This window comes from Lactuca serriola, chromosome 5, assembly GCF_051521515.1.
Source record: "Lactuca serriola cultivar US96UC23 chromosome 5, Lser_US96UC23_V15, whole genome shotgun sequence".
In the NCBI taxonomy this organism is placed as follows: Eukaryota; Viridiplantae; Streptophyta; class Magnoliopsida; order Asterales; family Asteraceae; genus Lactuca; species Lactuca serriola.
The window spans coordinates 23,295,346-23,363,350 of NC_136412.1; the positions used below are offsets into that span (position 1 = coordinate 23,295,346).

A 68,005-nucleotide genomic window follows, 5' to 3' on the forward strand; every position below is an offset into this window, starting at 1 on the left:
ATGCGAGCCGGTGTTTCGTCGAGAGGCCAGTGGCCGTCGGAGATCGGAAGATCAAGGTTCTGAGGAACAAGGAGGTACCTCTGGTATTGGTTCAGTAGCGGCCTCGGAAGAGATCGGTAGTGCCTAGGGAAGCCGAAGCGTGAGATGCGGGAGCAGCAGCCAGAGCTATTTTCAGAGTGAGACTTCGAGGGCGAAGTCTAATTCTAGTGGGGGAGAGTTGTAACAGCCCAAAATCTCAATGTATTGTTAAATTGCATTTTGGGGGTGTTTTAAAGGGGAGACTCGGCGAGTCGGGGCCAGACTCGCCGAGTAGGGTCGCAGACTTGGTCGCGGGTTCGCGACGTGACTCGACGAGTCCAGATATGGACTCGGCGAGTCGACGCTGTTCAGCAGAAACCCTAGCCGTTTCGTATTGGGTCGTATATAAGGGTTGTTATGTCGTCATTTCACGTCTTTTGGCTGATTGTGGAGAACCCTAAACGACCATGGCATCTGGAGCAAAGTCTTAAGGCCATTGTTGATCTTGGAAGAATTGTTGTGCAAGGAAGAGAAGGGATTGGCTAAAGGAGCAGCAAGGGAGTCACATTCTGAGGATTGGGGACAAAGAGGATACATTATTCAGGTAAGAACTCGAATTATCCTCTGCTGTGTTGATGTGTTATGGGATTAGGGTTTGTGAAACCCATTTGGTGATTTGATGGATTATTATGTTGTTATACAAAAGTTTATACCCCAGTAATAGGATGATTAGAGGTCCAGAAGGTCCCATGATTGTGTATTTCGGGACCATACGTATTTCAGGAAGCAGTTACTCGTCTGCATGGCATGGACTCGCCGAGTTGTTCTTCAGACTCGGCGAGTAGCTTGAAGATTTACTGGGACTCGCCGAGTTGTTCATCAGACTCGGCGAGTAGAGTCGGGGTGGCCCCGCGATTCTTCCACGAGGACCTCGTCGAGTCAAGAGGGATACTCGACGAGTAGAAAGGGATTCCGCAGGAATTGATGAGGACGACCAGACTCGCCGAGTCGCCAGGGAACTCGCCGAGTCCAGTCGAGCTGACAATGGACTGTTGACCAGAGTTGACTGGTGTGATTTCTCAGGGTCAGTTAGCGTGGAAGATAGAAGTGCTAAAAAGGGATATATGATGAGACAGGGAGCTTGGAGCTCGGAGGATCAAGTGCAAGGGATTTCGGGAGTTGCTATCTCCCAATGACCGCGAGGTGAGTCTTCTCACTATACTGTACCCGGAAGGGTTTGACTGTGCGACCGGAAGGTCGGATATGATATGTGATATGTATGCTATATGTGGTATGTTATATGTTATATGTGCTATGTATGTTATGGGCCGGAAGGCGAATATGTTATGGGCCGGAAGGCGATATGATGTGTGATGGACCGGAAGGTCGGCGTGGGTAAGGCCGGAAGGTTTACCCAGCAGGGACGGAAGTCCCCAGAGACACATGGACCGGAAGGTCGGGCCGGAAGGCAATGTTATGTGGACCGAAAGGTCCGGGCCGGAAGGCGTATGTGCGTAAGGTATATTGGGGAACTCACTAAGCTCCGTGCTTACGTTGTTTATGTTATGTTGTTTCAGGTTCTTGCAGTAACGCGGGATGGCAACGGTTCGATTGTACACACCGAAGAAAGAGTTGTGTTTTGGAGGATCCTGGTCTTCTGTTATAATGAAAATGAAACTATGTTTTGTAATTCGAATGTGAATAAGATTTTAAACAAGTGTTTTTAATATTAAATTGATTATAAAAAAATGAAAATTTTGTTTTTGGAAATCTTGGTGTTACAAATTGGTATCAGAGCCTTGGTTTGAGGGATTCGGACGCGCCTACGGGTAAATCTGGACTCAAACTGAGGAAGTAAGAAAAAGTTTTCCAAATAAATGGTTTTCTAAAAGTAATTAAGAGTTCAAAGAGAAAGCAAGAAAGAGCAGTGTGTACAATCAGCCAGAGCCAAGCGGTGATTTCCCAAAATACCCTTACTTTTGTGTTATGAAATATTTATTATGCACTTCATGAGATATTATCGCCTGCAAGAGACAGACTAAGTATTTCATATCTTAGGACTAGAGTGGCCTGATTTGTGATGCCTTAGTCTAGGGTTTGCTGTTATATGTGCGTTGTGCTTTTGTGTGTATGTGATGAGTGAGAGTATCTAATTAGAACACACAAGGGGTAAAGCTACGGGGTACAAAAGTACTTCCGAGGATGAGCCGAGAAGGTGGAGCTACCACAGATGGGGAGTCCTATGTATGCTTCAATGCTCGAATGCTGCTTGCTTTGTGCTTTGTGGAGTTGTCGATGATGGGAGTCAGCTACCAAGTGAGTATGACGATACTCAGGAGGTAGAGGGCTGGCATCATTAGGAACTCTTCAGCAGCTGATAGCAAAGAAGGGGGAGGACGGCGGAAGGGACTAGGGAGTAAACCTAGCCAGACGAGTGCGCGGGTAGAGTAGAAGATTTCGCTGGAAAGCGAGCACGCGCGATGAGTTGGGTGAAAGAGCAGGTTTATCAGCTACTTAGGAACTCTGGGATGGTCCGTGTGGAAAGTATGGGTAGATGTGGCAGGTAGTATGGGCCCGTACTACTGAAAGCAGAGGACCCATACTTGATACAGGGGGCATTCTGAAGGTCCTAAGGAACAGATTGAGGATTGATGTTATGGTTCGAATACCATACATCGGAGTGGATACAGAGTGATGTTATGGTCGGGGCACCATACATCGGAACAGATTGAGATAGATGTTGTGGTTCGGGTGCTACACATTGGAGCAGATTGAGGAGTGGTGCTATGGTTCAGGTACCATACACCGAAGCATGTTGAGGAGGGATGTCATGGGATGAGTACCATGGTTCGTAGTGGGTGGTGCTTGTGGCTATCTTGTTATCCGGTTATCGATCGGACGAGCACGAGCGAGCGGGATGCGAGGATTCGCGAGATCCGGTGTGATGAGGTTGCTGTAGTGTGGCGGGCTGAGTCGCCAGAATTGTTTGGGTCGATCAGGACCATTATGATTGAAGTAGTGTGATGAGCGATATGTGGCTTTCGCAGGGACGGCTGCCGCGACAGTTACAGCGGCTGTAGCAACGGCAAAGAAAGGGGCTAGTCGGGGATTTCAGTATCGGGACTTCTATTAAGCGAAGCCTCCCACAGGCGATGGAGTCCAGGACTCGATTGTTGCTATGAGATGGTTATCGGACATGGAGGGGTGTTTCTTCACGAGTTTATGCCCTGCTGATCAGAGGGTGGGGTGTACTCTGAACCTGTTGAGGCTAGGAGCGAAGGATTAGTGGAGATTGACCACGAGGTCACTTTCCGATGCGCAGAGGGCTGCGGTTTTATGGGATCAATTCATAAAGATGTTCAGTACTCGCTATGTTCCGCGAGATGAAAAGGAGAAATTGGCTCGGGAATTCCTTGAGCTGAAGCAGGGTTTGGAGTCGGTGACTGAGATCACCAGGATGTTTATTGGGAGGGCGATGTTTCGCCCTGAGTCCGCTTCGGAGCAAGCTCAGATGCCCCGATATCTGAGTATGCTCAAAGGGGTATCAGACAGTTCGTGTCTGCGCGGAGGTGTGAGACCCTGTTGGAGTTGCAGAAGGCCGCCATGTGGCGTGAGTTAGAGGTTGAGTTGCAGTCGCGTGAGCTGAGGCAGTCCCGATGCAGTCGCAGTCGGCGCCGAAACGGTTCAGGACCGTAGACGTTGGAATGGGAGATCGGAGCGGCCACACTTGTGGGAAGTGTGGGAGGAGTCACACCGGAGTTGCTGGGCTGGTGGTGCATGCCGCAAGTGCGGAAAAGAGGGGCACTATGCGCGGGATTGTCGGCAGTCAGTGCCGATTCGGGATTTGAGGATTTGTCATCATTGTCGGCAGGTTGGACATTCGAGGGTCGACTGTCCACAGCTTTTTGCAGGATCGGTGCAGGCTCTAGCACCGGCCACCTTGAGGAGTTCAGGAGGAGGACAGGATGGAGTGGAGCCCAAGGGCTCAGGGTTGTGCTTATCGGCTTGCGGCAGAGGGAGACGGAGCAGTGCCGGGGGCAGCTGCGGGTATGATGCTGTCTTGATGTCTTGATTAGCTTGCGTTGATTGTGGCGTATTGTTTGTGCTGGTAGTGTGGATTTCGATGCGGTATTCGTTGTTTCGCGGGATTGGCATGGTTATGGATTGGTGCTTCAGGTTTCGCTTTGGCATTCGTTGTTCCCTGATGGTTTGGTATGGTTATAGTCTGGTGTTTTAGTGCCGATAGCTTTGTGCGGTTTTCGATGTGGTATCCATCCTTTGGCAGATTGCGGGTTTTGGTTATGGATTATTGTTGAGAATTTCGTTGGTTATCGTTGGTGGGGGTTGTTAGTGGAGATGCGGCACTGGGTTGAATGATGGGTAGCATCTGCAGTTGTGGAGTGGATAATTGAAAGATCGGATTCTTTTGAGCGGATTGATCAGGGAGGAGAGGTGTTTTGCTGAGGGTTGCTTATGCTTGTGGGAAGCAGTCAGAGGGTAAATGTTCTCTTTGTGCAGGATGGTTCTGAAGGGTCGTTAATGACAATCGGTGGCAGTTAGTCAGTGCTTTAGTGGGGGAGAATTGTAAAATTCTCCGGGAGATCGACGAGTATGTAAGGGTGCTTAGCTGTTGGGATTCAGCAGTGTTTGTCAGCGCAAAGTATAGGCCGACGAAAGCGAGTGTTGGGTATGCGGGGCGAGATACAGACCTAGGGCATTTGATTGTGGAGGCCTGAAAGGAGGTCGGGATCAAGCTTGAGTAAGTAATCGGAATGTTGCGATCAGAGTATTGGTACGTTTGAGGTACGTGATGGGTGGTACTGCATTAATTCCACGGGATTATGTTGTGCATGTTTCTAGAGCTGGAACCGGAAGGTTCCCAGAGTTAGAACCTGAGGGTTCGCAGAGTTTGGGTGTACGGACCCACAGAGACATAGCCTCGAGTGGCTAGTATGTGTTTTGAGAGTCGGTCCAGTCATACTGGAGACTCTGTTGGTATTGCTGGATTAGTTTGAGATTCGCGGATCGCGTATGTTCAGTGTGATTGCATTGGAAGGTCTGGCCCCGGGTTATTGATCTTGTTTAGCGGAGGCGGTGATTTTGATGAGTGGAGAGAGTACATGGGATTGAGAGTCCCTGCAATGAGAACCAGAGTATGGGAATAGCAGTTACGCAAAAAGGGTGGTGTCGCTTGGGGCGAGCACCGTGGAACTGGTTGGAGTGGCATTAAGTTCAAGAGAGTTCCGTGGAAAAGGAAAAGAGGAGGGTATGTAACTCCGAAGGGGGTGCAAGTTCACGAAAGTGAAAGCTGCAGAGCAGAGTTATGGTTAGAGTATTTCGAGTATGGTTTTGAGCATCGTGTTCGCGGCAGTGGAGTAGGAACCCATCCGGTTGGGATGTCTGTTGAGGCTCAGAAGGGATGCATGGAGAGAGAAAATTTTAAATTCTCAGTGCGAATCTGGTCAGAGTGTAGGGTGGATGTAGTGGTTCATCTTGGAAGATGTTCGAGGATATCATCAGTGTATCGAGTCTTTCCACCTGCGGGTGTTGGGACTAGTTCAGTAGGTGTATGTGATGGCAAGAGGTAACTTGTGAGAGTTGAGCTGAGAGGGAGATCGGATCTCTCAGTCGGTCCGGAATGGGCAAAGTGGGCTTTGGATCGGGGATCCGGTGGTTCAGGGTTTCCTAACCCTTATGGGCTGAGTGATCGTTGAGATTTGGAGCAGAGTGCATCTTGGGTAATTTCCGATTACAAAGAGTGATGAGCAGTTCAGAGTTCGTATTTAGTTGACAAAGCAGACTCAGGAAAGTTATGCAGGCAGACGCCGTTACGAGTATGTGATTCAGGTCAGCGACTTCGTATTTCTGACGGGGTGCTTCGATTTAGGAAGAGAGGTAAATGGGGGGCCCCGGTGTGTTGGGTCTTTTCGTGAAGGTGCGAAGGTAGGAAGGGTAGCCTATCGTTGGAGCTGTCAACGGAATTGGGACGAATCCATGACACTGGTATGTGTCGCAGTTGAAGAGGTGTACAGCGGATGAGTCAGCAGTGGTTCTACTAGAGAACGATTAGGTGGATGCGAGCCGGTGTTTCGTCGAGAGGCCAGTGGCCGTCGGAGATCGGAAGATCAAGGTTCTGAGGAACAAGGAGGTACCTCTGGTATTGGTTCAGTAGCGGCCTCGGAAGAGATCGGTAGTGCCTAGGGAAGCCGAAGCGTGAGATGCGGGAGCAGCAGCCAGAGCTATTTTCAGAGTGAGACTTCGAGGGCGAAGTCTAATTCTAGTGGGGGAGAGTTGTAACAGCCCAAAATCTCAAAGTATTGTTAAATTGCATTTTGGGGGTGTTTTAAAGGGGAGACTCGGCGAGTCGGGGCCAGACTCGCCGAGTAGGGTCGCAGACTTGGTCGCGGGTTCGCGACGTGACTCGACGAGTCCAGATATGGACTCGGCGAGTCGACGCTGTTCAGCAGAAACCCTAGCCGTTTCGTATTGGGTCGTATATAAGGGTTGTTATGTCGTCATTTCACGTCTTTTGGCCGATTGTGGAGAACCCTAAACGACCATGGCATCTGGAGCAAAGTCTTAGGGCCATTGTTGATCTTGGAAGAATTGTTGTGCAAGGAAGAGAAGGGATTGGCTAAAGGAGCAGCAAGGGAGTCACATTCTGAGGATTGGGGACAAAGAGGATACATTATTCAGGTAAGAACTCGAATTATCCTCTGCTGTGTTGATGTGTTATGGGATTAGGGTTTGTGAAACCCATTTGGTGATTTGATGGATTATTATGTTGTTATACAAAAGTTTATACCCCAGTAATAGGATGATTAGAGGTCCAGAAGGTCCCATGATTGTGTATTTCGGGACCATACGTATTTCAGGAAGCAGTTACTCGTCTGCATGGCATGGACTCGCCCAGTTGTTCTTCAGACTCGGCGAGTAGCTTGAAGATTTACTGGGACTCGCCGAGTTGTTCATCAGACTCGGCGAGTAGAGTCGGGGTGGCCCCGCGATTCTTCCACGAGGACCTCGTCGAGTCAAGAGGGATACTCGACGAGTAGAAAGGGATTCCACAGGAATTGATGAGGACGACCAGACTCGCCGAGTCGCCAGGGAACTCGCCGAGTCCAGTCGAGCTGACAATGGACTGTTGACCAGAGTTGACTGGTGTGATTTCTCAGGGTCAGTTAGCGTGGAAGATAGAAGTGCTAAAAAGGGATATATGATGAGACAGGGAGCTTGGAGCTCGGAGGATCAAGTGCAAGGGATTTCGGGAGTTGCTATCTCCCAGTGACCGCGAGGTGAGTCTTCTCACTATACTGTACCCGGAAGGGTTTGACTGTGCGACCGGAAGGTCGGATATGATATGTGATATGTATGCTATATGTGGTATGTTATATGTTATATGTGCTATGTATGTTATGGGCCGGAAGGCGAATATGTTATGGGCCGGAAGGCGATATGATGTGTGATGGACCGGAAGGTCGGCGTGGGTAAGGCCGGAAGGTTTACCCAGCAGGGACGGAAGTCCCCAGAGACACATGGACCGGAAGGTCGGGCCGGAAGGCAATGTTATGTGGACCGAAAGGTCCGGGCCGGAAGGCGTATGTGCGTAAGGTATATTGGGGAACTCACTAAGCTCCGTGCTTACGTTGTTTATGTTATGTTGTTTCAGGTTCTTGCAGTAACGCGGGATGGCAACGGTTCGATTGTACACACCGAAGAAAGAGTTGTGTTTTGGAGGATCCTGGTCTTCTGTTATAATGAAAATGAAACTATGTTTTGTAATTCGAATGTGAATAAGATTTTAAACAAGTGTTTTTAATATTAAATTGATTATAAAAAATGAAAATTTTGTTTTTGGAAATCTTGGTGTTATAATAGCTAGCCACTCGTCGAGTCCTAGCATAACTCGTTAAATCGCTGAGTCACTTGAGTGACTCGTCAAGTTCCATAATGTTTGCAGCCGCAAACTCACAACCGCGAACTCCTGGCCACAAATCCATCCAGCTAGAAACCCCTCGGCCGCAAACTCCTTGGCCGACTCATCGAGTTGATTAAAGAACTCGGCGAGTTCCGTTGGTCCTTCTTGTTTTCGGCCTTTTCCAGTGGGGTCTAGAGTCCCAAACGTTAGATCTAGCCTTCCCTAGTATAGATGTCACGTAAACTGACAAACTTTACGTGCATGCAAGGCCTCACATGGCTATAACACCAAAATTAGTCTTCATACAAGATTTTACTGCATGGAAAGGGATTGAGCTGCCTAAAGGAGGCAACTTTATGCCATTAGGGACCTAAAGAGATCCAGATCTGGAACCATATCCCTGAGATAATTCCAGATCCGAGTATGACTCCATTTTGCACCAAAAATGGCCATTTACTTCCAAGAAGAGGGATTTAAGTGTCTAAAGCTCAAGGTAACGACTTTATACCTCAAGATGGTGGCCAAAGCAGTGTAAATGTCGGATCTACTGCTTCTCTCCTTGCTCCTTCTTCGTCAAGCTCCAAAAATCCTTCCCAAACCACCAAAATCAAACACAAACTATCTTAGTCTCACTCAAGAGTGTTCATGGCCGCAAATTGCTTTCTGTAGGGAGATAGGGTGCTAGGGGAGGCCACAAGGGCAGTTAATGACCTTTAAATATGGGAAAAACCCTGATATTAGGGTTTCTTCTCCACAACTCTAACTCGACGAGTCAGCCTTCCAACTCGCCGAGTTGGTCCCAATACGCGTTCATAGTTAAATGTCCCTACTCGACGAGTCATACTCCCAACTCGCTGAGTCCATGCAACAAAACCCTGAAGTTACTAAATCAAATAATACCTGGAACATGTGTCACAGGATGGTCAACCCTAGCCCTCTCATTCCATTAAATACTTGAACATTAGCGTTTTGGATCATCAGGTCGTTCTCATGTCGTGAGGCTTCATACCTCATGTCGTGAGATTCGAAAACGCGGGTCAACAAGTCAATGGTCACTCACGACGTGAGCACGTTATCTCACATGGTGACCATCTTCCAAAAGGTTAGAAATTCAATAAATTAAGTACATCCATGATCCGGATGTTACAATTCTGCTCCACTAGAATCAGACTTCATCCTCAAAGTCCACTACTGCAAATAACCCATGATAATGCTCCCTCAACTCCTTTTAAGGCTCCTACGTCCATTCTGAAGCCTTTCGGTGCTGCCACCACACCTTCACGAGATCCACCACCTTGTTCTCCAAGGCATTCGCCCTCTTATCAAGGATCACCACTGGTCGTCTATATAATTCAGGCGATCATCAACCTGAATCTCCTCCAACGGAACCACTGCAAAATCATCAACCAAACACTTCCGCAGTTGAGAGACATGAAAAGTGTTATGAATTGGACTAAGCTCCTCGGGTAGCTCCAAATGATACACAACCATGCCTAACTGGGCTATCACCTTAAAAGGACCGATATAATTAGGGCTTAGGTTACCCCACTTCCTGAATCAGATGACACCTTTTTAAGGTGACACATTCAGGAGCACCATGTCCCTAGCATGGAACTCTAAGTCTGACCGGAGTCTATCTGCATAACTCTTATGTCGACTTTTAGTTGTCTGAAGTCTGCCGCGAACCTACTGAATCAATTTCGTCGTCTTTAGTACCACCTCGGTACTCCCCATGACCCATTGACCGACCTCTTCACAACATATCGGGGTCCTAGACTTCCTCCCATAGAGCATCTCGAAAGGTGTTCGATCAATTTTGGCGTGATAATTGTTGTTATACGAAAATTATGCCAAAGGAAGATATATATCGCAACTACCTCCAAAATCTAGTACACATGCCCGCAACTGTCCTCCAAAGTCTGGATAGTCCGCTCACTCTGAGCATCAGTCTGTGGGTGGAAATTCATATTGAAGTGCAACCAAATCCTCATGGAATGTCTTCCAGAACCTGGAAGTAAACCGAACTATCCCTATAAGATACAATAAATCCGGCTACCCATGTCATGCCACCACCTCCCAAATGTAGATATCGATCAACTTCTCCGCCGAAATGATCTCCAGAATTGGAATAAAATGTGTGCTCTTTGTCAATCGATCCACGATGACCCATATTGAATCCACTCTGCACGTCGTCGTAGGCCATTTGGTGATAAAATCCATTGTAATCTCCTTCCATTTCCAAAGGGGACTTCCAAGGCCTCCATCTTGTTGTAGGGTCGCTGGTTCTCGGCCTTGAACTTTATACAAGTTAAGCACCTCTCCACATACTAGACCACATCTCGCTTCATGCATGGCCACCAATAATCAGGCCGAAGATCTCTATACATCATTGTCTTTCCGGGATAAATAGAGAATATCGACTTGTGCTACTCCTCCATCAGAACCTGACGCGCACCACCCTAATATGCAACCCACACCCTCCAAGAAGAGTCAATAATCCCTGGCTATCATAATCAAAGGAAGTCACCTAACCAACTATGTGCTCACTCTTCTGGTACTCTTCCTTCATAGTCTCAAACCGTGCCTCTCGAATATGCTCTAATATGGTGTGTGCGATGCGGTCATCTCGAGCTCTCCCCCTTCGAACCAGAAGTACTTGAAACATAAACTGAAAACCGTAAGCACAAAGGTTGGTGATTTTCCCAAAATACCGCATACCTTATATATCAAACATCTGACATCCAGCCCCGCTCGAAACAGATGTCATCAGGCCCCGCCTGGCATCAGTCCCTGCCCAGTATCCATACAAATACATAAACACATGCAAATATCACAAAGATAAATAGCATACAATATAATTATCAAGCCCCGCCCGACATCGGGCCTCACCCAGTAAACATATCAAAAAACATACATGCAGAGTCTCACATATAACTAGCATCCTAATCATAGTAAACCATGGGCTGACATTGGTGCCTTCGACCCGCTAAACACAGTGAGGAAACTCACCTCTAGCTACTGAATCTCTCAAATAAAATCTTTGTCTACATATCTAGAAAATCCCCGCGCGCTAACACCATCAAATAATGTCCAATTAATAATTGGATCTATATCCATAATCAAGAATATAAATTACTTGTTCAACATCCAAGGTAAAAGACCATTTTACCCTTTTCCTAATTGGGCCCAAAAAACCATCATGGAGCTACTTCTAAGAAAGCCCATAGTCTATCTATGGTCCAAAATCAGAAGTCCAATGGCCCACAAGGCCCAAACCCTAAAAGTATGAAATATGGCCCAAACTCATCAAAATCAACCCAAAAGTCAAATAGTTGAGTACGATGGGTGTACTTAGACTTACACTTAGCATACTCCTTTCGGGGCTAGTACGAGCTGAGTACACCCCGCGTACTCCATTGACAACCAATCTAACCCATTAAGCACTTAATTGGTTAAACCATCATGCCAAATGTGACAACCCGAAATTTCCATTATGTACAAACTATATCACTTCAATAGAAGTTATAGCAGTCACAGTTAATTTTCAGACTTTTTCGCGTAAGTTTGAGTAATTCAGGGTTTACACTTCAGGAAATATCAGGAAAGTGGGTGCAATAGGGTTTTGTGCAACATTGTTATTCCAAAACTCTATTATATTAGAGATCATTTCAGGAATAAAAATATTTTATGCCAAAAATATCTCAGGACTATAAATAGAATTCTGAACCAAATTCATTCATTATTCACATTTCCAACTAGAGAAAAGCCATTTTCTCTCTCACGGATCTTCGGGTTTTTATCCCAAATCGTGAGTACCTCTTTCTAGTAGTGTTAGAAAGCTTTATATGTAGTTATAACATGATTTAGAAGGCTAAATCACTAGATTTAGGAGTTTACTCCCCAAGGTGTTCTTGGGCGGTAAACTCCCGAAACAAAGTCGAGACCGACCCTTGTGTTATGCTACTGCCTTAGACTCATTTATAAGTGTGTTAGGGACACGAAATCAAGCAAAATCCACCCAAGTTTGGGAGTTCACGGCCCAAGAGTTTCTTAGGCCGTAAACTCCAAATTCAAGCTCCAAATGGTGCTTTTAAGGCACCTAAAGCATTGGACATTTACTAGGAATTTTCCCACTTAATTAAAGGACAAAAACACATCAAAATCACCTCTTGAAGTGAGTTTACGGCCCTGGTAATGCTCCTAGGCTGTAAACACCAAACAAGGGCACCAAAGTGTGCCTAGGGTCCTCATTAGCTTTAAACAAATGTTTAGAACCTATCCTTCATATGCAAGAGACTTGAAAACAACAAAAACACCATTCCAAGGGAGTTTACGGCCATAAACTCCAAAGGAAATGGCCTTGGGGCCGTAAAGTCCTCTAGGGAGTGTTTCTAGGCCTTAAACCCTTCCAAGGACTTAACCACCAAGTTGGAATAATTCTAGGAATCATTTGGGACTTCAAAACACACAATACCCCCATGGTTGGGAGTTTACGGCTGTAAACTTAAGAGTTTACAACCTTAAAATCCATGTGTGTTAGTATATGAGGAGTAAACTCATATATGGGGTCCTTTGGAACCCTAAACACAAGTACCTTGTCCCATAATAGCTTAGATGCAATCCTTAGGGCTTAAAACACTTATATAAAGTGTTTATTATGTCTAGGATGTCTTAGCTTTATCAATTAGTAACTTAAGACTAATTGAGTGCATATATGTGTGATTATATGTTCATTAGGATCGTAGTGTGTGTACAAGTCCTCGCTTGACACCTAGCAATCCTATACCGTTCAGTTCATCCCAATCACCATCTACAGGTGAGTTCATACCCCTTAATCAATGTTTTAAATGATTTTAAATGCTTTAATGGGGGGAATACAAGTAGAAAACAGTATGTTATTAAATCAATCTTATGTATTTTATAACTGTGTTTTCACTCAGTAGATTTCACATATTTCAAAAGGTGTCACATGAAATGGTTTCTATCTTAAAATACCTTGATAACAAAAGTATTAGTTTTGAAATGTTTATTAAAATGACATCAAGTCATTCTTAATTATTGTTCAAAACTCCTAGATATCTTGCAAAACCATTATTTTTACCTTCTTGAGCGAAACTACACTTATATGCATATGTTCTTATATATGTATTGATGTTATAGTTTCCATCCTTCGTTCAGTTTCCCACACCCTGGTGTATCGAGGGGTGCATAAATCTAATTGAACAACCAATTACTTTCCAGTTAATTATCATAGGGATAGTTAGAAGGAACAAACATTTATTCCTATTACAAAGAATCACACAAGAGTCAGTTCATTCATGAGTCTATACCAATACCTTACATGATACATGATGTACACGTACTTAGGATTACATGATACATGAATATGTTTACATATACTTACCTGTTACATGAACACACTTACATGAATACCATACAGGAACACTGTTACTTAGGTGCATTATCCTGTATTGACTTACCTGGATACTTGTACTTAGAACTACAAGGATGATTTATTAGTACTTACTGTGTAAATTGTCTTTCCTATCCCATTTCAATGGGATAATTCGGCGGGACTTACCATTCCGAACCCCACTGATTAGCACCAGTGGTCGATGAACGTCTACGGATGTCTAAGGTTGTTACTTACTTAGTAGTCAGTGACTGGACTAACCATCCCTCTGTCCAACTGTTGCAACAGTGGATGAGATGTGAATCTTCGGAGGGTCATTAGGTTAACGATCGATATTAGGAGATCGATGTTGGGACTAACCCTCCCTCCACCCTGCTGCCGCTACAGAGGATGAGGGGACACTCTTCGGATGTCCATAGGGTCTATCTTTCGCTTCGGTGATGTCGTGTTTGTCCTGGTAACACGAGACAATAACACTTACATGATTATATTTTTCCTGTTTACTTTATTTTGTGATACTTTCACATAAACGAGGAGTTGGACTAAGTACTCTAGTACTAGTCAATAGAAAGAAAAAGCTATCATATTACTTACAAAACATTCGGGTCTTGGTAGAAGACTACACTTCATACTTATAGAACATTCGGGTCTTGGTAGAAGACTACATAGTCATAACAAAACATTCGGGTCTTGGTAGAAGACTACACTTCATACTTATAGAACATTCGGGTCTTGGTAGAAGACTACATAGTCATAACAAAACATTCGGGTCTTGGTAGAAGACTACATAGTCATAACAAAACATTCGGGTCTTGGTAGAAGACTACACTTCATACTTATAGAAAATAAGGGATTTTCTAGGGTTTTTCATACTTACATCAACATTTTCATTTAAAGGTTTACATGGCCTTCATGATAGATTTTCATAAGCAAGACAATGACATTTAATTACTTATGAATTCACCAGCTTTAAAGCTGATACTCTCTTTCAAAATAACTTGTATTCTCAGGTCAATAGTAGACAGGTACGATGGCTAGGTTTTGAGAAGACGGAGCAGACAAGACTCGTCTTTTATTTTGATTGTATATTTTTGGTGTCTTACTACAATGAAAGAACACACATGTATTAAAACTCTACTTGTAATGCAATGGATGATGTTGTTGCTTGTTTATTATATTACACTGTTGTGATACTATACATGACGTCCTCCACCCCTGAACGTTTCTGCCGTTCGTGGTTTTGGGGTGTGACACCAAAATCTTAGATCTGATTCTAAATGGTAACTTAATGCATAAAGTTAGAAACTTTATTCTCGTGCATATCTTAATAAGACCCAAAACTCAAAGAGAACCGTAACAAGGAACCTAACACATGCATGGACCAAAATAGCTCATAAACATTTCATTTTTTATGGACAAGGGACCTCAAATGTGCTAAGATCTAACATACATGGCTTTTGGAGTAGACCATAATCTCAAATATGGCTTAAAAGACCCCAAAATACATAAATAACACCATAAGTTAGATCTAGCATAAAGAACCATCAAGATGAGAGCTTTTTACCTCAAATGGCTTGCTAAGATGAAGATGACTTTGGATCTATGAGCTCAAGCCACTCCTAAGCAACCTCCAAGTGTTCTTCCTCTTATACTTCACCAAAACACCACTAAAACTCACTTTCAAGCTCAAATCGCACAAATTACAACTAGGGTTTCGATTTTAGGGTATAGAGAGATGGAGGCTATTCATTAGAATGTCCAAGGGTGTCTTAAGTTGCATAAATAGGGAACAAACCCTAAAAATTAGGGTTTGACCCTGCATTGCGTATGCCATGTATATTCTTATAATTCGTGTATCTCAAAAATATCATTCATCACATAAAAATCATAATTCATGTATCTCAAAAATATCAAAACATTTGTCAAATATATCAGAATATAAACATCCCAAGCTGAACAAATGGTGTGTGCATTGCAATCATCTGGAGCTCTTCCCCTTGCTACCGAAAGTACCTGAAACCAAAACTGAAAACTGTAAGCACGAAGCTTAGTGAGTCTCCCCAAACTACCACATACCATACACATAACATCCAACTAGGAGATATGGGCCTCTCCCACTCTGATGGAGATTTGGGCCCCGCCCACACTCTACTGTCTAGGAGATTTTGGCCCCACCCACACTCTGTTGTCTAGGAGATTCGGCCTCGCCACTCTCCGCTGTCTAGGAGATTTGGGCCCCACCCACTCTCCGCTGTCTAGGATATTTGGGCCCCGCCCACACTCCACTGTCTAGGAGATTTGAGACCCGCCCACACTCCGTTGTCTAGGAGATTCGGGCCCTGCCCACGCTCCGCTGTCTAGGAGATTCGGGCCCCGCCCACACCCCGCTGTCTTGGAGATTCGGGCCCCGCCTACTCTCCACTACTAACATACATACAAGTATCACACAGACAACAAGTATATCTATTCCTATCAAGTAGTCACATATCTATACTCAAATAATATTACGAGATTTGGGCCCCGCCCACCTCGGCTACTATGAGATTCGAGCCCCGCTCGCACTCACATACATAAACAAACACATACAAGTATCACATAGACAACAAGTATACCATAATCTATCAATTCATAACCATACTCAGATAATGCTAAGATATGGGCCCTGCCCACACTTAGTTGCTAATCATACACAATTCTAAGATACGGGCCCCGCCCACAATTAGCTACTAATCATCATAGATACTCTACACGGGCCGACATTGGTGCCTTCGGCCCGTTCCTACTTAAGGAAACTCACCTCGCACTGCTGAAGTCCCGCAAATAAATCTCGGGCTGCTGGCTGACAGATCCCCAAGCTGTCAACATCAAAACAAAACCCAATTAACCATTTGGGTTTCCAATGCATAACTCTAAAATCCCCACTTAGGGTAAAAGGACCATTTTACCCCTAACCTAGTTTGGTCCAAGATTATCGCCCAACCTCATACTCTGAAAGCCCAAAATACCAATAGTCAAACAAGGCCCAATTATGGCCTAATTTTCCAAATTGGGCCCAAACCTCTACATGGTCTTACCTTAAGGCCCAACCATTTATTCTGGTCCAAACACTTGGCAGTCCACAGGTCCAATATTTCATAATCATCAAGGCCTAGCTATGACCCAATTTTCCAAATCAGGCCCAAGCTTTTCCAATGGGCCTTATCCTAAAGCCCAATTCAATATTCTAGTCCATATACTTGTTCTTGGATGGCCCATCAATAGCCCAATCACCAAAGACAAAATTAGGGTTTTTACATAAAATGACGATTAGGGTTAAGTGTTCTTACTTAACCCATTAAGGACTAAACCCATTAAGTCCATCACTCCATTATACCATTCATACAATGCAGTTGAACATAAATCAAAGTTCCAGTCTAACAGTCCAAAGGCGGGTCCTGGCAATTCCTAAACTAACATTCCAAGAATTAGGGTTTTCTAAACCCTAATTAGTGTTTCCAATCCAAGTCACAAACCAACTAAGTCTAAATTAAGGTATTGGGCCGATTAGGGTTCTGCTAGGTCGGGCACCACCCACAGCCACCTTAGGCAGTGACGGTTGGCGGCGGCTCGAGGTGGTGGTGGGGGTTTTCCATGGTTTTTCTCTGGCTTAAAACACACAATCATATCTTCCACAAGGAGTAAACACACTCACACCCACCCATGCGGTGGCAGGTGGCAGTAAACGGTGGCAGCTACCACCCATGGTGGTGGTGGCGGGCCTTCCTTGGTTTTTTCCGGCTAGGTATTATGCAAACAGCACCATGAGCGCAATAACAACGTAAATATACTCAACCACCTAATGTCCGGCCACCCCTCAAGCGGCTGGCATCGCCGAAATACAACAAAATGGCAACCACTTGGGTGGCGGCAGCCACTATCGGCATACCCGATGACAAACCGTCGAACAAAACGAAGGAGAGGAGAAAGAGAAGTGGTAGATGGTCATACCAGGTGCTTCTCGGAAATTTGCGACCTATGCAGCGATGAACAGCGCTTCGACTCCATTGGCGGTTCTTTGGCGATCCACGTGATGTTTCAACATTGCTCCTGACGTCTGGCAATCGTAGTGGCGTTCCGATGGCGAGTTAGCAGCGGCAGCAGACTCGGTGATGCAACGGCGGCTAGGGAGCTCCTTGAGGGTGGCGGCTGTGAAATGGTGTCTTAGGTTTAGGGTTAGACGATGGGAGGGAATACCAGGTATAACAGTGTCTCTCTTCAAACATTTGAACGTTTTTACAACACCAGTCCCTCCTCACCAGATCTTCTTCAACTTTAATCCAATATTTACCCTTTATCCCTTGATTCTATAATTTCATTTCATTTTAGGTCTAAAACTTACCAAACAACCCCTTAGCCTCCACAATCTCTTCAAATTAAGTCCCAATAATTTACCAAGTAGTCCCTGCCTTCATAAATATTTACAAACCACTCCAAAACTTACACTTTTAACCCCCAACTTCTATAATTGTAACAATTAACTCCTCGAGACCAACACCTTGCCATATTATTATTGATTTTTAGGGCTACTATTCATTCATTAATTTGTCTATTTATTTATTTAATAAACGGGGTGTTACATCGCAATCCTTAAATGAACCCTTGTGGTGCTGCTACTGAACTTTCACCAACTCAACAACCATGTTCTTCAGGTTTTCGTCTTTCTGTTAAGAATTGCCACGGGTTTCTCGATATAATTCAGGCGATCATCCACCTGAATATCCTCCAATGTACCATCGCGGAATCATCCAATAAACATTTCCACAACTGAGATACATTGAACGTACTATGTATCTTACTAAGCTCCTCAAGAAGATCCAAACGATAAGAAACCTGACCCACCCGGATCAAAACCCTGAAAGGACCGATGTACCTGGGAACCAACTTGCCCCTCTTCCTAAATCGGATGACACCTTTCCAAGGTGATACCTCCGCTGCTCTACACCACAACTGTCACGCCTGTCTCTTTCGCACTGGTGAAGGTCTGGCCTTGGCCTCGGACTTGGTCCGACTGAGTTCAGCTCAGGCCAAGTCCTATAATAGTTTTGACTTCTCTTTTTGACGTTTCCTCTGAGGGATACGTTAACAATTTGATTGACTAGCACAAGGATTTTCCGTATCAGCATCCCGATCATTTGTTTAACTGTCAGTAGACTGAGGTGAGTTTGCTCACTATACTATAGGACACTAGCATATGTTATGTACTTGTAGTCTTTGTGTTATATGCATGTGTTCCTGTTTGCTATATGTATGTGGGGTGAAATAGACCCAATATAGTCTCGTGCTAGCAAATGAGTTGAAATAGACTCAGGAGTGAAATAGACCTGGTACGGCTTTGGGTCAACACAAGAGTTGAAATAGACTCGGGGGTGAAATAGCCCCGGGGATGAAATAGACCCGGAACAACTTTGAGCTGACAGATGTGTATGGTATGTGGTATTTTGTGGAACTCGCTTAGATTCATGCTTATAGTTTTTAGTTTATGTTTCAGGTACTTCTGGATCGATGGGGAAGAGCTCGGATGATCACATCGCACCCATACACCATGATTTCCACTTTACGTGACTTTGATGTATTTAGGGATGTTTGATTTATATACATTGTTTTTCTTATGGATTTATGAACATGTTTGATTGGTGATTTTAATATTAAAACGAAATTTTTGGTCTTAAATTTTGGGACGTTACAACTGAGCTCCTCACGTTAGATCCAAATGGTAGGCAACCTTGCCTACATGAATAATAAACCATAAGGGGCAAATATATCAAGGGCCCAACTTGCCTCACGTCCAAAATTGTATGACACCCTCCCAATGTGACACCTTTAGAACCACAAAATCCCTAACTTGAAACTCAAGATCAGATCTCCATTGATCTGCATAGCTCTTATACCAACTTTGCACAGTCTAAAGTCCCCCACGTGCATGTTGAATAAGCTTTGTAGTCTTGAGCATGTCATTAGTTCTACTCATGACTATCTGAATAACATTTCCCCAACAAACTAAGGTCCTACACTTCCCCTCATAAATCATTTTGAAGGGAGACATTCAAATATTGGAGTGAAAGTTGTTGTTGTAGGAGAATTTTGTCAACGTTAGATACAAATCCCAACTCCTACCCATGTCAAGTACATAAGTCTTTGACGTATCTTCTAAAGTCCGAATCGTCCACTCACTCTATCCATTTGTCTGAGGATGATATTTTGTGCTGAAGTGAAAATGAATGCCCAGATCCTCATGAAATTCGCTTCTAAAACTTAGAAGTGAACCCGACATCCCTACATGAAACTACTGAAATAGGCACGCATGACTGGAAATCACCTCCCCGACATAGATATTTTCTAGCTTCTCGGTTGAGGTGCTCTCCTGAATAGCAATAAAATGGGACCTACTGGTTAACCCATTGATGATGACCCAAATCGCATCAACATTCCGAAGAGTCTTCGACAACTTCATAATTAGATTAATCATGATGCGATCCTGTTTCAACATTGGGGTATCCAAAGGTTGCAGCTATGAACCTTGAGTTTCCAGCAAGTCAAACACCTCTCTACATACCATGTCAGTGTGCCACATCCTTCTTCATAGCCGCTCACCAACAATCATCATGAAGGTGTCTATACATCTTGGTCGTGCTCGCATGGATCAAAAATTTGGACTTATGAGCCTCATCCAAAGTCTGAGGAGCCACATATGACACCCATATCTGACCAAATCAAATCAACAAACAACAAACCTCGACTATCTCTAACATACGAAGTGACCTGTCCCTTGACTCTCTTTCTCTTATGATTCTCAATGCTGGCCGGTTTGGTCCGCACCTCTTTAATAATTTCCAACAATAGAGTAACCATTGTCATCGTCAAAAATAAATCACGAATAGGTGCACTAGTTGTCTTCCGACTCAATGCACCAGCCACAACGTTAACATTGCTTGGATGATAAAGAATTTCATAGTCATAGTCATTTACTATGTCCAATCATCTGTACTGTCTCATATTTAGATTTGGCAGATCTATGTAATTATTTTAAAAAAATACCTTACTTGGATGATCTTTGAGAACCCAACATAAAATTTCTCTATCACTTCACACTCCAAAATACACAATATTCAAAGCAAGATCACCTTCTTCTTCCTCCTTAGCTTTTACAATTTCTTCGAGAACACAAAGACCAAAACCCTAGCTTATGGAAGCTAGGTTTTACACAATTTTAAGGGAGAAGAGATGCAAATTTCATGGCTTGACTTAAGGAGAGGGAGGGGACACCAAAGGGTTGCCTTATATAAGTAAACCCTAATGCCAAACTTGCCCACCAAAAAATCTTTTAATTAAGGACATAATTATCTAAAATTAAATGATAATTATCTAGTCATAATCAAATGTTCTTAATAACAAATTAAATATATCTCTATTTTGTAGTTTCTAATTAGACCATCAAACTACTCAAGAATAACAAAGTAATTCCTTTATTTATATTTATTTATAATTCTTGCTTTTAGATTTTATTTTGTGTGCAACACAAGTCACCAACATATTATGAGAGTGGACATACCTCCAACAAATGGATCCTATCACATTTCAGGCTTCTTGGTTAATTTGAAAAAAAGAAGTTATTTTCTTATAATTTCCATTAAATTATGGTTGGTTAGTTTACTCGATATCTCAAAAGTTTATTTCTTAGAAATAAGTTATTTAATGAAAGAATTACCTATTAGTTGTTTGCTTCTGTATCAAACAGATACAACAAGATACAGTTAAAATTCTAAAAGTGCAGTATACTTTAAAGGGGATAACTATTTTATCAGGAATGTGGTGTCACCACACTATCTCAACTTTTGAGGGGTGTCCTATTTAATCTAGACAACGATTTTTAAATTTTATCTAATAAAAATGAAGGTGCCAACACAACTTTGTTTTGTTATTTCAGGAGAATAAAGTTAATATCAAATTATTATTTATTAGAAATTAGTCAATTACCTATTTCAATTAATAAATATCATTTTTAATTAAGAATTACCTTATCATGCATTTAATAATTGCTATTCGTATATTTACTTTTAATTTTACGTGTTCATTAAAAAAATCAAGATATGTAATTAGCCAAATAGACAATATATATAATCTATTACCATATTAAAATTTATTTTTAAATAATATAAAGGTCCAATTTAAGAAATTTTATATATATATATATATATATATATATATATATATATATATATATATATATATATATATATATATATATATATATATATATATATATATCATACACACTTGAACTTCCATGATTGTCATCGACCAACATTTTCTTTGTAAAAATTCTCTATCTTTCTACCACAAAAACCATCAATGGAAGTTTCCCCATTTCACGAGCAGCACCACCCTTTTCTTCTTGATCAATCCCTGCTTTACCCAGCAACCACCGGCACCATCACCGACTCCATTGGTTTCTCCGATGAGTTCCAGCTATCCCATGACGATCATATTATCCCCAATGGCGCCATTGAAATGAGTGCTCATAGCAACCAAGTCGACATTTGCAACAATTTAAAAAGCTCAGAATCTCCGATGCCAATGGTGGTTCATGGTCACATACATGAGAAGACGATGCCCACAACTGATTCTTATGTAATCAATTAACTTTATTCAATAATTTATTTTTATTTTTAAAAGTTTCACAGCCCACATTCCATTGTGGCAATAGGCAATAGGTGAATAATAAAGTTACTTTGATTTTTCTTATTCTGTTATAGTTAATTAATTGATTAATATTTTGGTTTTGTTTTGTAGGGTATGACAAAAAACACTTGCAACAAATGTAGGAATCAAAATAAAAGCAATATTGAGCAAGAAAAAAACAAAAAGTTGAGATACTCTAAAGAAGGGCAAATTGGGTATGTTTATGTTAGAGCAAGAAGAGGTGAAGCAACAGATAGCCATAGTCTTGCTGAAAGGGTACTATCTACGTTCTTGAATTTTCATTTTTATCCTTCATTCCAAAATGTAGTCTGAATTATATTATATGTACAACACTACTTCATCCATCAATGTTTATTGGAAAGCAGTTATTATAGATGACACATTTTTGTCTTGTCCGTTTTACACTTGAATTGAATCTTTTAATAAGATTGTGTTCATCTTTTTCTTTACATGCACCGTCCATGTGACAAACAAAAATCCTGGCTTCGATCATAAATGTAGATAAAATATTTAAACATATAAATATATATAGGGTCTTCAACTCCCAACTATAGAATTAAATAGAGGTTTGAAATATGGAATTTTGCATAAATGTATATATTCTTTTATTGTCGTAAGTTTGGTTTTTTTATATAATTATAAAAAATAAAAAAATAAAAAAATAAAAAATAAAAAAAAAAGAACAAGATGCTAAGATGGATTTGCAATTTTTTTAGGTGAGGAGAGAGAAGATAAGCGAGAAGATGAAGGCATTACAAGCCATTGTTCCAGGTTGTGATAAGGTAAATCAATTAATTTTAAGTTTTTTTTATTTTCATTTTTTTTATTTTTAAGTATGAATGAATAGTCAATTATGAATAATTGATTTTTTTTTTATATTTTATAACCAGATAACAGGAAAAGTTCTTATGTTGGAGGAAGTTATTAATTATGTTCAGTCTCTACAAAATGAAATTCAGGTTAGTTTTAAATTAAATATTTTTTAATAATAAATATATGTAAAAGAAACATGTTAATCAAGTTTTAATTACTTATTTCATGAGTTTATGGACATGTGTCATAAGTTAATTATCTTCAAATTTAAAATCTAATATATATGCTTCATAATTTTGTTATAAACTTATATACTCATACTCAAAATGTATGTGATTTTAAAATACATTAAAAAAGAGAAAAACATTGATAATGTTTTATCTTTTTTTAATTACTATTCTTATTAATAAATCATATTTCCAGTTCCTTTCTTCGAAGCTTGCTTGTGTAAATCCTATGTATTATTCTGCGTCGAATTTTGATGCATCCATGCTAAACACTCATCAGGTATTATTTATTGAATTATTGATCTCATTCTTAAATTATCTAAAACCCATAAATGTTTTCGAAATTATTTTTATATGTAAACCAAATTTAATAAAAATAATAATATGCAGAATATGACCACCAACCAGCAACATCTGCTTTCATTTGAAGAACACCAGATGTCAAATGTGGGATTCGAGGTATTTCTGTCTCATGGTAATAAGTAGATAACATGTGTTTATATTGAATAATCAAAATAGAAATAATTTTACAGAATGATAAAGAGGTTTTGTGGGATCTAGAAGAACAAATACAAGGATTTGAGGAACCTTTTGCTATTATCAACAGCTCCAATTCATTTAATTAGTCTCTCATAAACTATCGAAGGTAATAATACACATACATATGACGTGAGACGAATGATAAATGAACCATATCCATGTTTTTTGGAAACCAAAAATAAAATATTGAATCATTAAATAATTAGAAAAAAATGATTCGGGAAAAAAATCCTAAAAGAAAAAATAACGAAGATTCAAATTTTTGGGACGATCCATTAAAGTGGGAAAACTATATCATCCCTTAATTCACTAAAACAATATCATATGTGAATCATGTTATTTTCATCTAATAACTCTTTTATCTTGTTCACCAAAATACATACAAAAAAACATGAAGATGAATTGTTTCTCACGCTTTTCATTATTTCATATATTTTTTTATTTTTCACATGATCCTATATCTTTATACATAAAGTTGGATCAAATGGAAAATGGAATTTTGATGAGAAACTCAACCCTTAATTTCTAAAAGGCACGATCAAAATTGTGTATTGTTTAAATAGTTTGCTACCATGATATTTTTAATCATGTTTTTTGGGTCCACTACTATGGGGTCTTCATCGACAGTTGAATTTGTTCGATAAATTATCTATTTTTAGATCTTTTCTCGTCATACATGTTCATGATCAGTTATAAATATATTGATTCGTTCGCTGGTTTATATATTTCTTAATTTGATGTTGCTTATTTCAGTTCCTAACATATATTTTAATAATATATATATGTTATCTAATGTTTTTGACAGGTTCAAGTGATTAGTGATTGTATTCTGTCGAAGCTTATTATGATATTTCAAAAGAAGGATATAGAGCAAGTATGTTCAATTGTGTTTTCAAGTTTTTCGTAATAACTGATTTAGAGTAATTTGATCAAAGTATCATCATAGCCATTAATGTTAGTCTTCAATGATGATTCTATGTATATTTTCTTTTTGTTTATAAATCAAAGAATGGAAGAATGAGTCACTGTAAAAGGATCTGCGTAAATTTAATTTGTCATTGTCAAGGACAAATGAAGATTTGTAAATCATTATTTAAGACCCAACAGTGCGTACAACACCACACATTGCGGTAAATGATTTGGTATCACAGTATGCCGCAAACACCCTATCGATTTTAATAAAAAAGATATATATGGTATCTATACCGCACGTCATTGGTTTACCGCACCTTTTTTCTTTTCTGTTCTTTTTTTTCTTTTTTAATTATTATTAAATTATATATATATATATATATATATATATATATATATATATATATATATATATATATATATATATATATAAGATTTATCAAAATTCACGGTTTTTTAATTCTCTGTAAATAAAATATAATATTGATATTACATATATTTAAAATTAAATAAAAATATGGTAATGTGTGGTATGACACCTAGTTTTGTAGGGTGAGGAGAAAATGAAGTGGTAATGAATTTAGACTATATTAGTGCAAAAGTGTGGTATATGTGGTATGTCATCTACTAGCCTTATTTGAATTTGTAATCGTGTTTGTTGTTTGTCTGAATCAATTTAGAGTATGTTTGGTCTACTACAACTAATTTATTTGTAATTTTATGAAGTTATTCAATTTACCAATACCAATCAATATTATTTTTATTTTGTTGGTCTATTATGTTGTACTTTCATCAATTAATGTAGTTTAAACCATTGTTTGTTTTTATGAATTAATAAAGTAACTCCTACACATTTGTTTCGATTTAGGTAATGAATCATTTTACCAACAAGCCTGAATCAATATGTGAATTAGTATGGTATCAAATCACATAAATACCTATAATGTTTATGTATTTTAAAACTATTTTTAACATATTTGTAAAAGAAAGTCATAGAGATTTTGTCTATGGACTTGTTTGAAAACGGATTTTTGAGAGTTTCTAGTAATTCGCACGGCTCTAGTGGCTTTGTCTAAGTAATTCGCACATAAAAAAACGAAAGCCATAAACGTATGTGCATAAATGCACATTCAAATATGCATATATGCACATTACAATCATAAATAGTTTTTTATCATTTCTAATCGAGGTAGACGAGGCCGTGTTGGTGGTTTTGAAAATTTTTGGCAGGAATAAAATCTCTCTCTCTCTCTCTCTCTCTCTCTCTCTCTCTCTCTCTGTGTATATATATATATATATATATATATATATATATATATATATATATATATATATATATATATATATATATATATATATATATATATATATATATATATATATAGGCAAATGAGTTGCGAGTTGTATTTTATTTTATCAAGTTCCTATTTCTTTAATCGAATGAAACAACTTTCTTATCATGGTATTTGCATGTACTGTAGTTTTGTTATAAAACAATCATTTATTTGTAAAAAAAAAAATACAAGTTGAAAGCATCAAAGTATGACAAGTTGAGTTTAATCTGCATTATTTGAAATGAAAAATTAAGCTTACTTAAGTGTAGCAGCCTTGTGTTTCCTATTTCTTATGTACATTTTTTCGTATTAAGACATGCATGAATCGACAAAAAAGATAAGACTTATGATATCATATATCAACTACTGCTCATTCCAAGCAAGTTACCAATCATTTAAGACATATGCATGAATCGACAAAAAAAAGAGGCAATTAAGCGCAAATTACTTTTTCTGATTAAAATACATTATATTGTAGCTTATAATATTTGTTAGCTTACAACCTGGGTGATAATGTAAGGTTTTGCTATATGCATATCTAATACGTTGTTTCAGAATTTTGACATCAATTCATTAAGAGCATATCTGTTGATAAAAAAAAAAGTTCATTTAATATCTATCATTAACACTTTTTAAAGGGATATATCTCAAATTTTGAAAACCTTCATTAGAGCACATATTAACTCTTTTCATTTGTTTGTATTCATTAAATTTACTAATTTATCTTTTATTATATTAAGAAATATGATATATCTATCTGTATGAGTGATTATATATTTTATATAGTGGATAGTGGATATGACAATCCCATTTGAAATATGGAGTTGGGTAACTTGTATCAGCCTTACCCATATACTCCCTCCCCTGGAATGAGCAAAAGAAAACATTCGTATTTTTATATTGTTTATTGTCTATTCATTTATCTTTTATTACAAAATACAAATAGACAGTAGAAAAAGAAACCGAGTAAGAGAAAGTAATAATCTCAATATTTCAAATATCACAAAAAAAAACCTTATTTGGAGTTGAGATTTTACATGGTTTTCAAGCAAATCAAAGATTATTACACAACTTTGGAAATATAACCGATAACCGGGTGCCCTTTTCGCATCTTCCTAAAACAATTAACATTCGGTGTTCGTTTGGATGGATCGGTTTGACCGATCCAATCAAGTGAATCCAAATTGATTTCGGTTTTCAAAATATGGATCCGAATAATCCAAACTAAATTCAAATCCGATTCAATTGCAATTCAGTTATGTCGGTTTTTATAATTCGGTTTTCAAAAACCGAAACATTTTAAAACAACATATAATTTTAATATTACCCAACATTACATAAGAAGCAAAAACAAATAATTTAGTTGTAATTTGAAATTTATAAAAAAACTAATAAGAAGTTATATTATAGTTAAATATTTTATAAATACAAAACATTTGAGAGAAAATGCATATTAAAGCTTTTTTTATCGGGTGAAACGTTTTGAACTTATTTGAAAAAATAAATTCCAAAATTAATAACTATATATATATATATATATATATATATATATATATATATATATATATATAAATGTTTATTCGGTTTTTTTGGACTATTTGGTTCTTCTTTTATAAATCAAAATCAATCCGAAATCCAAAATAATAAATTCAGATTTGTTGAAAACCAATCCAAAAATCCGAATATCCGAACCAAATAGTCCAATCCAAATTTTCCAATTGGATAATTCGGTTTTATCTGAATAATGAACAGCCCTAATTAACAATATAATGAGCAGGCAGAATACAAAAAAAAATAGGGTCGGGATGAAGCAAAAGTCATGAGTGAATTAATACAGCTTAAAATACAGAAGAGATTATTGAGTTGAAACCGAGAAAGACTGGTTAAGACAACACAAGGCTCATATAAGATTAATGGTGAAGGAGACATAAGGATGAGTGTCAGCATCACCACCCAAGCTGCCCATTCCTCCATCATCCTCTGTTTTCCAGAACAATACCCAAATCCAATCTCATCAAAAACGGTTATATTCAGTTGGATCAGATAAAACAAACGGATTGGGGTGGGAGGGATAGCGTGGGGGAGGGGGTATTGAAGAACCTCCATTCCTCCTTTTTTTTTTTTTTTTTTCTTTTGTCTTATTCAATTGTATAGTTGAGTGTTTGTGATCTACATTCTACAACAGTCTTAATGTTGAATACCAACACCCATATCCTGTGGCTGTATATATCCAAAATTCTAGTCATGAAAAAGACAAATGGTCCGCACTCAATGGATAGGGTAACACATGCCAGAGGAGAGGATTCATTCATTGTACCAGAAATACCTACATACACAATGGGGACTGGACCTCGTTTCTTGATCTCAATATAGGGAAGGGATATTGTTTGTTGTCATATTCTTCTTCAAGTATAAGACTTAAACTAACTAGTTGATTTTAGTCAGTGAGATGGAAATTATATTATAATTTATAGGACAACTTGCCTGTTTGAACTGCTGCATAGAGTTTCAAGGATGGAACCTACTTTCTTCTCACTCTTGACCGATGGTGACAGCACAGCAGACTGAATAAAAGTTTTATTTATTTAAAAAAAAAAAAAAAAAAAAAAAAAACAGATGAAGGAAACCAACCGTTTGGATGTGATGCAAAATTTAATTACCAGAAATGAAGGTGGCAATCCGTATCCCAAAATGCTCTCAGCAAACAAACGTACAGCACAAAAGTGCATCCAGGAAGTGAAAACCTGCAGTTAGTAACATTTTGGTGTGTTTTTATTTTCTTAATCAACTTAATCTGGATATGATTATGGGTGGCTAACATAAGGGCCTAGAAGGAGCCCAAAATCCATATTGAAATGGAAAAGCCCACACTACCAGTACCACTATGATTATGCTACCATTTCTGCAATTATACCACCCTCGAACCAACATACTCAAATTGTCTACAACAAGTCAAATGGATTTATTCAACAAAATTTAATATATAGTTTTGTACTCATATTTAATACATCACATCATATCATATATGATGCAAAATAAAGAGCCAATCTACCCTCTACAAACTAATTTCTATTGAGGTTTGCTAGCTAACAGTTGTGAACAAGCATGACTTAACCTTAATAAAAAGTTGACATTAATAGTAAGAAGAAGATTCTGAGAGATACAAGTACCTCCCCATAACTTGTATAACCCCAATTCAAAAGAGAGTTTCTCAGGGATTCCTGGTTACATGTTTAATAACCCTAGGTTTTATATAAGTAGATTGATTGATTGTTCAACTTCAATCACAGTAACAAACAAGCAACTTGATTGATGAAAAACTCACTTGAAACCCTCTTTCGCGTGCCTTGGTTCGAAAACTGTCAGCATCACGCACGAATAATGTCACAGTATAGATGGCATACTCATTGTCCTCATGTAAGTTCTTGGAGGATCTGGGGACCTAAAACAATTAGTTCAATCAAAGGGTAGAATTTCCGGAATAATATTCTTCAACTAAATGATGAAAATTATATGCAGCAGCAATAAAAATCAAAATAGAATAGCTCCATTACCACATAAGTGGTCAGTGTCTCATAACCAATCCTTTTGTGAAAACTTGGGGACAACAGCAATGAGAGTGACCAAATGTTCTGAAGTCACAAGATCCTCTGGTGCCACTAAATTGGACAGATCACAAACAGCTAAGCTACAAAATTAAATGAACCAGGTCATGTCAGGTGGATTACAAGAAATACAATAGAAACCTTTTTCTGTCCCTTCTCAAACTACTTATAATTCATTGATAGGCATTAATAGATTTTTACCTTCCAGTCTGCTTTCTGTTAATTGCATTGAGTTGACTGCGAACATTGTTATACTCAGCAATGCGTACCTGTCACAGTGCAAGCCACAAAAGCATCAAAAAACTATATTCCAAATACATAGTATCAACTCAAGTAAGTAATTTGTGCTTCAACAAGGAAAACAATAAGGATAAAATGAGCAATCAATGTATTATGTGGTGTTCTTGGAGACAAGTCCAATCATTCTTTTGGGATGAATGTTTATTTCTGCTCCTATCATAAGAACAGTTTGATAGAAAAGACCACTAGAAGTTAGGAACACATTAATTAATGATAAGTGTCGAGTGAGGTATTTCCAACATACTTATGTGTTCTTTCTTTTTTTACTTAATGGGTAATGGGACTGAAGATTAAGAATGAGGAAGTTATTAAGAGGAGATGGGATAGTTATGTTCATACTTTATTTAACGAGCCAAGACTCAAGAGGAGAAAGGATAGATACGGATGAGGAGGGTGCTAAGATTAAGAATGAGGAAGTGAAGAGGGCATTTATGGAGGATGGGGAGGGAGAGGGACAACTCAGACCAAATACCTATTTAGGAATGATTATGGTATAACAGTATGGTCATGATGATGAAAATATAATAGCTTGTACTTACCCTCTCAATAGAAATGTCAAGCATTCTGTGAAGTAATAGTAATACAGTTAGGTTATTGTTAATAATCTATGATGTATATCCTTTTCCCTCATTGCAGTTGTGAAATCTGAAGTATCCTAGAGAAGTAGATGAATCAAAATTGATGGGGCAGCAGGATATATTAATTTCATGGGCCATATTCAACCGATGAGGTCTCTCCCCTCCTTGAAAAAGGAGCTAAAAAAATTCATCATTTATGTAGTACACAGGTGGAGTGCTTATAGTGTTCAATTGTACTTCAAAATAATCCATTACCCAAGGTAAATAACCACATACATTTTCATCCCAAGGATCAAATCTCAACTGATCTTAACTACCAAATCTAGGGTCTAACACTAGAGTGAACATGGTCTCCTATCTATACAAGTATATGGGGATATGCCACGCGAACTAATTTGATTTAAACATTAAAAAGACATTAAGAGATAGCACAACTGGATACCTTAAGATCATCATCTATCTTAGCTACTTGCACATGAATACCATCCACAATCTCCTTAAGAGGAGACATGGTTGGATACTTTGCCTCATCCCACACAAATCTACAATAGCAAATCCATAGGATCAAAATGCATAATCTTTCATCAATACGGAAAGATGCTTAGAACAAATGAGAATCCATTCCACCGAGCTACTAAGAATTCCCGATACTTTTTCCAAATCTTCAATATGACATCGTATCTTTGAGAACATGCTTCGATAAACGTATTCGACTACAATTCCACACACAGCCATATCAATAACCAGTTTCAAACCAAAAACCAAATTTAGGATAAAGCTTTCACAAACTATTATAATATTAAAAACGAATCCAGAGTGCCAACACGAAGATTTGGGATATTAAACTGTAAAATTACTCAAATTGACAAAGATACTTAGTAAAATTGAACGAAAGCGACTGCGATGATTGCTATACCCTGTAGAGAGGAGTGTCAAATGAGTTTTTGGAGATGGATTAATTCTTGGTGCTCAAAATTCTTAAGATCAACAACGGAGGTTCCCGATTGTTGAATTGAATTATGGCTTGCAAAAGAAAATCAAAAGGGGGAAAATTAACGAGATCTCTCCTCTCTCCAGCTGGCAGTTGTCAGTCGGATCCTTATTCGGGTCTGGATAACCCGGTCCCCCATTTTTCAATGACATCAATTCATGGATTCATGAATTACGCGTGAAGGTTTCAAATAGATTATTCATAGGTAAATTTTAGAAATGATCATTGTTTCTAAAACTATCAATTTCAGTAATACATTGTAATTGTAATATGTTATAAAGTTGGTCTTTGGTTATAAAACATTGGTTTTTTAGAAAATAGGGTCAAGTACTAGTAAGATATTATGCATGTTGAAAAATGTCACATGTTCCCAAAAAAAAAGGGGACATTTTAGTAACTTAGAATCTTGTCAAACCATTATATGGGATTCAAAACTTTAAATCGAATTTATGATCAAACCGTAGAACCCTAGTTCCTCATTGCAGAAATCAACTCTGCTGCCTTACAAAATGAAATATCAAATGCCATATTTGTCACTACAAACTCAGTATATCATTCTAAAAGTTGTTGTTTGTTTCTAATACCTTCTTATTTCCCTTCAGAATGGATGATTCCAATGACATAAAGGCTTTAATCCTCACTTTTGACATCTTTAAGAGTTGCAAAACTCCTGCTAAGCTGAGATCTTGTCCATGGATCCAATGCTGGCCTTTGAGGTGGTTGTGAAGCTGGGGGTTTCAACTGCCTAAGCTCATTCTCCCTATCTATAAACCTGTTAATAAATAGAAATATTCACATAAGAAAATACTGAAAAAACATGCATTAATTATAAATCCTCAAAGTCATGAAAAAAAAGAGCCATTAGACTTATAAGGTTTCAATGACAAATGAACACCAAGCTGCTGTTGCAATTTAAGGCACTGTTTCTTTCTTTTTCCATCATTAAGGGGATTCTTTTTTTTAATCTTATTAAATCCTGTATAGGTAAAGTGGCTGAATGGGTAATGATGTCTGTATGGTCAAACTGTTGTATACATAAGGGTTGCTTCATTTCTAGACCAAGTAAAACGTCTTAATAAGATTAAATGACCATCTTACCCTTAGATTCCAATAAATAAATCTCACAATACCCATTAATTTTAACAATCTTAATCAATTTGAACTTGAGGGAAGTTGGGAGGGAAAAGAGAAGGGAAATAGGTAAAGGGTTAAGTGTCTTAATACATGTTTTTTTGGCTTAACCCATTAAATCATTCTCTCCAGATTAAGCCAAAAAGAAACATAAATTAAGCCCATTAAGTAAAAAAGAAACAGCTTACAAGTGCTATATGTATAAAGTGCTGCCTAGATAAATGACATTCGACATGCTTTGGAAAATGGAAGAAAAAAGTAAATGACAATAAAGGACTTGAAGCCAAAGTGATAACAAATCTTACTCTATATATGCCATTGGTGCAGCATCACCAACTCTTATACGAGTTCAAAGTACTCTTGTATATCCTCCTGCCCTATCTCTGCAGCACCAATATATTGTTTAACCATGGTTAATATTTAAGTAAATGAGAATAAAAAAATTTGACCAAAGGATGGGTTTGATGTTCACTTGTATCGGTAAGCCAGCTCTGTAAATAGTTTGTGAATGACATCATCCCCTCGCACAAAGGCAGCAGCACGCCTGGCAGCACAAAGGGTACCCTGCAAAAGTTATAGGGAAATACTAATAATCAATTGTATATGAAGTACCAAATAAAAGAGAAACGATTTTGTAATGATTATATGGGCAAATATGTAATTTAGCATCAAAATTGGAAAAGTTTGCAATATTCATGAGGTTCATCAAAAGTGGAAAACCTGAGCATGGAGATTCGATGACCTGTAGGACGATTGAGCTTCCTGAGCTTTGTCATGATGTTTGACCAATGACCATAATAATAAGATGCAAACTACCTGTAATATGGACTGCAGTAAGTTTATGAGGTTGAAGATAAGGTCAGTGAATAAGAGGGAGCTGTTTCCCTGTTGCACTTATTGAGATTATCAGTTCCTGATACATTAATGAAACACTTCCTGGACAAAAACAATTCTTATCGGTTTTTCAGATATACAACAATCTTATTTGACTCTTAAAGGTCACACTGGACTCTGTTTATGGTAGCATCATTCAGAATCATCTTCAATATAGTAACATTTCAGCTTAGATCATCAAGAAATATCGTATCAATGGGAACCTAGAGATAAAAACTAATGCATACTGGACTAAAAGTTCAAGATTGAAGCCTAAAATGTGTGCTGTCAGATTCTTAATGTTTTTTTTATTTTAATTAGCGAACAGGAAGGGATACCGCCTCGGTGCTAGATGGTTGGATTATTACTGGTTAACAATCAACGAGAGCCATATCTTAATTTCCTACCAAATAAAAAACAAACTCCACTTCATTTTGAAAGAAAATGGAACAACGAATTACAGAAAGTTGTATCTTAAAACCCTAGCAAGAGAGAAAACCAAAATTGATATTCATATACACACTTACTAATCTCTGTGTGTATGTGCGATTGCGAGGAGAGTGAGAGCGACCAGAGAACTAACCAGTCAAGATGGAGGAGCTGCTTCTGTTATCACTGCTGGTGTTGGCTAGACGGCGGAGACGATGATCCCATGTTTTTTATTAACTAGAACTAGAAAGAGGGCTAACTAAACGAGTCCCCTCCCCCAACGTTTTAACTAGTGACAGAAACTACCCTCAAGGTAAAAAAAATTGACAAATACAAACCTTTTTTTATGAATACAAAAAAAAAACATGACTTGGGAATGTTAACAAAACTAAAAAATGAAAAAAAAATATAATTAAGAATGATGAGTTTACGAAGACGTGTCTTTCCATAACATGGCACCAAAGTACACATTTATACTTCAAAATATAAATATAATTTGGTTAAAATGACATGTTCAACTATTTAAAAGTCGCACACCTTATTATAATAATGTATGATAAATTCTATAATTAACGTTCTCAAGCAAATTGGACTAAATTGCTTGAATTGTTAGACTAATTATTATTCTTTATTTTTTTTTTTATCATTTTGTGTGATGTCAATATCACATTACTCCCCTCCTACATCGTTCACACCCTCTTTCAAAACATGTTAAACTTATTTTTCATCTTGCAAGAGTAATGTACAAGCAAACACAAACACGATATATGAAGGAGAAAAAGGGAAAGACAGAATGAGAGAAGAAGGACGACTCACAAAAGAAGAAAAATGTATGAGAGATATTGTAAGTAAGCCCCGAGCAAGGGCCACTAAGGGCCAGCTTGATGTTCCCGTTGGTACTCGAAGCGACCTTAGCACTCCGATCCTTTTTTCGAGGGATACGTAACATATAGCCTTATGACATCCATAGTGAGAGTTCAATAGAAAATGACATATGACTTAATGAAAGTTCTATGTATAATGGATTGATGACATGCCATTCGATAACATGAAGAGTTCAACACTCATTAACCTATATAGTAAGTAAATGGTTGACCCTCATTATATATTATATTTGCCAAAAATCATATAGATATATGTTGATAATTCGTTAAAATGTTTGTTTATTGTGTGTTATATATAATAATATATTACGTTAGATAAAAACAAATCATTTTTGCTTTATATATTAGTTTTTATTATATTTTAAAATAATATAAAATGGCATTCAAAAATGTATATTAATAATTTAAAGTTTTAATAATTAGCAAATAAATAATGTATTTGGAGGAACCGTTGTGAGAATAGCAAAATAAAATATAGTAATTTATACGTATCATATCTTTTAATTGGTATATTTTTAGGTATTGTAGTATTTGATTGATATCATTTTATTTATTTGAACTTTTAGGTTTCATAATTTTTAAAATTTAGTTTAATTGTTTTTAATTAATGTATCTTTAAATTTTACGTAATATCAGTTCTATTTAAAAAGAAAGATAGTAGAATAATGATGCGACAGTTTATAAAATTTAATGCATCGTAAAAAAGATAAAGTTTTAATGGATTGTGAAATGTTTATATAACAACTCATAGAGTTCAATGTATATTGGCTTCCTACATTCGTTTTATATCATCTGAATAATTAGGACTTTCGAGAAGTTGTGATACGTTAACAAAAGTATAGGGGATAGAAAGCAAGATAGTACATAATATAAGGGAGTTAAGTGCTATTTTTTTGTTGCAACTATAAAATGTCTTCCATTTGCAAATCAGATCGAGAAGCCTTCAGAATCACTTCGTGATTTCCAACACCGACTGTGGTATTAAGTATTATTCTCCGAAGAATTAGGGGCTCGGATTCTGTCGAATGCCTAGTGAACTACTGATCGAAAATCTCAGCGGATCAGTAAACGAAGAGTCATTAAATGAGGCTCTTACATTTGGCATTCATCGTTGCTTTAGCATCTGGAGTTGCAGCTATTCTCATCTATATCACCGGCGTTTCTAACCTAAGTGTGTTTCCTTTTGTTTTCTCTGAGTTGCATCTGCAAATTTTTTATTATTTGTTTAGTCTGATTTGATGTTATAATTGCTACTCGTGAGTAGACGGAACACTCAACATTTCGGATGAAGAAATGGAAGCGTTGCAGTCGTTGCAAAGTGGATTTCAAAAGTGTGTGGTGAGTTTTTCATATAAATTAGTTGGATTCTTGATTGTGAACTCGACATGAAATATTTTATAGTAAAATGGAGTATTTACAAGTAGCTATATGACCTTAGATGGTTCAAAAAGCCAAATACGGCTATAGGTTGTTAAATTTGTAGCTATACTGAGATCACTAGAGATATTATTGAACTGGGAAGCGTTAGCTAATGGATTATACTGTATGAATATATTAATTAACAATTTCATTACATCTCATAAGCCTTCATGGCGTGAAGATCTAGGATAGAGCTACTAAGCTGATTCAGAGCATATTTGCGTCTTGATGCATATAGAGTACCAATTTATATATTGAGGATATAGAACCATCAAAAACGTAAAAGCCTGTTGTTTGGTAATTTCAGAGGTTTGATGTGTGCAACTGCATGCTGTGAATTGATGGAAAGAGTGCAAACCCTAATCCTAAAGGATGCCTAGTGTGCATTTTCATATATAACAAATATAAACACCTAACACATGCATTGATGTATCTGTGATTCTGTTCCATACCAAAGTCAGGCTTGTCATATATGATTAAAAAGCTTATGCAGTAACTGTTAGAAGAGGAGCACTAACTGTCCATCACTATGATATGATGTGCTTACTTTGTTCACATTGATTCAGAGGGCCAATGGATTAGGACTGCAGGCTATCAATGGCAGAGACTACTGCAAAGTTACACTACAGTTCCCTAGTGATACCATCCCCAAATGGGTAGGTTATCTCAAATTTTGGAATTTTCATGATCTAACATCGTAAAGGTACCCTCAGGTACAAAGGGATATTGCCTCTTGTTGGACAGATGTACCTATACCTTGTAGTTTGTAATTAATATCTGAATTATCGGCTTTCACAGAAAGACCCCAAAACTGGGAATGTAGAGGGCTTATCTTTTGAGTTCAATCTGTGTGAAGCAGTTGCCACATGGGAGCAGGTTAGAACACATGATCTTGATATGTTATTGTTTTGTCATGAGGCCACCTTATACTAAAGAAATTCCATGTGGGGAGTTCATCTACATTTTGTCAATGTTTTGTTTCTAATAAGCTGAGTTGTCCAGGTACGAAACAGTACAACCATTCTCACCAAGGAGTTCATTGATGCTTTACCTAATGGATGGAAAGATTATGCATGGCGAAGGATTAATAAAGGAATACTCCTGTAAGTCTCTAACCATTACAAAAACAAAATGCACTGGTAAATTTCTTAAAGTTTCAAGAAGTAGTGAATTTTCAGTCTGATGTGTTGCATGTCTTATGCAGTAACAACTGTGAAAATAAAACTCTATGCATGGAGAAACTTTCTTTGGTATTACCTGAAACACCACCATATGTCCCACGCCAGTTTAAACGCTGTGCAGTTATTGGTAACTCAGGAGATCTGTTAAAAACCAAGTTTGGTAAAGAGATTGATGATTATGATGCTGTTCTAAGGGAAAATGGTGCACCAATCCAGGTATGTATGTATCTATTCTATTACATCTAATTTTCAGCACATAATTAAAACTATTTAACTCTCTCTCTCTCTCTCTCTTCTCCCTCTTTTGTTGCAATGAAGAATTACACAGAGCATGTGGGTCACAAAAGTACATTTCGCCTACTCAACCGAGGTTCTGCTAAAGCTCTGGATAAAGTTGCTGAGTTATATGGTATTGTAATAACTCTGTATATATGAACTTGATATGCTTTCACTAGAAGCATACTAAACTTTTCACATTCTACAGAAGCTGGAAAAGAGGTGCTGCTTGTCAAAACTACAATCCATGACATCATGAACAAAATGATTCGGGTGAGCTTTGGTATCCTACTATAACGTGTCATTTTATGTTTTTACAGTAGATAACAGAGTTGTGAATTTTATATTGTAGGAAGTTCCAATTCTCAATCGCGTATATCTCATGTTAGGTGCATCATTTGGTTCAGCAGCAAAGGGAACTGGGCTCAAGGCTCTTGAATTTGCTCTTTCAGTATGTGATACAGTTGACATGTATGGATTTACAGTGGATCCAGGCTATAAAGAATGGTACACAAACTTATATAAACTTTTCTCCTATCTTTACATTCTTGATATTTGATAACAAAATATCGGTTGCTAAGAATTGTGCATTGTAACTGATTGCTTTCAGGACAAGATATTTCTCAGAGTCTCGACAAGGTCATACCCCGTTGCAGGGTAGGGCTTACTACCAGATGATGGAGTGTTTAGGAGTAAGTTCGGATATTCCACCTACTCCTTGTATTTTCTAACTAATTTAATGATTTTATTTTCTAAATGAAAAGCTTATCAAGATTCATTCTCCTATGCGGGCTGATCCAAACCGTGTTGTGAAATGGGTACCCAGCCAGAGTACGATCACTGCTGCCAGACGTGCATCAGAGAAAATGCTGAGGTATGTAGTTTTCACATTTAGTATTGTATGCGATAAATTGGTATATTTATAGGGCGGGTTGATCCACCAACACTTTTTTGCTGATTTTTAATTGCATTAGCGATTAGTATGTTAAATATGATTAATGAAACTATTACTAAATAATAATCCGTTTCAATAAAAATCAAATAAGAAATATCACGTTTGCTGTAGCGTTTGACCCGTTATCATAAACATATAACCAAAATTGAGCACCCATTTTTCACATGAATAATGAATAATGATAGGTGGGTTGCAGCAGGGTCAGATGACCCACTGGCATCTTGTTCCATCATCAAAAAGAAGCTTCAGAAAAGTCAATATCCAAGCCTCAGAAAGGCTGCTGTGGATCATCAAAAATATGTGAAAGAGACGACAATGTACCCTTTGGAGCATAGTCCAGGACATAGTCAACTCTGCACTGTGTCCAACACCTGACCCAACAACACCCATCCAATACGTATATGTATGCTCAGAAAGTCAGTCAGAAGAACAAATGCCTGGAGTTCTGCAGGAGTAGCATACTAGCATAGACTTAACCATATACTCTGTAAGTTTCCATACCGTATCATACCAACCTATAAATTATGTTGTGTGTGGTTTGTTTTGTTGGACTGGAACTGAATTGGACAAGCTTTCCCAAGCTATATTCTGATGATGAGGATGAGGGCATTTACGTCTTTTGCTACAGACGAGAGATTGACACTTGAGAGCAAGTCACTGTCCTACCTTTTTGGCCGTAGTCAAAATATTGCTAAGAAAACTGACTCCTACAGTTTATTGCCCTAGAGCATATTATTCTTAATTTGGGTTTTGTACTCTATTTTCCTTCCAGGTTGGCTGGCATTTCTGATCACATCTCGAGGAAGTTTCGGTTTCATTGCAACACACTTGTAAAATTATGTATTCATTGGTCTTTCATTTTGTACACACCATTTGTGTTTTTGCTTCTTTATAGGTTTTACTCTTCACATTCTTTCTAGATCACTGCTTGGATGCCAATTCTGAATATTTGTAATTGCAATAGTTGCTAGGTATCTGATATCCTCCATGTCAACTGGTTATATATATTTTAAACTTATTTTTTTAGCATTCAAACTAGATAAAATCTGGCTTCAACAAGCTCAAGTCACTTAAACTTAAACAACCCAATAAAAATTGTACTCACTTACTACCTGATATTAATCATACATAATATGCAAACCAATTGGCAAGATAGTAAAAACAATAAAGTTCTTCAGACTATCATTTTTCTCTTTCTTCTGCTCTTTGTAAGGAAGGGGTGTGGCTGTTAAGTAGGATTGTCACTATGTTTATATAATTTGGTACAGCTTCTATTTACCGTTTTCATATACAATTGACAATTGTTTCAATGAATAGTGTAAGATACATTTATAACTGGCATCCAGTGAATGCTAACGGCCAAGTAACATAAACATGATGCTCATCATATACAAAGTTTACACATGTGTTTAAAAAAGTGTCACAATCAAAATGTCTTGATAAAGCTCATCAGATACAAAGTTTACAAACAACAATCAATAATCTCATTTCACCAAATTACTACTTACATCAATGCCACCTTCTCAATATTAGCATTTTGTCATAAACTAGTTGAAGCAGAACTCAACAGCAAAAAGGCTTAGATAATTCCATCTTTAACCATTGACTTGCTAAATTACAGCAGTTATTAGCATTCTTTTTTAAGAAAGCATCAGCAAGATTACAGATGATTTAACTACTAACATTTGAAGACAAAAAGTGAGGCAAATTACACGCAAACAAACCATTTTTTACCAAAAACACTACTATATCTTGATAACTCTTAACCATTAACTCACTAAATTGCAGCAGTTATTAGCATTCTTCTTTAAGAAAACATCAGCAAAGTGAAAGATAAACTGCATCGATTGAAGCCAAAAATGAGGTAAATTATAGATGAATCTTTCTTTAACCATTAATTCGCTAAATTGCAACAGATATTAGCATTTTTCCTTAACAAAACATGTTCAAGATTAAAGATAATCCAACTGTTATCTACAAACCATAAAACTGCATCATTCAACACAACTTGAACTACAAAATCTATTCAGTAGCTCTTTCCTCATTGAACTTCAAAAGTTATTGACATTCTTCCCTAAGACAACATCCGCAAAATTATAGCTAATCCGACACTAATCTACATACCATAAAACTGCATCATTTGAGGTCAAAAAGTGAAGTAAATTAGGAGTAAAACAACCCGTTTTATCACAAACAAATTATTACTATCAAAATACAAGAAAACGGCTCAAACCAGTCCAGTTATAGACCTTCTGACTTTGCAATTAGCATGAATCGCATTCATCATGAGAACCCCTTACCGAGTTTTTCAATCGAACAGAACATTTTTCTCCGTGATCCTACTGCATTTATTCCCATATCTTTAAGATCCTCTAATGTCAATAATGGCAAAACTTCATCATCAACTTCATGTACTTCAAAAACTGGAGCATACCTTCCCAAACCTAATTGATTCAACCAAACCCTAACTCCATTCCTTTCTGGATGGTTATTGTTCCAATTTCTTGCATCAGTATCAGAAGGTCCATCAGAAACCCTAACCCTAGTTTCTTTACCTCTATTCCCACCACCGTAATCCAATTCCATTTCGTTATCCATCGAAAAATTCAAACTCTGATCATCATCATATTCGAAATCGTCCGCATCATCAAATTTCTCATCTCCTTCGTCCATTTTCGATCCCCAATTGGATCTAACACGTTTTGTTGCAGAAAACCCCTTTTTTGATTTCGAACAACCCCTAGCTTTCCAACTCCCAATCAAACCGTTAGTATTATTATTGTTACCATTGTTCATATTAAGATGATTCACATTTCCTCCATCTTTATCTTCAACGACATCTTGTAATTCTCCGTTAACAGCGCCACCGCCGGTTGTTAGATTTACGAGGGGCCGGGTTTTCGAAGATTTGGATTCCTTAGATGAAAACTTCCATTGATGTTGCTTGGTTCTTCGTTGATTATCATATATATGTTGATCTCCGATGTCGCCTAGTCGAACGCTTGGCCTACGCTGCCGTTTTGGTGGAGCCACCACTTCAGCCTCTACCGGAACACCCACCAAAGGCCCCCCTCCACCTCCATTGATTTGACCCTCCACCGATGGTGGTAGCTCAGACATTTTCCCCGTGGTGTAGAAATGTAAAGAGATACTTGTGAAGTGCCTATGTATGTATATCAAGATATATATTTATCTTCGTCAACATAAATGTATAACCTTGAATTTGTTTAAAATTTATATTTTCTCCTTCCCAAAATTGTTAAAAAAAAAATACTAGATAGCATTCATTAATACTAGTTTTATATAAATGACAATTTTGTATTTACTTTGCATTTGCATTTAATGTTACATTAAATGTTTAGTTGGTTGCATTTAATGTTACATTAAATGTTTAGTTGGTTAAGTAATATTTTGGTAAAAATATTATTTATTTTTAGAATGGACTTTTATTTTGAGACAAAAAAAAAATGGACTATAATTTTAGGACGAAGGGAGTATATTTTTTTGTTTAAGACCATAGGTGTACCCTTACCATATTGTTTTTGCTTAAAAAGTATGAGTATATAAGTATATAAAGTACTAGGTGTGAGACTCATGGGTTATATGAGTTTATTTAAAAGAAAAAATTTAAATATAAAATTCAAAATACTTGAGAAGTTTGAATTTATAAAAAAAAATAAAAATAATATTGAATTATAAAAATTAAAGTGTTTTTTTTTTAAATTTAAACAAATAATTTAGATAAATAAATAAATGAAATTAATGAAACTTTAATTTAGTAATTTTGAAATTAGAAGGAAAGTTCAGTAATGAAATTGATATGCATTTATTGTTAGTTTAAATAATATGTATAATTTAATAAAATGGAAAAAACCATAAAATGACATGTGGAATAAAAATTAATTTAAAATAATCATAAAATTACATGTGACAAAATGAATAAGAATGTGACATGTGACAAAAAGATTTTTATTTATTAGAGTAGATTAGGCAAATATTCGTGTCTTGTGTATGATAATAACTATATTGTTAAAATATGTTAAAATTTATATTCTACATACGTTTTTGTGAAAACCCGAAATTTCTTTTATGGTAAAAGTCAAAGATATCCAATAAAGGTCAAACTTATTCCTTTTATTATCTTAAGTTAGTTGGATTATTGAGGTATAAGTGTTTAAGCCTTGTATACTAGTGTGTTATGGTTTTAGAGGGAAACATTTAGAAACAAGAACATAGACCGAGAACCGTAAACCCAAACTTTTGTCTCAAAGATCATCAACCGTAAACCCTAGTTTCTCTCATTTATCCACCGAAGATCATCCAATTCGCCTTCGGATCTTGTTGTGAATCATCAAGAGTCCACCTTTTCATCAATCAAGCATCCTTCATTCTTGGGTTTACGGCCGTGAACCCTTGAATCTCCTTGGTTTCATCAAGAACACACACTGAGATTTCGGCCAAAAACACTTGAATACCGAAGCCAACCGTGAACTCCTTGCAGCTTCTTGACTTCGGTCCCCCAAAATGAGGATATGGGCGGTAGTCTCTAAGGCATACCCCCAGAATGAGATTGGTAACGAAGCTCGACTCATCATGGAACGAACCATGTCCAACAAGGTTCGATTGCGCCTCTCGGCAACACCATTCAGCTATGGTGTCCTAGGAGGTGTCAATTGTGAGACTATCCCACATTCCTTAAGATAGTCAAGGAACTCAATACTAAGATACTCTCCTCCTCTATCAGATCGGAGCATCTTGATATTCCTGCCCAACTCATCAAGAGATGCATTTTCATTATATAATCAAAACTCGGGATGTCATGTTCCGATACAGACCATAAAGCATAAACGATAACATTACAAGTCCTTCAACAAATATATACATATACAGACTTGTAAACAAAACAACTTGATGATTCATCCATCTTATGCCCTCGCGCCACTACCTGTAATACGAATAAACTGAGTGGGTCAGGCTTGGGAGCTTGGTGAGCATATAGGGTTTTCAACCCACAATAAATAATTATATTTAATTTCACCAACCAACAATAACCCGATTACCCATTCCCGTTATCCTCACTTTATGTCCCTAAAACAACATCTATCTCGAGGGACCTAATCTAGGATTTTCATCGGGACGGACATTACTGCTAAGGGGTTTCCTCAACCATAGATATCCTAAAGGCAACCATCAGGGGGATAGAGTACACCGGTGAACATATCGTTCACAACACCTACATGTTATGAACCTGCTAGCGTTCCACAAGACTGTCTAGAAAGAGTCTGTGGTCGTCATCCATACTCCGCTAGATGACTAGGTCAACATCAACAACATCGAGGCCTCTCATCTGTTTATCACACATCAACTATCTACCCATGCTCTACCCAACATATTAGTAGATAAAAATAGATATTTTTATACATAGTTTAAAACCTGTATAGCATTCTCATTCAATACATATTCCAAACAACAGATGAGACACATACACATAACACGTATTTCATAGAGAATAAATCATATCTATGAGATAGAAGAAAGTGAATATACATTCACGCATATAACAACAAAATATACACATAACACGTATTTCGTATAAAATACTTCATAATTATGCGTTAGAAGAAGGTAACTACACACTCACTTGATTAGAAGATGATCGGACAGCACTACGACTTGCAGAAGTAGTATTCTTCGGTAGATCTGGAAGATCTTCACAAAAACCGGGCTCCTCGCGGGCAGAGCTTCAGCTCGGAAATTGCACTTCTCGGGATCTTCCGGGCTTCGGGACTTGCTTCAGGGCTCGGGATTAATATCAGGGCTTCGGTATAATTCTTGCACGAAAAACGAGGTAAATTCATAATTCATGCATTTTTGCCTTGGACTTGGCGAGTTGAAGGACCAACTCGCCGATTAGGAGCGGGATGAGACGCGGGATCTGAGCCTCGGACTCGGCGAGTCGGTTCCCCGACTCGGTGATGGGTTTTGGTCCTAAGGACATCCTATGTGCTCATACAAACCCTAATGCTTGGATCTAGGTTTCTCTATTGTACATGCAAGTTATCCAAGACTATAAACCCTAATTCTAGCATACAAGTAATCATATTAACATAAGAATAGGTTTAAGATGTTACCTTGATTGTTATGTAGCAATAACAATCCCAAATCTCTTTGTATTGACTTTAGAAAGCCTAGAGTCACAAATGTCACTCCTCTAATGGTTCACAAAGACCATAAGCAAGAGGATGAAGAGGAGAGAGGAAAGAGGCTGCCCAAAACCGTCTACAAACCCTAGAGAAGTCTTAGCCACGTTTTTGGGTCATAAGGGATCCATATATATAGGAGGCAATTAGGGTTATCTAACAAGGAAACCCTAATTTGGATGCTTAAGCCATAAGCAACCCATAAAGCCCTTTCCTTAAGGCCTTGGACGATTTCATATGGGCTTCCCCCATATAATTCGTCCACCTTATAATATAAGGCAATCAATGGCCCAAATTGCAATTATCTTATAATTACAATTCCAGTCCCTTAAGTTAAATTAATCTCTTTTAGTCACAAAACTAATTACCAATTAATTATTGACTAATATTAATTAAACAATATGATTTCTCCTTTAATATATTATTCCCATAATATATTAATAAATCATATTTAATCCTTTCTCTCCATAATTCATCCTATCAAGTTGCTTTGGTGAAGGCAAACCAAAAGGACCATGCACCATCGGGTCAAGTACATACCAAAATAGTTATGGACTTAGACACTAATCCAACAGTCTCCCACTTGGATAAGTCTAATAACTATTATGCGTATGACTTCAGATCCTGATCTGCAATCGTAGCTTTCCAAAGTCGCTGTCAACTCTGATCCTATCAGATACGCGTGTCCTTTAGATAAGGGATCATATATTCCTCCATTCTAGATATCGTATGAGACATGATTTTTTAATCATTCTTTCTGTACTATTTCTCGAATTCCGATTTATGACGACTGACTAATTGAACAAATCAAATTAGCCCTAGCCCGACCGAGCATTTACGTTTGTCATCACAAAATCATCGAGGGGCCCAAAGATATCACTTTTATCCTACTTTGGATAAAAGGAACGGATAAACTTTGATACAATGCTTGCTTGCACTCACTCACCGAATCACACACAACATTATGTTTTATGGCACCAAGTTACTGGTGCGTTTACATATTATCAATGTGCAACCGATTTGCAAGATACAACTCACACATCTCGGTTTCAAGAATATAAGATGTTATCGTCTCACTAATCACTCATGATACAATTCATGGAGCGATCCAAGTGAGCGTGGGTTTAATCCAATGCTGAAATCATATTCATAAGCACTCATGAACGTTGCAGCAAACATTTGCTTATGTCTAATGCTCTTTAGACAATCCACACACCAATTCACGACAGTCTTTATTCATACCTACTTCCAACATATGAACGACCGTGGCCCGTTTGAATAATTTGACTGTTCTTAACCAATTAAATTATTCATGAAGTCAAAACATGCAAAGTGAAACACAAGAATAATACTAATCCCATATGGCCTCAAACCTTTGAGTATAAGTAAAACTCCTTTTATTTATCACCATATCGATTACTCATTATTTGCCGTTTCGGGTAATCAACTTCTTACTTGAATTATTATACTTGTCCCATGCTCCTAGCATGCACACAATGTTTACCTATGGTTCTTACTTTGTGAAATAGACCAAATTGAGCACATTTCCAATCATTCTCATCTCACAACTCCAAATCCTTTTTCATAAGTGAAAGAATATGAAATTCTTGCCAGTTATAGAATATGTTAGATTCTAAGGTTGCGTTTGTGTTGCAGAATGTTTTTGAAAGGAATGGAATTTGTAAAAGGAATTGGAATCTGGAGGAATTGGAATCTGAATGTAATAGAAACTTAAATGTGTTTGGTTGACATGGAATGGAATCTGTTTTCTATTTGGTTTGTTGATTTTCCAGAGGAATTGGAAAATGATTTTTGTAATTTGACAAAAATACCCTTTGTAGTGATTTTTTTCCTTATTCGTATTTTTAATAAACATAGCAAAGTTTTATATAATTACAATATTTTTTATTGAGCTCTTCTATAAATTATAAATTAAAAAATAACTAACTTGTATTTCATCAAACACATAAAAATTATAAAAGTATTTTTTAAATAGAAATAAAACGATTATATATAATAACATAAAACAACAAATGTCATTCATTATTTCCAATCTAAAATTAAAAAAAGGAAAAAACAAAAATAAGTTAACCAAGCACTATTTAAAATAATATCTAGATACCTAGTTCGTAATCATATCACTCTTCCAACATGAATCTCACAAAATCCTCCCGATCTTCTCCATCCAAATTCCAAAAACTTAACACGGTTTCCAGATCACGCATTATTTTCCTACTTGCTTTGAACCTATCCAAGGCACTCAATGACTGCATTTTTGAAATTTCAGGAATCACCATCGAAGCTTTTTTTTTGTACTTATGTTTCTCCTAGTATTGCTTGATTCATGCTATTAGCTGCTTTTTCAAGTTTTTCTCCAAGGAGGTTAGCTGCAATGATTATTCCCTTAATAACAACATCAACTCTTTTTCTCTTCTTTGAGCCTATGTTTGGAGATTCTTCATTTTTTGTGGTTTGATCTTCAAAACCATCTTCTATTTGTTCAGATTGTTCTTCATTGTTTGCATCTTCTTCCATTTGGGCAAAATCCTTGGATTTATTCCCTTGAGCTCTATCCTTCCCAAAGATGATACATAAATCCTCGTAATGAGGAAATATCTTATTTCTCCATTTTCCTGCCTCTTTATGAACCTGTTTTGTATCATAAAAAGGTTAGAACATAAAATTATAATATAAATAATTAGGAAGTAAAAAAATATATAAAATTTTTAGTGTTGTACCTGTATGTAAGAATCTCAAACCGCTGGTTCAACTGTTACAGAATGAGTGGAGCTATCATAACCAAAACCGCTTGTGTTCGTACCATTCACCATATCATAAACGACTTGCCAATCTTTTTTCATGGTTTTGATCCTTGACTCAATGTGGGGTTTACCTAATATGACAGAGTTAGGAATTTTTTCCTTCAATGCCGTTTCTAGATGTTGTAAGTATCCCGATTTAAAACCATTATCCGCTTTAAATCCTCCCATGTTCACCATATTTACCAATGCTTCCACGAGCTTGGCATCTTCAGTTATTGTCCAGTTGCAATAGTTTTTGCTTTTTTCCATCACACCTATTGTTATAAACATAAAAATTAGACGAAACAATGCCTGCAATAAAAAAAATACCCAACCATGTATATAACAAAGATAATTGGACAAAACAAATTAAAGTTCTTTATTGAAAATAACAAATGTGGCATAAATTCGATCATAGTAATTGATAAACATAACAAAAGGAGAAAGGATCAATGGGTAGTATTCCAAGAATCAAACATAGTTTGCGCTAAATTGTTTCTAAATGTAGTCCACTCGGTTGATACACCAGCAGTAGTGATATGATCATTGTCTCCACCGCCGACATCTCCGGTTCCCTCATCTAGTTCAAATCGGTTCTCAAATGGATCAATTGTCATTTCCTGCCTTATATAATTATGAAGAAGACAACATGCCATTATAATCTTATTTTTTAGATCAATTGGATAATATGAGTTGTCCCTTAAAATTCCCCATCTTGCCTTCAAAATACCAAAACATCTTTCTATAACATTTCTCGTAGATGAATGTCTCATGTTAAATAATTCTTTAGGTGTAGTTGGTTGGTGTCCAACACGCTAATCATTCAAATGATATCTTTGACCTCTATACGGGGCTAAGAAACCTTCACCATTTGTATAACCAGCATCTACCAAATAATAACCTATATATGTAGTATAGTTAGTATGACTAATAATTAATAACTAATACATATCTGTAATACAAATTATTATACATACTCGGTCTCGGGACCTTCAATCCATGTGGCCTAAGTAGGGCATCTCGAAGCACTCTACCATCTGCAGCCGAGCCCTCCTATCCCGGTAAAACATAGATAAATTGCATATCTTGTGAACACACCCCTAAGACATTTGTGGCAATATTATTTTTTCTTGTCCTATATTTAGCCTTGTCTTTAAGTGACACTAAGCACTTTATGTGTGTTCCATCTAAAGCTCCTAGATAGTTCTACACGAAATACAAAAAATGGTTATATGTCATATCAAGAAATACATGGACTAATTGAAAATTTTATAAGTAGTACTTATACCTTGAACCACTTCCATCTTAGATCCGTAGAGTTTTCTGTAACAGGTTCGAGTTTCTTAAGCAAATGTGGATGCAACCTTATCACCGCATTGCAAACTCGAGTAACAATTTTGCTAATTGTTTCTCCAGAACGCTGGAAACGACCTATCATGACCCGATTCTTCACATTATGTGCAATAATGTGAAGAAATATGGCCACTTGCTCATCAATATCCATATGTCTAGTTGTTCTTAACCCACCTAATGTGTGAAGCATTTCACACAACTTTGTGAAACATCTGCAAGTCATCCTAAGGTGTGATATGCATGTAGTGTCGCTTTTGTAAGCGTATTTATGCAATATTGCTTGCCGATCCACATTCGACGATATGTTTTTGATACGTGGTTTACCACTTCTATATATTTGTAGTAACTTGCACACCGTGATAAAAAACCATGTAACAATTGTCATAACTTCATTCCACAATGTAACGACTATTTTGGTTATATTTTTTCTATGTTTGATTCTAGTTAGACTAACTCGTGCCATTTCCTGTTCATCTCCCAATATATATATATATATATATATATATATATATATATATATATATATATATATATATATATATATATATTATTCACTTGAAAGACATAATATTATTACTTTAATCGTTAATAAATTGTCACATTATACAAAAAAAGATGTTGTCCATTAATACAACACATGATCATACGACTAGAAAAATAATTCCATAGAAGATTTCATGGGTAAAATATTTTGAAGGGAGTAAATTTGTATTTAACATATTTAGTAAGACATATGATGCAATTTATCATAGTTTTATCATAAAAGTAGTATTTTATTCATTTATTTTTCTTCCCACGTGATTATGTATGGAAGGCTACATATAGCCTTTAAGTGATATGAATAAAATATAGGGTAGTAGTTTTGAATACAAACAAAAGTCTCTCATATTTTCATCATCTATTTGCTTTTTCTCTTGTAGTGTACAACAACTTTTTTCTTTTTGTTATTTGGTCATAGGTTAAAGAAATGAATCAACCAACAGTTTATCTAATTAAAAATACATGAAAGTAAAAAACTAACAAATCTATCAACACCATTTTGTGAATTTACATTAGTTCTAAAGCTCTTGTACAAATTGAACCAGTTTCATAGTTTTTCATCTTTTTAACATGTGAGATCCATTAGTCATATAAGGTAACTGAAAAACTAGGATTGAAAGAAACATGAACATCATTCTCTTTTGGTGGGTTTGAAAGAGATCACTCAATTTCAGATGGTGCTAACAATGTAAGAGGGTTATTATGGGTATTATTAGTTTTTGGTAATGTAGGAAGATTGCTACTACCAAAAGATTATATGTTGAGATTTGTACATGACTAATCTCTTTCAACCCCACCAAAAGAAAATGATGTTACTGTTTCTTCCCATCCTAGTTTTCAGCCAACCCATATGACAAATGCATCTCACATGCCAAAAAAAGATGAAACAATTATATAGCTTCAGAACCATTTACAGGAGTGGACTGAATGGGCAAATCAGAAGGATATGCATGTTGCACATACACTTTGTAAAGGCAAAGTAGTTATTTATTTCACAGAGGCAAAAGCACAAACACTTGGTGTGCATACTTATAAAAAAATGATTTCACATCCCAACAGTAAATCTAATCCAAAAAAATTTACAAGTCTGTATGTATGTATAGATAATACTCGATACTTTAACCAAATAAACTATAGATGAAGTAAAATAGCAGTGATCAAGCAAAGATGAAAGAAGATACGGAATTTGTATAAATCAATAGTATAACATAGTTGGTTGCAGAAAAATAAAAGGATTTATGAGGCTTACCTGTAAATGGAGATGATACAGCAACTACGAAGAACAGTTGAACCACAGAAAATATGATGTCACAGCAGCAGCAATCGAAATATGTAAATGAGGAAATATATAATCAGGGAGAACGTAATACTGGAAAAGATATGAAAACGAAAGAGATGATTTTTTTATTTCTCGCATCGCATAGATAATAGGAAGACAGATAAGGAATTGAATTTAGAATCTTGAATAAAGATGGAAGAATTGGAAATCTTTCAAATAACGAATGAAATTGGTATTATGGAAATTGAATTCCATTCATTCCATAAGCCGAACACGCTTTCCCTTTGAATTTAGTTTCCAATTCCCTTTAATTCCTTTGGAATCATGCGAAACAAACGTCCCCTAACATTTTATGCAATGATCCTTTTGTAATGTCACTGCACCAAAGTCACGAAGACTATTGCCAATGATATTACAAAATCTTCTATCGGAGATTGTTACAAGACAATTCCTTAGATATGATGTCTCTCACTCAAAGTACATTCCTTTGAACATCCTTTTGCATAAAAGTTTCTAATCTTAGACATAGATTTTTCAATATTCAATTCCTAATATGGACACGCTTCCATATTTTCCATATGACAACTCATTCTTAATAGAATCTTATCTATTCGTAATGATGTCGATATGGTCCATCCAATATGGAAACATTTCCATAATTTCCATATGACAACTCATTCTTAATAGAATCTTTTCTATTCATAATAATGTCGATATGGTCCATTCAATACCATGCTTCCAACTACTCACAAGCAACCAATCCTCGTCGAACTTTGGATTGTCCTTTGATAGTTGTTTAATTATTTTAGTCAAAACCGATTCTAGTCCCTTTTCCCTCTAAATGCGGTAGACATTTGGAAAAATTTTAGAATGGTCAAATATTAAAGTATTTGCAATCGATCCTATACCCGAAGTGTATGAGACACGATGCATAATGTTTTATTGCTATGTTCTCAAAATTCGAATTATGAAGAGGAATGTCGTAATCATAATCGAAATTTTAAGAACACACTATTTACCTTTGACTAAATTTATTAAAATTTCTCAACCTAATCCTTTAGATTTGAAATGAAGCATAATATTCTCTCATTTAATTATAGCAAAACAACTATTCTATCCTTACAACTTTGCAAAGAATGACTCTTGTTTTCTATAATTAATATTGCGAACTTGCAATACTTGCCATAATAATCATACAATCATAACATTTATGCTCCCACTATCATGATGATTATTATAAACATAACACTTATGCTCCCACTAGCTTTGACATGTATTCAGAAACAACTTAACTTTCAGAAAAAAAATACTTATTGAATTTCTTAAGTTCATGTTTCTAATACTTAGTGCTTTGATAATCTTTTATCAAGGCTTCTTATACACTTTTGCCTTAGATAGTTCATATGTGTGTCTAAACAATTAAGACTAATTGCTAAACCTCACAATTCAAATTATGGAAAGGGATATCGTAACCATAATCGAATTCAAGAATGCAATTTTACAATCACTATCTTCTTAAAATCTTTCTTAGTGAAAGTATTTCCTCACAATCATTTTCATGAAGGAGGAAATCTTATGACACTTAGATTTAAACGGTGTATGTGTTCCTATCCATGTGAATTTGTTAAAACCAAAGTTTATGACAAATTCAAACTCATATGGACCGAACTTTCTTAATCTTGATTTCTTGCCTTATGGTAGCACAACTGCCCACCATGTCTTCCAAGTAGTTAAGCAGATCACCCTTTCCTATCAATGTACCTTTCATTGATTAAGGTGCCTTGCCTTTTATGCGTTCAAAATGAGAACTCATAGAACTCACATGCATAATTAACTCAATTGGAATAGCACAGAAACAAAATAATGTCAACACGATAGGTTGTAAACCTCAACTCGTGTGCTAGTGATGATCGATAAGGTTTATTTGATTTGTTCTCGAACCCTTTCAAGACCATTAAGACTCCTACTAACTCCTTGACATATAAGATTCTCTTGTCAACAAACATTTCTTGACAAACAAATATTCAAGAGTTAGTGTAGCTTTTATCAAAACATTTCATAAATTGGTTTGAGTTGGTTTTTGTCTTATCCAAGACATCACAACTTTCCACATTTGATGAATGCTATAAACCTTCTTAATACTTATCACTCAATGTCGCAATCTTAACTCTAAGACTTGTTTTGGAACGAAGTATGATTGACTTTTTGATTTAACCATTTCTTCAATTCTTGATTCCTCTTCTTAAACATACAATTGTACTAAGACTCACTTAGAGGATCAATTGAGATATGGTTCTTAATCATTAAGACCTATCATAAAGCATAAAAGCTACTCTCCCTTCTTCTTAGAATGGAGAAACTTTTACCTTTCTGCCTACTTGATTCTTCTTATTCGTTGTGCTATTGATTTAAACTTTTTTAATCAATTCCGAATTACACTTAATCTTGTAAGTATAATCATATTTACTAAACTTTTAGTAAATCATGACGAATATCATTGTTACTCTTATGGTGGACTTGATCAACACACAACTTTGTGTGCTCGATCTCCTAGTCCTTCACTTGACACTTTGTCAATGAATTAGTCTAATTTCCAAAATTTGAAATTTCTCATTCATCGTGCAACCAAGTTTCATGATTCCAAGTTTCCGTCCAATTGAAACTTGGGCGATGAGAAACTCTCCCTATTTGGTAAATTCTCGACATTTCCATAAACAACATAATTAAGAATCAACTCCATTATTGCTAATAATAGAAGCATTCAAACATCAATTTTTCATATATGTCATTGCAAGGATAAATAAATAATATAAAAATCAAAATTTATTTTATTACGGAAAATTTTTGTCCTTACAATGCAATTAATTGAAAAACTATGTTAATACATCTTTCTTAGCAATCTAATTCTAACTCTAAGTAGTAGCTCAAGAATCTAATCTTCGAGAAATGCGATCGAAATCCATTTCTTCACGGTTAGATTCTGCTCACTTCTTCCCTTAAGCTTCCTTTCTTTTCTTCGATTCTTACAAAACATCAATTGTAATCTTATCACATTATGTATTAAGAACCTAGAATAGAAGCTTAAAAGAGTTAGTTAATGGATTTTACCTATATTAGAGCCATACGTTTCGACTCTCCCATCTCTTAGATCTCTTAGGTAAATGGGGCAGCTTCGTCTCCAATGCCCTTTCTCTTGGCAATAAAAGCAAATTGACTCTTTTGGAACATGACATGGAACTACTTCAGACATTGCCTTTCTCTTATGATCAAACTTTTCGATCATAGCATGTCTTTCGTTGCCATTGTCTATATCCATAGAGGTCTTGAAGGCAGATTCACCAATCAACTTTGCTTTTCTATTGCGCCAAACCATTGCTGATTCAGCAGCAATAAGCATATAGGTGAGATCTATAAGGGTCACGTCACAGTTCATCATATAGTACTCTCTTACGAACTCACTATATGAGTTAGGAAGTGACTGAAGAACCCAATCAACAGCCATCTCTTCACAGACAACGGATCCCAACATTCTTAACCTATCAATGTGTGACTTCATCCCTAGGACATGTGCAAACACCGACTCTCCTTCTTTATGTTTACTTGCCAAAAGGGCTTGAGTGAGCTTGAACTTTTCAAGCCTTCGAACTTGTGGGTTAGGGAGAATAATTGGAGGGGGTGGAGGAAGAGAAGCATGATCTCTTGTTCCTCGATCGAATCGTGGAATATCATCTTCATGCGGAATGCTTGTTCCACAGGATTTAGGAAGACCATAGTTGTCGAACTTTGACATCTATAAAACGGGAGAAAACAAATTCAAGTTAGTTGATTGATTGAGTCCTTAGTAAATCACCCAAATGAAATACTAAGGCTAGGACCCAACACAATATTCTACAACTCGGGAGAGGGATGACGTAACCCTAATTGCAGAACATTTGAAGGTAAGTGAATGATGATTCACTAATTTCCACCATGAAAAACGAAAAAGAAATTTAAGTTTTAAATCTATGAAAACTCCTAGATCCTATGAGATTCATTAAACATTTCAATGGCATGTTTAAATCTCGATATGCCCCTATTGTTTGTGACTGGGATGCCGAGGATCACAAAGCGGGTGTGAATAACCATGCAAACTACATGGTGCCCCCACATGTTACAGTCACCTATTCGATGTGCCGGTAAACCACAGACGCTCCACCGAACTATGACAAACATTGAGTCACCCTTTGCTACCTTTGCTTAGAACCATTTAGTGTGCCGGTAAACCACACACGCTCCACTAACGTCTTCGCAAGGGCACAAAGTGTAATTTCATGGAATTGCATCAATTCACTTTGCCTAAGTAACTAAGATTGGGAATTTGTAAAACATTTAGTTACTTTTGTAAATCATTATACTTATAATGGAAGGTTTTGTCCTATCCTACCCGTTCGGCTAACGACCCTCCACTAGTCAAGAGTGCGGTGGGTAAGAGTGGATACCCATTCAATTGCCATTTTATAGACAATTTCCTTAAACACCCGTTATAGACCAGCTTCGTGAATGAGGCCTACTAACGGTAAGACTGACTTTTGCTCATACATATATATAATGTTAGACTTTTAATGTTATATATATAGTATATGGTGTATTTTACACTTTTAAAATATTAGGTGGTCAAATTTAACAATTATACTTTTAATTCAATTAAATTGTAAACCAAAACTTTATGGATTCATTAAACCACTTTTAATTATACACCTTAATTAATTAATAAAACCATAAGGGTGTAATTTGAACTTTTTCAAAACAATACTAGGGTTTTAGAATTTAACATTCCTAATTAAACTTTTAATCAACTTTTAAATTCCGAAACTTGAGGGCAAGTTTTGAAACATTTCAAAACATTAGGGTTTAAAATTTAAATATACATCAAAATTAAACTATTAATCAAAATTTAAATTCCAAAACTTGAGGGCAAGTTTTGAAACCTATTTCAAAACATTAGGGTTTCAACTATTTAAATTTTAAAACAACAATACTTTTGAGGTCAAATTTAAACTATAAAACCTAAAGGGGAAAATATGAAACTTTTCATAACAACAAGTATCAGATAACAAATAATTTAAATTAACATTTAATCACATAATTATCTATATTTGATTTATTTAATGATTTTTTGCAAAACAATTTATCAATTTAATCAAAATAATTAATCAATTATCACATAAGGAAATAAATATTTTATTAATTGATAAATATCTTCAATTAGATCAAGAATATACTCATATATATATATATATATATATATATATATATATATATATATATATATATATCAAAAAATCGGATTTATATTGATCTAATGTGATAAGGTAACTATCCATAAGCAAAAACAGCAAGAAATCGCGAAGATAGCCCCATCTGACGAGCTGACTCGTCGAGTCAAGCTTGGACTTGTCGAGTCTGCATGGACTCGGCGAGTCCAGCCTCCAGAAACCAAAAAATTGAATTTTTCAAACATATCAAGCATCAATACAATAGAAACCAGTCTAGGCTCTAATACCACTGATGGGTTTTGGTCCTAAGAACATCTTATGTACTCATACAAACCCTAATGCTTGGATCTAGGTTCTCTATTGTACATGCAAGTTATCCAAGACTATAAACCCTAATTCTAGCATACAAGTAATCATATTAACATAAGAATAGGTTTAAGATGTTACCTTGATTGTTATGTAGCAATAACAATCCCAAATCTCCTTGTATTGACTTTAGAAAGCCTAGAGTCACAAATGTCACTCTTCTAATGGTTCACAAGCACCATAAGCAAGAGGATGAAGAGGAGAGAGGAAAGATGCTGCCCAAAACCGTCTACAAACCCTAGAGAAGTCTTAGCCACGTTTTTGGGTCATAAGGGATCCATATATATAGGAGGCAATTAGGGTTATCTAACAAGGAAGCCCTAATTTGGATGTTTAAGCCCTAAGCAACCCATAAAGCCCTTTCCTTAAGGCCTTGGACGATTTCATATGGGCTTCCCCCATAGAATTCGTCTACCTTATAATATAAGGCAATCCATGGCCCAAATTGCAATTATCTTATAATTACAATTCCAATCCCTTAAGTTTAATTAATCTCTTTTAGTCACAAAACTAATTACCAATTAATTATTGACTAATATTAATTAAACAATATGATTTCTCCTTTAATATATTATTCCCATAATATATTAATAAATCATATTTAATCCTTTCTCTCCATAATTCATCCTATCAAGTTGCTTTGGTGAAGGCAACCCAAAAGGACCATGCACCATCGGGTCAAGTACATACCAAAATAGTTATGGACTTAGACACTAATCCAACACTCGACGAGTAGGCCCTGTTTGGGCAAAAACCCTAACCCGAGTGTTTGCACCCTATTTAAGCACTTTAACTCCTGCCTTGTCCCTAACACTTCCAGAGAGCTGTAGAGCGAAACCCTAGCCCCCATATTGTTCTTATGAGTGATTTTTGCTTGGTGAATGAAGTTTGGAGCTTAGAAGAAGAAGGAGGAGGTTGAAGAGTGCAAGGAGGGGAGTAGATCTGAAATCTACACTGTGAGAAGCTTCCATTCAGGTAGAAAAGTTCCTACCTTGATCACTAGTTCATTAGATACCATTTTTGTCCCTAATTGGTGGTTTTCAAGCCCTAAAACACCAAACTCCATGTGTTTGTGCTTAATGATCTGAAAGGACTTCAGATCTAGACCTTGTGGACGTATTAGAAGCATAAAGTTTCTGTGGTTGAAGTGATTGAGGTCCCCATTGAGTGTATGACCTCATAAAGAGCTTGGATTTGCCTTTTTGAGCTTGTAGGGCCATGCATGCACGTAAAGTTTGCAACTTTACGTGATAAGCATGCCCTAGGAACATAGATCTATGGTTTTGAGGCGTTGCATGTCTCATATTTGGCCTATATGGGAAATGGCTCAAGGGACTCAGCGAGTCCCAAAGTGGAACTCGGCGAGTTCTTTGAAGATGGCCTTAGACTCGGCGAGTTGGATGAACAACTCAGCGAGTCCTATTTAGATTTCCTGGTACTCGATGAGTTGTTCTTCAAACTCGGCGAGTCAGATGAACAATTACTAAGTAAGAGGGGTTTAGGTGTTGAAGGTTCAACCCTTCGTATCTGCACGCGGAATTAGCAATCTAACGTGTAGCAATAGTCCTTGAAACCCAAATCCTCATAAAGGATGCTCTGGTGAGGATTTGGAAATGAGTGGGAGATCTGATCGTATGGACTCGACGAGTTGTTCTTGGACTCGGCGAGTCGGATCACGAGCCGACTCTATCGTCCCAAGTAATGAGTTAAGGGTGACTCACTAAGTGGGAAGAGGGACTTGTAGAGTAGGACCGGGTTAGTGGGAGAAGGACTCGGCGAGTCGGTGCCATGACTCGGCGAGTCCAGTCAACTAGAAGTTGACTTTAACCAAGGAGTTAACCTTGGACCAGGGGTGGTTCAGTCATCTGACCTAAGGGTGTGTATGAGTGGCTAATCTATGTTTATGATTTATAGCCGAAGGATTACCGATTCAGCAGTCAAGCGCTTAGCAAGCAGACTTTCAGCAGCTAGTTTTCGAGGTGAGTTACCTTCCAGTACCGATGGGTCTAAGGCCACAATGTCGGCCCACCAGTAGGAGACGTATGATAGATGATTGTCTTTGTGATATCATCTAGGTTTGTTACTACCTGATATGTTATATGCTAGCATGATATGTTGTATGTGATAGTAGTAGAGTTCGGTTGTTAGGACCGAAGGGTAGTCAGACACCCCAGATACGTCTGACAGTATGTGATGATATGTTTGCATGTTGGCTTGTTATGTTATCTACGATAGAGGTAGTAGGAGGGGACTAGTCCCTGAGTTCGGTTGTTAGGACCGAAGGGTAGTTCATGCACCCCATATATGTCTGATAATATGCTTATGTTATGTTATATGTGATAGTAGTAGTAGGGGTGAAATAGTCCCCGAGGTTCGGTTGTTAGGACCGAAGGGTAGTCAGCACCCCAGAATGGCTTGACATGGGTAGGTCGGCACCCCAGAATGGCCGTATCGGGTAGGTCGGGCACCCCATAAATGCTTGGCAGTATGTATGTGATATGATTGTATGGTATGTGGTACGATGGGGGGACTCACTAAGCTTCGTGCTTACGGTTTTCAGTTTTGGTTTCAGGTACCTCTTCAGCGAAGGGGAAGGAGCTGGCGCGGTAGTGACACATCATACACACACACATTGGATTTCCGCATTATGAGATGTTTTGGGATTATACTCTGACACTATTATTATTTTCATGTTTTGGGTTTTCAGACACAAAATATGTTTTATGAAATGATATGATCGGATGATGTTTTACTATAAATATTTTACAAACCACTTATTTTAAATGAAATTTTTGGGCGTGAAAATTGGTTCGTTACATTGTTTCGGCTAAAAACCACTCGGTCTCAAATCGAGTATTCGGGCTGCATACTGCTAATTCGAAACTTAGAAAAATCATAACTTCCTCATACGAAGTCAGATTTGGGCATTCTTTTTATGTACGCTCTCGGTTTAACGTATTCTACAACTTTCGTTTAGATTACTAAGGCTAGATATCGCTCTATCTTAAATTTGTATTTTACGTCATTCCATGCCGTGCCGGTTCTGACGCGAAACTTCGACATGTCATAACTTCTTCGTTATAACTTGGATTTCGACATTCTTTATATATTCGGAAACCTCGTCACGACAACTACCACATCCTTCATAGATATCGTGTAACAACGTAAATTTTCAAAATAATTTTTCGTTTTTAAAACATTCATTCATCATAAAATAATGTCAAATACATTGTATCAAATGTTATTGTCACAAAAACATCTCCCCAGAATCTCTACCAAAAACTCCAATGCGTGTGTGTACGAATCATGTCGGCACCTTCCCGCGCTCATCACTAGTACCTGAAACACATAACACAACATCTGTAAGCATAAATGCTTAGTGAGTTCCCCAAAATACCACATACATCACATACGCCACTCGAGGCTATAATACGACCCTCCGGTCGATGTGTCTCAGCGAGACCCTCCAGTCCCGTAGCTCGTTGGACCCTCTGGTCCGGTCATAGCTCGTTGGACCCTCCAGTCTAGTCTACATCATCATACAACATATAAATATCACATAGCACATAATCTCATACATAAAACATAAGACCCTCTGGTCATCGCATAGTACCACTCTAGGTAATGTATAGTGAGAAGACTCACCTCGATGTCTCGGTAAATATTTGACTCGGAAGAAGTGTAATCTAGCCTCCGCCTAATCACACAAAATAATACTCTCATAAATACAACTGTACTCAACCCTAAAAGTCAACAAGGTCAACGGTCAAACTTTGACCCGACTCATCGAGTGCACTAGGGCGACTCGGCGAGTCTACACGTGCCTACTGACTCATTTAGACCCTCTCTTGGCACGTTGAGTACTCCCCCAACTCGACGAGTTCCACCTGGCATGAATCGCGGGGCCACCCCGACTCAACTCGCCGAGTCTCAAGAACAACTTGGCGAGTTCCAACTTGAACTCAGACCCCTGACTCTCTCTGACTCACCGAGTCATTTCCCCTAACTCGACAGTCCACTCACTAAGTGATTAACGGGCAACCTTCATACTACTCGACGAGTCTGTTCTTCGGACTCGGCGAGTTCATGCCATGCATAAACTCAAAACAACTTCTGAGGTCAGATCTGTTCCATACAATCATAGATCTGGCCTCCCCAAGCATGATAATCACGTAAAGTTTGGACCTTGATACACATATAACATCTAAATGGTCCAAAATGGTGATTTAAATCCCAAAAATAACATTCCAAGCTCAAGACTCCCAAAATGACTCATAAAGCTCCAAGGGTTAAGGTCTCTGGACCTCTTTGGGTCTAGATCCAAAACACAAACTGGAGAAGGGACCAACTACTCCACTTAATCAACCTCTAAAAGGGTTAGAAAACCCTAACACTAAGAATCAACACCAAAAACTGAAGAAGGTCCGAGAATAATACCTCAATACAGTCTCTATGAGCTCAAAGACCACCAAAATCGCACCTCCTTCAGCCTCCTCTTGCCTTGAACACTTCCTTCTTGCAAAAACACCCACAAAAGTTCAAGATTGGCCTCTCCTTCCTCACAAACGCTCTAGATCTCTTTAGGGTTTCTCTCTGGGGGTTGGTGGCCGCAAATGATGGCCATAAGGCCCTTTAAATAGGTCTCAAACCCTGGAAACTAGGGTTTCATTAAACAGCGTGGACTCGCCGAGTCCACTCATGAACTCGTCGATTCCAGCTGTGAACTCACATCCAAATCCGCGACCATACTCGGCGAGTCTAGACACCAACTCGCCGAGTCTCCCCTCAACACCCAAGAAAATAAAGAACAAACATCATACCTGGGAATCCGGGTGTTACATATCGGGATTATCTAACATTTCATTTTGACGCTTATTTTTATCCTTAATTCATTTAAGTCACACAACTAATCACAAAACACATAATACTCAAATAATACATCTTTATTATTTAAAGATAGGTTACAAAGGTTAACCTAGACTATTACATCAACATTAATGACAAACCCAGAAACACAGGCGTTACAATTCTCTCCACCTTAGAATGATTCCGTCCCCGGAATCACACATCAACAAAGAAATGCGGGTAGCGACTCATCATGTCACTTTCCGTCTCCCAGGTGAGATTCGGCCCATTCGTGTGTTTCCATCGGACAAGCACTAACTCAACCATCTTGCGTCGCAACTTCTTAGTCTTTCGGTCAACGATTGCCTCTGGTTCTTCAATCAACCTTTTGTTCTCATCGATTCTCAACTCCGAAAGTGGAATCATGTCGGGAACTTCTCCTGTGAACTTCCTCAAATAACACACATGGAAAGTGTTATGAATTCCATTCAGTTCTTCTGGTAGTTCGAGCTTGTAAGCTTGGTTCCCAATCCTCTGAAGAACTTTAAATGGTCCAATAAACCTTGGACTTAATTTTCCCCTTTTACCAAATCTTATAAGTCCCTTCCACGGCGAGACTTTAAGCAAAACCGAATCTCCAACTTCAAAAGTCATCGGTCGTCGCCTGTTGTCAGCATAGCTCTTTTGACGATCTTGAGCTGCTAACATTCATTCCTTAATTATTTTCAACTTTTCAGCAGTTTGATGGACTATCTCCGGTCCCATAAACTGCTTTTCCCCAGCCTCAAGCCAACAAGACGGCATACGACACTTCTTTCCGTACAAAGCTTGATAAGGTGTCATCTTTATGCTCGAGTGGAAACTATTATTGTAGGAAAATTCTACCAAAGGTAAATGTTCATCCCAATTACCTTGGAATTCTAGGGTACATGCTCTCAGCATATCTTCAAGTGTTTGTATCGTCCGTTCGCTCTGACCATCAGTCTGTGGATGGTAAGCTGTACTCAAACACAACTTGGTACCCAATTCCTCTTGTAGACTTTTCCAAAATCGTGAGGTGAAATGGCCGTCACGATCTGACACAATCATTAACGGAACACCGTGAAGCCTCACAATTTCCTTCACGTAAGAATTCGCAAGCTTTTCCATAGACCACTTCTCATTGGTTGCTATGAAATGCGCACTCTTAGTGAACCGATCAACGACCACCCAAATCATGTCGTGACCACTTTTCGTTCTAGGCAGTTTAGTGACAAAATCCATAGAAATGTCTTCCCACTTACCCATAGGCACATACAAAGGTTCTAAACTCCCATACGGTTTCTGATGTTGTGTCTTAACTCTCGCACAAGCTACACACTCGGCTACATACTTTGCAACATCAAGCTTCATAGTCGGCCAACAGTAATAGGGTTTCAGGTCCCTATACATTTTAGTAATGACGGGATGAATTGAGTACATGGTTTTGTGAGCTTCTTCCATTAGAATTTCTCTAACTCCTCCTGTCTTAGGTATCCAAATCCGATCTTGGAACACCTTCAGTCCATGACTGTTTACACCGAACACCAACGTTTTGCCCAAACGTTCCTCCTTTCGGTCATTTTTCTCAGAAGCTTCTTCTTGAGCTTTCTTTATACTCCCCACAATTGTCGAGACAACTTCTATTCTCAACGCTCTTGGCCTTTTTCTCTCAAGATTGACTTTCCGACTGAGAGCATCAACAACAACATTTGCTTTACCGGGGTGGTAAAGTATCTCGCAGTCATAGTCCTAAGTAACTCTAGCCAGCGTCGTTGCCTCATATTCAATTCTTTCCCATTAAAGAGATATTGGAGACTCTTATGATCAGTGAAAAGTTTGCACTTCGTGCCATAGAGGTAATGCCTCCATATCTTTAGAGCGAAAACTACCACTGCCAACTCCAAATCATGAGTCGGGTAGTTCTTTTCATGCTCTTTCAATTGTCGAGACGCATATGCGATCACCTTATCTCTTTGGGTCAAAACACAACCCAATCCAACCCCAGACGCATCGCTATAAACAGCGAAATCTTCAACTCCATCGGGCAGAGAAAGTATCGGTACCTCGCATAGTTTCTTCTTTAGCTTCTCGAATGCTTCTTTATGTTTATCATTCCAAGCATAAGTAGCTCCTTTGTGGGTCAAAGTTGTTAATGGAGTAGCGATCGAAGAAAAGCCTTGGATAAACCTTCGGTAATATCCGACTAATCCCAAAAAGCTTCGGATCTCCGTGGGACTTTTCGGTTGTTCCCACTTCATCACAGCTTTGATCTTCGCTGGATCAACTATTATCCCTTCTTGGTTGACCACATGACCCAAGAATTGGACCTCTCGAATCCAAAAATCACATTTGGAGAACTTTGCATACAACTTCTCCTTCTTTAACACTTCCAACACTTCTCGCAAGTGTCTGTCATGCTCCTCTTGGCTTTTCAAGTAAATCAGAATGTCATCTATGAACACTATCACAGATTTATCTAGGAACGGATTACAAACCATGTTCATTAAATCCATGAATGCTGCTGGAGCATTGGTTAGTCCAAACGACATAACCAATAACTCTTAGTGCCCATATCGTGTTCTGAATGTAGTCTTCTCTATATCATGCTCTCTTACTTTCAGCTGATGATATCCTGACCTAAGATCGATCTTTGAGAAATAGCTCGGACCTTGTAGTTGATCGAACAGGTCATCAATCATCGGCAATGGATATCTAATCTTTATTGTTGCCTTGTTCAGCTCTCTGTAATCGATGCACGTTCTCATACTTCCATCTTTCTTCTTCACGAATAACACCGGAGCTCCCCAGGGTGATGAACTAGGTCTAATGAAATTCGATTTATAACGAAGAAGTTATGGCCCGTCGAAGTTTTACGGCAAAACCGACACGATACCGGGAGACGTAAAAAAATGAATTTATGATAGAGCTTCTTTTAGTCTTAGTTATCTAAATGAAAGTCGTAGAGTATGTTAACCTGAGAGCGTCCATTAAAAGAACGCCCAAATCTGACTTCTTATGAGGAAGTTATGATTTTTCGAAGTTTCGGATTAGCGGTGTACAACCCGAAGTTCGAGTATTAGATCGAGCGGTTTTTAGCTGGCACAACCTAAACGAGAATCGAAATAAGATCTCGTTATTAGTAGCATAACGATAAAAGACAGACGAAAATGGACATCGGATGAAGAAGTTATGAGATTTTAACGGACCAATCCTGTCCCGACCTGTTAAAAATATAACTTTAAAAATAAAGTCAAAATTAGCCGACGGAGTCTAAACGAAAGTTGTAGAGTACGTCTCCACCTACGCGTGGATACAAAGAACGTTAAAAACGGAGTTCGTATGAACGAGTTACAAATTATAATAGCATATTTACGTATTAAAATAAAGTATAAATCATATATACGTACACATATATATACATATGTATATATCATTAGATATGTATCGACGATGCAGTCATTATAAGACTAATGTTGAGTTCTTTCGACATTAGTTTAGTACAAATATCATTAAATCCATTTAAAATAGTATTATAGAGGGGTGTTTAGTTGTTTATATAACTAAAAGGTTTATGGGTTTATGGTGGCGATGGAAATCGTACCCGGAGTTTATGGGTTTATCGGATCAAGTGACTTGCCTTTCATCAATCATCGCCTCAACTGTTCTAACTGCTGGTACCGATCGTACAACATGTATGCTGGACAAAGACGGTGATTATCAAGTATACTTGTTGCGGAAAAAAATTGATGATAAAACTGCCCCAATAGTTAATACATCCCCTATCAGTTGGTACAAACTGATACCCTTAAAGGTACTAACTTTTGTATGGAGAGCTGCGTTGGGCCGAATTCCCACGACGATGGCATTGGCAGGTAGGGGTATACAAGTACAAAATTCTTATTGTAGTGCTTGTATTGGCGAAGAAGAATATGTTGGTTATTTTCATAACCAAAACATAAAACACGGAAGCATAAACTTTGGATCTTTAATCTCGAATCTGATTAAAAGAAAACTTAAACATGAAAGAATGATTACATACCTTGTTCCATTGAGATTTTTGGATCTACAGGCTAGGAAGAGTTTTCCAGTTGATCTCAAGAGTTCTCTCTAAAATCCCCCAGCAATGAACCATACGAATTTCTTAGTGTATTTTCGTGTGTCTTGATTTGCTCCTCATCACATGTATTTATAGATGGATATAAACCCTAATGTGAGAGATGGAAGTGATCTTGAAGATCTTGAGTCAAACCGGGAACTCAACCCACATGGTAAGTAAATATTCTATAAATCGGTCTATCAACAATTTATATTCTTACAATAATAAATTGATTTCATGATAACATTACATATATATGAAGTGGTCCCATAATTATCTAACAATCTCCCACTGGACCACAAATATATAAATGTACATATAACCGTATAAGCGCTTTAAAGAATGCTATCATAATATTGGTACCCTTAAACAATCTCGTCCACTAATCATAATAGTATAGGATCAAAGTGGTCTTCGTTACAATTTACGTAACTAAACCTATCAATGGTCACATATACATATATAACTAACGACATAGATTAAACATGATGTGTGGTTTTAAAATCTAAATAGATTTACAACGAGTTCCTTTTTTTTTTTTTTTTTTTTTTTTTTTTTTTTTTTTTTAACTTGAAGTGAGATCAAACTTCAAATAAGTGCAACTAATAATGGAGTAAACCGAATTCTTAATTCTGTATAGAAAAACATGTTCTTAAACAAGACATAACGCACCATAAAACTCCTACTAAAACCAAGTATCACACCAACGTGTGTAATATGCTCATGAAAGACCTAGGGAGGTAATCCCTTTATGAGCGGATCTGCTTTCATGGAGTTTGTTCATATGTGCTATATATATATATATATATATATATATATATATATATATATATATATATATATATATATATAGGAATGAGTTCTATGGAAAACAAATAACTAGGGCAACATCTACCGGAACCAATAATCAAATGACACGTGTCCATTTCTTTCTTCACAAGTAATGTATTGTGGAAGTTATTGTGGAAGTGATGTGTTATCATGTTTTCATTGGTTCAAATATGTGTTGCCCTAATCATTCATTTTCCATATAACTCTTCCCTATATATATATATATATATATATATATATATATATATATATATATATATATATATATATATATATAGTTCCATTTTGCACTATTGTGTTAACAGAAGGAAACTTGATGTCAATATGCTTTGACTTAATAGAACTTCTGTTATTGGAATATAACATTGCTGATTTATTATCACAACCTTAATGGTCTTTCAATACCAATAATGTGTAGCCTCGTGACAAATTTTCGCAACCATATTCCATGCTATAAATTATGATGCCATTATGGAAGATGCTACCGAAGTCTATTCCTTGAAGTGGCTCATCATGCTAACATGTAAAAGTATCCTGATATGGATCGGTAACCATTTTGGCATCTAATAAAATCAGATTTTTTAATAAAAATGATCTCCAAAACATCTGATTCCTATAGTTGAGCATATAGCCTTTTGTTATATATAGATATCTCAAAATTCATTTGGCTACTTTCTTATGATCCAAACTTGGGTTGCATAGATATCGACCCAAAACCAGAAATATAAATTTACTCCCACTTAATATGAGATACACAATATCATTTATTGTATTTACCCCAAAACCAAAAGAGATAATAAATTGATGAAAAAAATGGTACCACACATAGGATATCCAAAGTTGAGGTTGTTGAGTTTGTGTATTCAAAATAGGAGATTGAAAAACATTGTCGAAAACTGATTCATAATTTGCATACTATCGAAAACAATAATAGGAATCAAGATTGATTCCTCCTTAAGGACAATGTTTTAACCTTGTTTCTCCCCCAAACTCAACATCCTCAAAGAATGTTGCTCTATCCAAAATGAATGGTCAATATCCATGCAATTGAGAACTAACATAATGTCCTCATTGCATTCCTTAAAGTTAATCTCATTGAGTAAGAATCATAAATGTGATCAATGTTAACAGGTATAATACCATAATTCAAATTTCTGTTTTGAGAATATAGGCAAATCTACTTTTATGCTCATTAATCCATAAACCGTAATCAATAATTTCAATTTATGACATCTTTACAAGGTATCAACACAACATTAATATCAAGTCTTTGGACAATAATACTAACTTGCAAGAGATAACCTTGTTTTAGAGATAAACACTGACAAGAAATCATGTTAATTAACAAGCCCCTCTTTGGATTGACTTATTAATCACATGGAACCAAAAAATCACCACATGTTTATCACCACATATATGTTTATTCGGCCAAATATCAGTCTACCTTTGGGTCGGCTAATACCCGCATTAATAAACACGTAAACTACAGATTTTGATAATAAGAATTGACAATATACCATGTCAATTAATAAACCCTTCTTTGGATTGACTTGTTAATGACATGTAACCTAAAAACTGTCACATATTTATCATCAAACATGTGTTTATCTGACCAAATATTAACCTACCTTTGGGTCGATTAATATCCGCATTAATAAACACAAACCATAAAATTTAAGTTCTTTGTAAATTAATTTTCACAAAAGAGATCGCTTTGGCGATATATTGTGTCAATTAATTTACTTTCAAAATAAATAACATGTCATACTTTAATTTATTGATAACCAAAAATAAAAGACTACGGTACATAAAATGGTGTCAAATTAATATAACAAAAGATGTTATCAAATAATTTCCTTAAATGCTCCACAACACTTTAGGC

General features: G+C 37.1%; 3 protein-coding genes and 1 pseudogene across 7 annotated transcripts; 2 read left to right on the forward strand and 2 right to left on the reverse strand.

The window, feature by feature from the left end:
* The first annotated feature begins 21,668 nt into the window (after window positions 1-21,668).
* LOC145049331 (uncharacterized) lies at window positions 21,669-24,772 on the forward strand. The gene is made up of 8 exons (XM_078997754.1): window positions 21,669-22,016; window positions 22,179-22,343; window positions 22,805-22,870; window positions 22,979-23,047; window positions 23,325-23,408; window positions 23,519-23,587; window positions 23,662-23,774; window positions 24,474-24,772. Exons 1-7 carry the CDS (start codon window positions 21,738-21,740, stop codon window positions 23,752-23,754), a joined length of 825 nt encoding a protein of 274 aa, XP_078853880.1. The 5' UTR covers window positions 21,669-21,737; the 3' UTR covers window positions 23,755-23,774; window positions 24,474-24,772.
* A 2,925-nt stretch (window positions 24,773-27,697) lies between these two features.
* Window positions 27,698-34,061, reverse strand: LOC145052214 (V-type proton ATPase subunit C-like; annotated as a pseudogene). Its single transcript, XR_013684024.1, has 13 exons — window positions 33,976-34,061; window positions 33,240-33,335; window positions 32,992-33,083; window positions 32,825-32,902; window positions 31,973-32,160; window positions 31,049-31,110; window positions 30,840-30,939; window positions 29,721-29,788; window positions 29,469-29,602; window positions 29,240-29,356; window positions 28,575-28,658; window positions 28,399-28,478; window positions 27,698-27,894 (listed from the first exon to the last, which is right to left on the reverse strand). The product of XR_013684024.1 is annotated as a V-type proton ATPase subunit C-like (transcript).
* Window positions 34,062-35,632: 1,571 nt separating this feature from the next.
* LOC145052215 (Glycosyltransferase family 29 (sialyltransferase) family protein) lies at window positions 35,633-39,565 on the forward strand. Of its 4 annotated transcripts, none has more exons than XM_079000008.1 (13): window positions 35,633-35,876; window positions 35,970-36,043; window positions 36,691-36,780; window positions 36,923-37,000; window positions 37,127-37,227; window positions 37,329-37,521; window positions 37,624-37,714; window positions 37,790-37,854; window positions 37,934-38,088; window positions 38,192-38,273; window positions 38,346-38,455; window positions 38,722-39,023; window positions 39,309-39,565. In XM_079000008.1, the coding sequence occupies exons 1-12, from the start codon at window positions 35,789-35,791 to the stop codon at window positions 38,909-38,911; spliced, it is 1,317 nt and encodes a 438-aa protein (XP_078856134.1). In that variant the 5' UTR covers window positions 35,633-35,788; the 3' UTR covers window positions 38,912-39,023; window positions 39,309-39,565. The 4 variants fall into 4 exon arrangements, with proteins under 4 accessions (XP_078856134.1, XP_078856135.1, XP_078856136.1 ...); XM_079000009.1 differs by having other exon boundaries at window positions 37,793-37,854; XM_079000010.1 differs by lacking the exon at window positions 39,309-39,565 and having other exon boundaries at window positions 38,733-38,878.
* A 1,254-nt stretch (window positions 39,566-40,819) lies between these two features.
* On the reverse strand, window positions 40,820-41,656 carry LOC145049377 (uncharacterized). Its single transcript, XM_078997794.1, has one exon. It carries the CDS (start codon window positions 41,654-41,656, stop codon window positions 40,820-40,822), a length of 837 nt encoding a protein of 278 aa, XP_078853920.1.
* Between the last annotated feature and the right edge of the window lie 26,349 nt (window positions 41,657-68,005).

What these genes read in the sequence shown, in the direction of transcription:
- LOC145049331 (XM_078997754.1), top strand. Translation starts at nt 21,738, where the DNA reads ATGGAAGTTTCCCCATTTCACGAGCAGCACCACCCTTTTCTTCTTGAT. An exon ending in TGCCCACAACTGATTCTTAT is followed by an intron (nt 22,017 to 22,178) that starts GTAATCAATTAA and finishes TTTGTTTTGTAG; the next exon opens with GGTATGACAAAAAACACTTG. An exon ending in TGTCAAATGTGGGATTCGAG is followed by an intron (nt 23,588 to 23,661) that starts GTATTTCTGTCT and finishes ATAATTTTACAG; the next exon opens with AATGATAAAGAGGTTTTGTG.
- LOC145052215 (XM_079000008.1), top strand. Translation starts at nt 35,789, where the DNA reads ATGAGGCTCTTACATTTGGCATTCATCGTTGCTTTAGCATCTGGAGTT. An exon ending in ATTAATAAAGGAATACTCCT is followed by an intron (nt 37,228 to 37,328) that starts GTAAGTCTCTAA and finishes TGTCTTATGCAG; the next exon opens with TAACAACTGTGAAAATAAAA. An exon ending in GATCCAGGCTATAAAGAATG is followed by an intron (nt 38,089 to 38,191) that starts GTACACAAACTT and finishes GATTGCTTTCAG; the next exon opens with GACAAGATATTTCTCAGAGT.
- LOC145049377 (XM_078997794.1), bottom strand. Translation starts at nt 41,656, where the DNA reads ATGTCTGAGCTACCACCATCGGTGGAGGGTCAAATCAATGGAGGTGGA.